This window comes from Pelodiscus sinensis, chromosome 4 (assembly GCF_049634645.1).
Source record: "Pelodiscus sinensis isolate JC-2024 chromosome 4, ASM4963464v1, whole genome shotgun sequence".
Lineage (NCBI taxonomy): Eukaryota > Metazoa > Chordata > Testudines > Trionychidae > Pelodiscus > Pelodiscus sinensis.
In genome coordinates this window covers 107,963,224-108,035,312 of record NC_134714.1, presented here as the reverse complement: position 1 = coordinate 108,035,312, position 72,089 = coordinate 107,963,224, and the positions used below count along the sequence as shown (strand labels likewise).

At 45.8% G+C, this 72,089-nt stretch overlaps 1 protein-coding gene across 1 annotated transcript; it reads left to right on the top strand.

Annotated features, from left to right (window-relative positions):
- Positions 1-48,059: 48,059 nt before the first annotated feature.
- Positions 48,060-49,811, top strand: LOC142829219 (uncharacterized). Its single transcript, XM_075928003.1, has 2 exons — positions 48,060-48,985; positions 49,181-49,811. The coding sequence occupies exons 1-2, from the start codon at positions 48,436-48,438 to the stop codon at positions 49,729-49,731; spliced, it is 1,101 nt and encodes a 366-aa protein (XP_075784118.1). The 5' UTR covers positions 48,060-48,435; the 3' UTR covers positions 49,732-49,811.
- Positions 49,812-72,089: the final 22,278 nt, after the last annotated feature.

Below are 72,089 nucleotides of genomic sequence, written 5' to 3'. Positions count from 1 at the left end.
ACTCTGACAGAGCTGTAGCCACAGGGCCTGTGAGTGGGGCTGCTTTTTAAACCGTAAATTATGGAGGATTAGCATTTATGAATTTTAAATCAGGGCTGTGGTAGGAGACACTAAAGCTGCTTAGAGCTTGCAAACCACTGCATTCAATCACCAGTCATTAACACTTCCCTTCCCAGAGCTTTTTGCAATGCTTCCAATAAAAATACATTTGCAGTCTTCTTGGGGTGACCTGGCACTGTATCTGCGGGACCGTGTTGGGATCCACATTCTAGCAAAGGGGGTCAAGATCCAGGCTGGCCAAGATTGGCCCTGGAAACATAACACTGAGAAGCTCTCTCCCTTGTTTGGTTTCTGCTGCCGCTTCTAACAGATGGGGAACTGTGTCATTTGATCCCCAGGATATCCGTGTTAGTATATTTAAACAATTACAAATATTAAAAACGCTGCTGAAATCAGAGAAGCCACGTGGCTGTTCTGCAGAGATCTGAACTCTGCCATGCTTCTAGCTTGAGAGCCTCACCTCACAAGCTTATTGCTGTTGTGTTTGCCCGTCAGGCTCATGATGAATCGTTATGGGGTAAATCCTTCCTTTGATGTATGCATGTAACTTATTTTAAAGCCAATGAGAGTCATGTACATGCACAGAGGGTGAAATATTCTGTGCCCTGAAGAGTGAGCATTAAAGAAACCTGACAAAAATTGCACCACTTTGAAATTACAAGTCACTCCCGTGAGGAGTCCAAGGAACTCGGAAGCCATAAGATATACATCAAAATACATGTTATGCCCTTCTTGCTTTATGAATATGTGTGTGTATCTCTCTCTCTCATTGAGGGTCCAATTGAGCAAGGTACTGCAGAAAGTAGTGCTATAGTGACTGTGTGGTGTTACCATCTGGGAGGCCAGAGAGGCACATAGGAATCCAGAACTGTTGTTGCCACCAGGAAAATGTATTTAAAACAGCTCCTGCATGACTGAAAGTAAAGGGAAAACATTAGATACATAAGAACTTGAGAACATAAGAGATGCCGTGCTGGGTCAGATCATGATCCATCTATCCCAGTATCCTTTCTCTGATGGTGGCCCATACCTGGCCTTCAGGGGGACTGTACGGAACAAAGACTGGGACTTTTCAGATTAGAAAAGAGGAGACTAAGGGGGGATATGATAGAGGTCTATAAAATCATGACTGGTGTGGAAAAAGTGAATAAGGAAAAGTTATTTACTTATTCCCACAATAAGTGGGGTCACCAAATGAAATTAATAGGCAGCAGGTTTAAAACAAAAAAAAGGAAGTTTTTTTTCACTCAGTGCATAGTCAACCTATGGAACTCCTTGCCAGAGGATGTGGTGAAGGTTAGGACTTTAACAGGGTTCAAAAAAGAGCTAGATAGATTCATGGAGGTTAGGTCCATCAATGGCTATTAGCCAGGATGGGTAACAATGGTGTCCCTAGCCTCTGTTTCTTTGGAGGTGGGTGATGGGGAGGGATCATGTGAGGATTACCTGTTGTTTTCCCTCCCTCTGGGGCATCTGGTATTGGCCACTGTCGGCAGACAGGACACTGGGCTGGATTGACTGTTGGTCTGACCCAGTATGGCTGTTCTTATGTCTTATGTAACAAGGCAGTTATGTAGTATCCCACCTGAATTCCCTACCTACCTTCTCACAGAGGTTTAGAGGCCTCTCAGACGTAGAGTTGCATCCCCGACAATCTTGGCTAATTGATTGGCCCACCACCCTCTATCCATTTATTCAGATGGTTTTTTTAACCCAGTTTTTCTTCACAACAGCCCATGGCAATAAATTCCACAGGTTAGTTGTGCATTGTGTGAAAAAGTACTTCCTCTTGTTTATATTAAACTTGCTGCCTATTAATGTAATTCAGGGTCGGGGGGACGGTTTATTGTATTGTATGAAAAGGTAAACAACACTTATTCCTTCGCTTGTTCTGCACCATTCATGATTTGAGAGACCTTAGTCACCTCTTTTCCAAGCTGAAAGGCCCTGATCTTTTTACTCTCTCCTTGTATGGAAACTGTTCCGTTCCTTGATCGTCTTTATTGTCCTTCTCTGAATCTTTCCCAGTTTCATTATATCCTTTTGGAGCTGGAACAGTCTGAACTGGGCACAGTATTCATAGAGCAGGTGCACCAAGGTCTTATTATGGCATTATGATATTTTATGTCTTTTTAAATCATTTTGCTAATTGTTGCTACCGTGCTGTTAGCTTTTTGGCTACTATTTTGCAACTAGCCAATTAGCCCGTCATAAGACGGGATTTTCAGGTCTCTCCTCCACATCGGTCTTCTCTCCTGGGCCTCTGGTCTCTCTCTCTCTCTCTCTCTCTCTCTCTCACTTTCCCCCCTCCTCCTACTGCCTCCCCCCCGCTCTCAGCTCTCCTCTGCCTCCTCCCTCTCTCTCTGTCTCTCTCTTTCTCTTCTCCTCCCCCTCCTGACTCTCCCTCGGGGGAACATGGAGCCCAAACAGTCTCTTGTGCCACTTGTTCCCACAGCGGGAGGCAAAGGGGGGCGTGTCAGTGACGTTCACGGCCAGGGATCAGGGCCTGGAGCCACTGTCACACCACATGTCACCGCCCCCCCTCCCCCTTTGCCTCCCGCAGTGGTGCTTGGCTGACTTCTGCGCTGCTCAGACGGGCTGCCACAGGGGAGCAAGTGGCACAAGTGGACATTTGGGCTCCCCTGCGGTGGCCCAGCTGAGCGGCACAGAAGTCGGCTGAGCACCACAGCGGGAGGCAAAGGGGAGCACGAAGAGTGGTGGGGTGGTGACATAGGGGAGCAAGTGGGGCAAAAGGCCATATGGGGACCGCGGTTCCTCTGTGGCGGCCCGGCTGAGTGGCACAGAAGTCAGGCGAGCGCCACGGCGGGAGGTGAAGGACGTGACTCAGGCAACAGTGCCGCCCAGAGGTAACAGCCAGGGAGGCAACAGCGCCTCCTAGAGGGAACAGCTGTTACAGAGTCTCAGACATTGGGCTACTATATATATGACAAGCAGAAGTTTCCAGAGAATGATCCATGGTGATTCCAAGATTTTTTGCAAGGGAACAGCTAATTTAGAATTAATGATTCTACAATTGGGATAATTTTTCCAAAGTGCATTACTTTGCACTTAGCAATGTTGAATTTCGCCTGACATTATATTGTGTAGTTACTCAGTTTTATGAGATCCAGCTTTAACTCCCCACAGTCTGTTCTGGATATAACGGTCTTGAATAATTTTGTATTGTCTGCAAACTTTGCCACTTCTTGATTTGCCCTTTTTCCAGATCACTACAACATTAAACAGAAAAGATCTCAAAACAGGTCCTTCAGGAACCCTGCTAGTCACCTCTTTCCATTGTAAAAACTGATAATTTATGTCTACCCTTTCTTTCCTCTCTTTCCACCACTGCTGATCTAAGAGATGGCCTTTCCTCTTCTCCCATGGCTTCTTTGTTTTCTTAAGAGCCTTTGGCAAGAGACCTTGTCTAAGACCTTCTGAAAGTTCAAGTACAATACGTTGACTGGATCACTTCTATACATATGCTTGTTGATTCCCTCAGAGATTTCAAACCAATTGGAGAGACATGATTTCCCTTTACAAAGGCCACACTGACTCTTCCCCCAACAAATCATATTTACTTACGTGTCTAATTATTCTATTTTTTTCCTAAAAATTTGCCTGGTACTGATGTGAGGCTCACTGGCCTATGATTACCAGCATCTCCTCTGAAGCCCTTTTTCAAAATTGTTGTTACATTAGCCATTTCCAACCATCTGCTACAAAGGCTGTTTTCACTGATAGATTACATACCACAGTAGAATTGCAATTTAATATCTGAGTTCCTTGAAAACCCTTGGGAGACGGTCCCTGGAGACTTATAACTGTTTAGCTTAGCAGTTTGTACTAAAACCTCTTCCATTGAGACATCGATTTGGGACAGTGCTTTCACCCAAAAAGAATCGCTCTGATTTGGATATCCCCTGTATATACTCTGCAAAGAATCCTGATGCATAGAATCCATTTAGCATCTCAGCAAGGGTTGCCTTCTTTGAGTGTTCCTTTAATACCTGTGTTGTCTACTGGCCTTACTATTTATTTGGAGGCTTCCTACTTCTGAGGTACTTCCAAAATTATTGTTAGTTTTTGCATTTTGACCAAGTTGATTCTCACATTCTGATGTGACCGGTCATATTATTCTTTCACATTTAGCTTGCCAGACTTTGTGTACCTTCCTATTTTCTTCATTCATATTTGACTTCTAATGATCTCCATTAGTTTACTATTTAGTCATGGTGGCAATCTTCTGGTCATCCTACTGTCTTTTTTTCTTTGGGTATTCATTTAGTCTGAGCCTCTATTATATTGTTTTTAACTAACCTCCATGCACCTTATTACATTTTACTTTTGTGATGCTCTTTCTAATTTCTGTCTAACTAGCAGCCTCATTCTTGTATATTTCAACTTTTGGATATGAAATGCTACTTGTGGTGGTATTTGGTGGGTGTAGGAAGTATTTTCTCCTTACCAGGATGCTAAATTCAGTTACATTATGATCACTGTTACCAAGCGATTTGTCTGTCATTCCCTTTGGATAAGATCTTGTGCTCTACTTAAGACTAAAACAAGAATTGCCTCTCCTCTTGTGGGTTCCAAGACTAGCAGGAACAGTCATTATGGCTAGAAATTTTGTCTCTACATCACATCCTGAGGTGATATTTGTCCAGTCAATACAGCAATAGATGAATTCCACCGTTATTATTGAGTTTTCTGATTTTGTAGCCTCTCAACCTCCCTCAGCATTTCACAATCGCTGTCACCATCCTGTCAGATGGATAGTGGTCTATGCCTATTGCTATACTCTTATTATTCAAGCATGTAATTTCCATCTGTAGAGCTTCCATGTACAGTTTGTCATTTAAGATTTTTACCATATTTAACTCTCTGCTTTCTTTCACAGATAGTCCACTCCCCAGCCAACATGACCTATCCTGTCACTCCTATATATTTTGTATTCCAGGATAGTCATATCCCATGAACTATCTTCATTCCACCAAGTTATCAATATCCTCGTGTAATGCCTGGCCTTTTAGTTAACTGTAGCATTTAGACTTCTAGCATTTGTCAATATTCAGTTGCTTGCCTTCATGCATTATATTTAAATGGGACTCTTTGGGGTTTGACTGTTCCACACTCACTCCTACCTACACTTAACCAACTTCTTTAGTCTGATGAATAAAAGTAAAGAGTGCAATAAAGTATTGGGGGATAAGGAACTGACACTGAATCTTTGCTCAAAACCTGAAGGGAAGCTGGACCTTTTTTCTTAGGTCCTCTGAAAATCAGTTTAGTCCTACCCCTCTCCTAAATATAAATTTTCAGATAAATGTGCCAGGCCCTTGGCTCATCAAGGTTACTCCAGAAGGACTCAAGAAGAAATTCTCTCCACTGCAAAGTATGCACGATTAAGTCAGTGGGACTATTCACATACTTAAAGTTACCCACATGGGGTAAATATTTCCAAAGTACCTACGTTCCATTTTCAAAAGTTTTCATGTGACTTAAGAACCTAAGTCTAATTGAAAGTCAATGGAACTTAGGTATCAGAGGGGTAGCCGTGTTAGTCTGAATCTGCAAAAGCGACGAGGAGTCCTGTGGCACCTTATAGACTAACTGAAGTGTAGGAGCATAGCTTTCGTGGGCAAAGACCCACTTCGTCAGATGCATGTAGTGGAAATTTCCAGAAGCAGGAATAAATATGCAGGCCAGGATCAGGCTGGAGATGACCAGGTGGATCCAATCAAGGAGGATGAGGCCCACTTCTAGCAGCTGATCTGGAGGTGTGAATTCCAAGAGAATAGAAGCTGCTTTTGTAGTTAGCAAGCCATTCACAGTCTTTGTTTAATCCAGAGTTGATTGTGTCAAACTTAAAGATGAACTGTAGCTCAGCAGTTTCTCTTTGAAGTCTGGTCCTGAAGTTTTTTTGCTGCAGGATGGCTACTTTTAGATCTGCAATTGTGTGTCCAGGAAGATTGAAGTGTTCCCCTACAGGTTTTTGTATGTTGCCATTCCTAATATCAGATTTGTGTCCATTGATTCTTTTACGTAGGGACTGTCCTGTTTGGCCGATGTATATAGCAGTGGGGCATTGTTGGCACATGATGGCATATATTACGTTGGTGGATGTGCAGGAGAATGTACCAGTGACAGTATGGCTGATCCGGTTAGGTCCTGTGATGGTGTTGCTGGTGTATATATGTGGGCAGAGTTGGCACCGAGGTTTGTTGCAAGGATTGGTTCCTGAGTTCGAGTTATTATGGTGCGGTGTGTAGTTGCTGGTGAGAATATGCTTCAGGTTGGCGGGTTGTCTGTGGGCAAGGACCGGCCTACCTCCCAAGGCCTGTGAGAGCGAGGGATCATTGTCCAGGATGGGCTGAAGATCACTAATGATGCGTTGGAGAGGTTTTAGCTGGGGACTATAGGTGATGGCCAGTGGTGTTCTGTTGGTTTCTTTCTTGGGCTTGTCCCGTAGCAGGAGGCTTCTGGGTACACGTCTGGCTCTGTCAATCTGTCTCCTCACTTCCTCGTGTGGGTATCGCAGTTTACAGAATGCTTGTTGAAGGTCTTGTAGGTGTAGGTCTCTGTCTGAGGGGTTGGAGCATATGCGGTTGTACCTCAGTGCTTGGCTGTAAACAATGGATCGTGTGGTGTGTCCGGGATGGAAACTGGAGGCATGCAGGTAAGTATAGCGGTCGGTAGGTTTTCTGTATAGGGTGGTATTGATATGACCGTCACTTATTTGTATCGTGGTGTCCAGGAAATGGACCTCCCGTGTAGATTGGTCCATGCTGAGGTTGATGGTGGGGTGGAAGCTGTTGAAATCATGGTGAAATTCTTCCAGAGTCTCCTTCCCATGGGTCCAGATGATGAAGATGTCATCGATGTAGCGTAGGTAGAGAAGGGGTGTAAGTGGACGAGAGCTGAGGAAGCGTTGTTCCAGGTCAGCCATAAAAATGTTGGCGTATTGTGGGGCCATGCGGGTGCCCATAGCAGTGCCACTGGTCTGGAGGTATATGTTGTCACCAAATCTGAAATAGTTGTGTGTGAGGATAAATTCACAGAGTTCAGCCACCAGTTGTGCTGTGGCATCATCAGGAATACTGTTCCTGACAGCTTGTACTCCATCTGCATGTGGGATGTTTGTGTAGAGAGCCTCTACATCCATGGTGGCTAGGATGGTGTTTTCTGGAAGATCACCTATGCATTGTAGTTTTCTCAGGAAATCCGTAGTGTCACGAAGGTAACTGGGAGTGCTGGTGGCGTAGGGTCTGAGTAGAGAGTCCACATAGCCAGACAGTCCTTCAGTAAGAGTGCCAATGCCCGAGATGATGGGGCGTCCGGGATTTCCAGGTTTGTGGATCTTGGGTAATAGATAGAACAACCCTGGTCGGGGCTCTAAAGGTGTGTCGATTTGTTCCTGTGTTTGTTTGGGGAGTGTCCTGAGCAGATGGTGCAGTTTCTTAGTATATTCCTTAGTGGGATCTGAGGAAAGTGGCCTGTAGAATTTGGTATTGGAGAGTTGTCTGGCAGCCTCCTTTAGGTAGTCAGGCCTGTTCATGATGACAACAGCACCTCCTTTGTCAGCCTCTTTGATTATAATGTCAGAGTTGTTCCGGAGGCTGTGGATGGCATTGCGTTCTGCACGACTGAGGTTACCAGGCAAGCGATGCTGTTTTTCCACAATTTCTGCCTGTGCACGTCGGCGGAAGCATTCTATGTAGAGGTCCAGACTGCCATTTCGGCCCTCAGGAGGAGTCCATGTGGAGTTCTTCTTCTTGTGCTGTTGGTGGGAAGGTATCTGTGTGTCAGTGCACTGTTCAGTGTCGTGTTGGAAGTATTCCTTGAGACGGAGACGGCGAAAGTAGGCTTCTAGATCACCGCAGAACTGTATCATGTTAGTGGGGGTGGCGGGGCAAAAAGTCCCCGAGATAGAACAGATTCTTCTGCCGAGCTGAGTGTGTAGTTGGAGAGGTTGACGATATTGCTGGGTGAGTTAGGGGTACCATTGTTGTGGCCCCATGTGGCAGGTAGGATTTTAGACAGCTTACAGTCCTTTTTCCTCTGTAGAGAAGTGAAGTGTGTAATGTAGATCTCCTGTCTTGTTTTAGTAAAGTCCATTTGTGCAGAAGGTTGGTGTTTTATGAGAGACTCCAGATTGGAGAGCTCTTTTTTGATGTTTTCCTGTTTGCTGTACAGGATGCTGATCAGGTGGTTCCTCAGTTTTTTGGATAGTATATGGCATAATCTCTCACTGTAGTCTGTGCAGTATGTAGATAGCAATGGATTTTTCACCTTCAGTCCATTTGGTATAATGTCCATTCGTTTGCATTTGGAGAGAAAGATGATATCTGTTTGTACTTGTGCAAGTTTCTTCATGAGGTTGATAGATTTCCACTCCATACGGCTAAATGCAGTGCCTTGCATGGTGTCAAGTATCAGAGGGGTAGCCGTGTTAGTCTGAATCTGCAAAAGCGACGAGGAGTCCTGTGGCACCTTATAGACTAACTGAAGTGTAGGAGCATAAGCTTTCGTGGGCAAAGACCCACTTCGTCAGATGCATGTAGTGGAAATTTCCAGAAGCAGGAATAAATATGCAGGCCAGGATCAGGCTGGAGATGACCAGGTGGATCCAATCAAGGAGGATGAGGCCCACTTCTAGCAGCTGATCTGGAGGTGTGAATTCCAAGAGAATAGAAGCTGCTTTTGTAGTTAGCAAGCCATTCACAGTCTTTGTTTAATCCAGAGTTGATTGTGTCAAACTTAAAGATGAACTGTAGCTCAGCAGTTTCTCTTTGAAGTCTGGTCCTGAAGTTTTTTTGCTGCAGGATGGCTACTTTTAGATCTGCAATTGTGTGTCCAGGAAGATTGAAGTGTTCCCCTACAGGTTTTTGTATGTTGCCATTCCTAATATCAGATTTGTGTCCATAGAACTTAGGGTATGTCTACACTACCCCCCTAGTTCAAACCAGGGGGGGATAATGTAGTCATACGGAGTTGCAAATGAAGCCCGGGATTTGAATTTCCTCCCCTAGTTCGAACTGGGGGGTAGTGTAGACATACCCATAGATCCTTAGAAGCCTAAGACAAAGAGACTAGAGGTGTATCTAGACTACAGGGTTTTTTCAGAAAAATGGCCGTTTTTCCAAAAAAACTTCACTTGCGTCTACATTGCAATCACATTCTTTTAAAAAGAAATTGAAAAAATGCTGGGGTTTTTCTGACATTGGTAAACCTCATTCCATGAGGAAGAATGCTTTTTCCAAAAGAGCTCTTTCAGAAAGAGGCGTGTGTGGACGGGGAAGAAGGAGTTCTTTCGAAAGAAGAGGAAAGAGGAAAAAGCACAGGTGCCCTGGTGGCCACTCCATCCATAGTAATCAGAGTTTAAATGTGAGATAGTGTCCATTCAGTGAGGATGCTATCTTTCAAAAAAGCAGATCGCCTTTTTGATGCGCTTTGGCATTGTGGATGCTTTCTTTCGGAAAACGTTTTTTCAGAAGATCTCTTCCTAAAAAGCTTCTTTTGAAAGAAGCCTGCAGTCTAGATGTACCCTTTAGGCTCCTAAGACACTGAATCACTTTTGAAGATTTTACCCATGCTAAAGTATTTTTGTGATATGCACCATCCTGGTATGTATTGAGAAACAAACAGACTTTAAACTCAGCCAGCAACAAGCAAGTTCTAGACCATGGAGATCATGTGCAGACCGATTACATAGTGTGGCAAGCATTTCTTGTGTTAAAGGTGCTAGATTCCCAGAAGGCTTTAGACTGGATGCAGTCAGTGTTTGGAGAATTATGGCATACTACAGAATACCAGCAAAAATATTAGAATCATGAATCCATATTATAATGCTAAATGTGCAGAGATAGTGATGACATCAGCCAATGGCTTGTAGTGACAACTATATTATGTCTCCACTATTCCTGGCACAGGTCATTGACTACCTCATGAGGAAAGTAATTCCAGAAAGTAGCCAAGGCATTTTATGGGTAAATGATATTTCCAATAGTATCCCCTCATTTTCGCTGATGACTTTGTCCTGCTTAATTCAACACACTCATAATTGAAGAAAAGAACCAGCTTTTGGCAAATGCATCAAAACAAGTTGTATTGTTCAACATGAGGAAGAGAAAATAGAGAGTGCTCAGTGCCCCAAAAGTAACAATTAGCACAGGTGAAAAAACACTCAAATAACTCATTTTACTTGCCTAGCAAGTGAGATGAGCAGCAACAATGCTAGATGTCAAGGAGTGAATGAAAAAAAAAAGCAAAAGCAAACAACTTTCATAAACCTGAAAAGATTAGAAAAAGTAACATGATTGTCACTGACACCAAAATATGATTATTTTTTTTACATTTCTGTCCCCCTTTATGGAAATCTGCAGCAGAAATAGATAAAATAAATTCATTCTAAAGTAATTGCCTGTGAAAGATCTTCAGTGTTTTTTGGAAAGAGATTTTTGCAACATCAGAAATTCCAAGTACTACAAATCAATCTAAAGAATCAAACAACACTCAATGACAAACAATGGATATATTCTAGAAGGCCATCAAGATGGCTTCCATGGCAAGTGATAATATAGACACCATCTGGAAAGAAAAAAAGAAAAGTACCTTGCTGAATAAGGACCTAAACTCCTACCCAGATCAATTAAACTTACGCTAGTGGAAGCTATGGGAAAATGGTGTATACAGAACACAGCATAGCTCTTCTGTCTTTCTAGCACTAGACCCTGGAGGAGAACGAAGCTCTCCACAATGCTGTCCTTCTATCAGGAACTCCACATCGGGTAATGGGTCCCCAGAGCCTATTTCAAAATGTAAAAATAAACCTCAGCCATGTTTAGATTCTAGGTAGGCACTTCCTGAAGAGCTGGATTTTATTCCCCTTGAAGCTAGATGAATGAGACTCTTTGAAGCTGGCCTCCTCTTTTTTCTGAAGGCCAGGTGAGTCAGAGATATGATTTATATCCATCTCTGCAAGAAAAACCCAAGCCAGCATGGAACAAATGCCCACTTGTGCATGCAGCTCTAAGGGCAGATACCTACATGGCTCTGACAATCTGACCTGGATGTTCCTGATACATAGGTTCGAGGCCGAAGGGAACATCCTTTTTTTTCTCCCTTTCTCATCCACTGTTTTTAGGCCTTTCCTTGTTCCAGTTATTAATTACCCAAGGTTCCGTCAGTGCTGGATGACACTATGTATGCAGTACATGTATGAGATTAAGCCAAGTGTCGAGGGAAAGAGGAAGTGTATGTTCAGAGTTGAAATGAGTGAAGAGTTGTCTTCAGGTGCATCCTCCCCTTAAACATCCTCGAATGAATGAGAAAGGCAATATGATATCTCCCCCCATGCTTTATGAAAATTGGTTTGTGAATATGAACATCCATAGCTTGAAGACGCTTTAAAAAATACCTCAGATAGCCTATCGATGTTAATGTTGCAGGCTGCTGCGTCTGTATATCCTGTTTTTGTGCATGTATCATTGTATGTGAAGTTAGATACATGAAGTCTGAATCTGCTTATAGTTTTAAATGTGCTAACAAGAGCTATGACTGGCTCCTCAGAAGCCTAAGGACTTGGAACAGCCTTGTTTGTCCTTTAAGTCCAAACTGTAGTTGGTTCTAGAAAGACATGTGTGACCATACCACCTAATACTGGAATCCATTTTGAACCCAGTGTTTTTCCATGGGAAAGGGGCGGGGGTACACTGCATCCTCCAAAAGCTGAAGTGGCTCAGTGTCTGCATTGCCCTACAGAGGTGCGGTAACCGCAGTTCTGTGCCTTGTTTGGGGGAGACGAAAGAGTCTGTCCCAGCAGGACAGGGTGATGGGGAACCCAAGAGAGCAAGAAGGCAGGCACTAGTGGCATGATCAGCACACTGAGGAACAATCCCAGGGGATCACAGGCAAACCCAATCACAGGCAAACCCCAGAGAATATATATTTTTGCATGAAGGGCTATTAGTCTGGAGAACCAGTATGTCTGGGGTGGACCAGATGGCCAGCACAAGATAAAGGCCTCAATTCTGAACTGTGGCAGAGCTTTGCTAGGACATTGAGGGGAGTGTAGGGGATGAATTGTGGTTTTCCAATTCTTTTGTAGTTACCTGGATTCTGGGGCCAATCAGGGTCTCCACATAAAGTAGAGCAGGGTCTGAGCTATGCCAAGTTACATTCAGCCCCAACCACTTCCAAAGACAACTCTTGCAGCTCAGAATGGCTGGAGAGCAGCCTGACTCAGGCATGCCCCCTCCAAACCCTTTCTGATCACTCCACTTCGAACTCCTACTACAACAAGGAAGAGGGAGAATATGGGGGATGGTCACAGACAGCCATTGAGTGTCTGTACATGGCTCGTGAAACCTCTTAACCCAGTGGTCATCAAGCAGTAGAAGGGGATTTACTGATAGATCTTGGAGCCTCTGACAGGTGATCCTGACTGGTTTGGCCAGCTGGCTATCAAGTGCAGCATTTCAGCTGCCCCTTCCCCCATGGCTGCGCATCTCCTTACCTTTGCCTTGGAGCTGCCCCCTGCCCCCAGGAGCCTCCTGCTTGCTGTGCAGGGCAGCAAGGGAGAAGAGGGACGCTGATGTCAGTGTGCCCCCTCTCTCACTCGGTATCCTATGTCCACAGAGCAGGGGGGGCACAACAGGACTTGGAACGGAGTTTGCTTGCTGCTTTTGGAGGTGGTGCAGGCCCAAGGCAAGGGTGAATCTGCCTTTGCCCCACGGCACCACCACTTAGGAGCTACCTGAGGTAAGCAGGGCCCAGTCAGAGCCCACATTCTGAAACCCTACCCCAGTCATCAACCCCCTCCTGCACCTCATGCCCCTGCCTAGCCCCGAACACCCCTGCATCCAAATGCCTTCCCAGAGCCTGTACCTAGAACCCCCTCCAGCACCCCAACTACCTGCCCGAAGCTCCGCTCAGAGCCCCTCTTGCACTCTAAATCCCTTAATCCAAGACCTGAGCCTGCACCCCAACCCACTGCCCCTGCCTGATGAAAGGGAAGGAGGATGGGGGAGGGAAGGAGGATGGAGTTAGCATAGGTGGGGCTATGGAGAAGGGGCACAAAGGAGGTGGGGGAAGGGTATTTGGGTTTGAGATAGAACTTGGATTGCAGTTAAATTCAAAAAGTGATCTCATGCTTAAAAAGGTTGGAGACCCCTGTCTTAACCCCAAAGGGCAAGTTATGCTGGCTGTGAGGCCCTTTGATTTGTGCAGAGATGATACAAAAAGATTGTCATGGAGACCAGAAACAAACCCTAACTCCCTTGATTTTTCTTGACCATCAGAGACTACTGAAAGGAGAAGAAAAGGAAAGAACTTGGACTGAGCCCCAACACAACACTCGTAAGGGTGTAAGATTCCTCAGTGTTTTGTTGATATGTCCCTATCCCAGTCATAGTATTTTCACTTCAGAAATACTGAGGGGAGCTACAGAGTACAGTTTAATCCTTGTGCCTCAAAAGAAGATGATGTTCTTTTACATTTAATTTTCATAGTACAATATTTCTATCTGCAGTCAATGTACTCTCTTTTTACAGTGTTTCCCTGTGTAACTTTGAAAGTATCTCAAAACTTGTGGAGAAAAAAGGTTTTTTTTGACAGTATACAAGATGAAGAGACAGTACCAGATACAACTTTCACTTGGAAATCTCTCCTCAGAAGGTTTAATGTGCTTCCTCTGCCTGAGACATGTATAATGTATGAAGCAATTCTGTCCAGTTTCCTCTCAAAGCCAGCTGAACAATCTCCTTTTCTTGGCCATGGTTCTTTAAGAACCAACTCCTCTGCACAACCAGGTGGCTCGTCACACAGCCTTGGATTTGTATCCTCTCTTCTAGCTGAATAACACTACCTCTCCCAAAAGTTGGTTACTCGCAGACTGAAAAAGACACTGCCATTTCCTCTGACATGAATTATACAATATTACTTGGATTCTTTCCAGCCTTGTATGGGGAAAAAAATCTTTCTCCAGTCACTTATCCAGATGCAGACATGGCTTTGTGAAACACAGTAGACAGTGTGTCTGAGAGAGCTGTTCTTGGAGAAATAACTTGTCCGCTTCTTAATGATGAAGCAGGAAGTGTTTCTGTGAAAAGCTACGCACCTGGCACTCTGATTTCTCTGCTCCTCCAGACTCTCACCATCAAGGAAATGCTGTAAAATTAGGAAGCTAGAAATGGTTATGGCCTTCTTGTAATGTTTTTGGGGGGCCAACAGGAGCGATAGGAAGGATTATACAACAAGATTTGAATCTCATTCACAGAAACATAAATTGGGGTCATTTAACTAAGGTTGGGACCAGAAGCAGAAACACAGATTTATGACAAAGTCATTGTGCGGTGACCAAAATAAGGAAGCAGACAGTAGGGGATGGTCCTAGACAGAAAATTTGCCCTTTTCTTTCTGGAAATCTTGAAGGTGCATCTGATACACATAAGATAAGTCCCCTCTTCTACACACTTTGCTAAACCACAACTAGATACTCTATACATACTAATTGTGTAGAAGCGACAAGGAGTCCTGTCGCACCTTATAGACTAACAGATGTATTGGAGCATCTGATGAAATGGGTCTTTGCCCACGAAAGCTTATGCTCCAATACATCTGTTAGTCTATGAGGGTATGTCTACACTACCCTCCTAATTCGAAATAGGAGGGTAATGTAGGCATACCGCAATTGCAAATGAAGCCCAGGATTTGAATTTCCCGGGCTTCATTTGCATAAAGCCGGCCGGCGCCATTTTTAAATGCCGGCAGTTCGAACCCCGTGCCGCGCAGCTACACGCGGCACGGAGTAGCTAGTTCGGATTAGGCTTCTAATCCGAACTAGCTGTACTCCTCGTGGAATGAGGAGTACAGCTAGTTCGGATTAGGAAGCCTAATCCGAACTAGCTACTCCGTGCCGCGTGTAGCCGCGCGGCACGGGGTTCGAACTGCCGGCATTTAAAAATGGCGCCGGCCGGCTTTATGCAAATGAAGCCCGGGAAATTCAAATCCCGGGCTTCATTTGCAATTGCGGTATGCCTACATTACCCTCCTATTTCGAATTAGGAGGGTAGTGTAGACATACCCTAAGGTGTGACAGGACTCCTTGTCACTTTTGTAGATCCAGACTAACAAAGCTACCCCTCTGAACTATGTGTAGAGTATAACTGGTGGGGCTAAGTGGGCAACTGCCCTGGGGCCCAGCGATACAAAAGGGCCTGGAGCTCCCACTTGCCACCGCCATTACTACAGCAGTGGTGACGGCTGGAGCCCTGGGCCCTTTAAATCACCACCAGAGTGCTGCACAGCATGCTCCATGCAGCACTGAGGGCTGCTTCACCCCAGCCCTTCCACCTGAGGCCCCACTCCTTCTGGGGGTGCAGAACAGGACCCCCCCTGCATTGCCCAGGGGCCCATTGAGGCTGTCAGCCCCACTGATCTTGTGTCACTATTTATGAATGTCCCGGGGGAGTGTGCAGTGAGTGTACACTACTGCCACCACCAGTGACAGTGAGTGTAAAATCCTCTTTGCATTTGCTGTGCAGTTGACGCAGGTGCAAATGGCTGCATACCGAGCCAGGCCACAGTGTCTTAGGAGCCTAAGGGTACATCTAGACTGCAGGCTTCTTTCAAAAGAAGCCAAGGCTCTGCCCATTACCACACCCCTGCTCCAGGAAAGGAGGGAGCAGATGTGCAGCATCCCCTTGCTCTTTCATGCCCAGACCCAAGATCCTCGGCAGAAAGTAGGTTTCAGATAACCTGTGAGGGCTGGAGAAGCTCCCCGCCCACCATAGGCAGGGGGCTGCTCTGGTGTTTGGAGCCGCCCCATCTGTGGTGGGCCCAGACAAGGCTGCTCCATTTGGGCCCCCCTTAATTGGTTAACCAGTTAAACAGAGAGTAAACTTCACGTTTAACCAGTTAGTCAATTCCATGGGATTGTACATCCTACTGCGCGCCCTCCGAGCAGTGCAGATGGAGAGGCACTGCGAAGGCAAGCAGAGTGAAGCCCCACTTGAACCCTGGGGATCTGTACCAGGGCACGTTTCCTATCTGGCTCTTTACTTCAAGTTCTTCCTTCCCTGTCTACAGTGCTATTTTTAACAGTGCGGACACAATCTGCTTTTCACTGTGATACGTGCCTGACTCCCCACAGCAAGAGATGTGCAGTGTGGATGTAGCCCAAGTCAAGTGGAACCCAATTTATTCTATCACTAACAAGTCATCAGAGCATAAAGCCCTGGTCTCGCAATGCTAGTCTCAACTGTGCACCCAGTTACTTGGGACTTGGTGTGCACATTTGGTTTTATGGGTCATAGAGAAGGCATTATATCACAATGATGCAGCATGCCAAATAAATAGTCATAACGTTATAGGTATGTATATGTACACAAAAGTATGGATTCAAGTATGCAGAGAATGAGATCTGAAACTATATTTTTATTAGAGCTTAGGGGGCAGCCAAAGCATCATGCGTCATTTCCCTTCCAAATCTTGCAATGTATTCACCTGAACTCTCACAGAGAATGTGCAACAAAACCTCATAAAGGCCTAGCTTAAAATAATTATCTGCTTGAAAAACACGAGGGACTCATCTACTGAAAAATATATATATTTTAGGACCATGCATATGTTGGAATTTACTCAGGGGACATCTTTGGGCAAGGCACAATTAACTTCTGTTGGTGTGAGAGACACGCGTTTGAGCTACACAGAGCTCTTCTTCAGCTCTGGGAAATGTACACCAAAAGTCACAGTTAAATGCAAGATGGAACAGATTGGTTTTCAAACTATTTTTGCTTGGAGACCCCTGTGGAAAGCTTAGACATAATCTGCAGACACCCAGGGGTCTGTGGACCAAAGTTGAAAACCACTCGTTTAGCATATTACATGCTTAATCACAGCCATCTGTAACCTACTACCAGCCTCCATTTTGTCCTGTTAGGTTACGTCTACACTGGCAGCTTCTTGCGCAAGAACAGCCGTTCTTCCACAATAACTTGTCGTCTGTCTACACTGCACGAGCTTTCTTCCAGAAGTAAATTTACAGTACAGCGTTGTAAAACTGCTTCTTCCAGAAGCGTTATTCCTCTCCCCACAAGGAATAAGCCCTCTTGCGCAAGAGCTCTTCCACAAGAGGGCAGTGTAGACAGGTAACATGAATTTCTTGCGCAAGAAGCCCCTATGGTTAAAATGGCTATCAAAGCTGTCTTGTGCAAGAGAGCATCCACACTTCCATGGATGCTCTTGCACAAAAGCACATCTCTTGCTCAAAAGCACATGGCAGTGTAGACACTCTCTTGCGGAAGAGTTTTTGCACAAGAACTCTTCCGCAAAAGAGTTCTTGCGCAAGAAGCTACCAGTGTAGACATAGCCTTTCTATACAGGAGTTAATGGGCACTCTATTGTGAATGGTCTGTAGTGGGGTGGAGACCTCCCCCACTACCGGAAGGGAGAAAATACCCCTCCGGAAGCTATCTTGGGGGCTAGGGCTATAAAAAGCCTGGCTGAAAGCTCAGTCAGGGCCCAGCCTCTGAGGGAGACAGAGGCTTGTCCCGAGCTCCCTGACCTGGAGGCTGAGGCCTGGCTGGGGCCGCCCACAACTGCCTTCCACACAGCCAGGGAAGACTGCCCTGCCCGGGCTGCTGAGGCCTGGCCAAGCCAGCCAGAAGAGCTACCCTCTGCCTCAGAGGAACCCGGGGCTCTGCTGGTGCCTGATGAACTTGAGGACCTGCCTGAGATGGAGGTCCTGCTTAAGCCCCGAGGCCTGGGGACACCTGGAGACCCTAAGGTCCTGCCCGAGCCAGAGGACCTACGGACGGACGGGGACCCTGAGAGCTTGCCAGAGCCGGTGGACTGGCTTGAACCCCGACAGCTGCCTGAACCCTGGGGCCTGACGAGCCCGCTGAACGCTGCAGAGCTCCAACCCATCGAAGCCTGGATTGGGCCACCCGGACCCTGCTGGGACGACACCACCCTTGACTCCCTGATGGACCTGCTGGAGGTACAGGTACCAGTGAAGGGGGAGACAAGAAGTGGCCCGGGGGTAGCACAGGCTGAGAGCAGCCCTAGGCCAGCAAGTTGCGGGCTGGAGCCCCTGCTGAGCCAATAGCAGCTGCACTGCTGCAATCAGAGCCCCTGGGCCGGGGCGCAGTAGAGTGGGTGGGCCTGCCCCTCCCCTGCCACCCACTAACCGGGTGGCAGTCTCCCCCTTGCCACCGCTGCAGGTGCACTACCTGCCCAGCTCCTGAACTAGGAGCTTCTACAAACCTGTGTGTTTGTTTGTGGCCACGCCTTGCATCAGGGCCTGGCCACCATTTGCTGCCCCGCCCTGAGTTAGGGCCGGCTTTGCTCATTGTGTTGGTTGTCCTGCCCTGCTCCGGGGCTAGGGCTTAATCACTCTGGGTATGTCTACACTCTGGGTATGTTCGGAATAGGAAGTAACGGTAGTTCGGACTAGGAAGCCTAGTCTGAACTACCTAGTTCGTGCCGCGTGTAGCCGCGGGGCACGGAGTCCAAACTAGCGGACATTTAAAAATGGCGGCGCCTGGCAAGATGCAAATGAAGCACGGGAAATTCAAATCCCGGGCTTCATTTGCAACTCCGGTTGACTACATTACCACCCTAGTTCGAACTAGGGTGGTAGTGTAGACATACCCTCTGTCTGGTTTGCGGCCACGCCTTGCTCTAGGGCCTGACTGCCATTGTTAATTAGCTGCCCATCCCTGTACCAAGGGCCTGGGTTCAACTTACTGAGTTTTGCCACCCCACTCTGCTTGAGGGCCCGGGCTTGCACCCTGTGCTTCGCTGTCCTGCCCTGCTCAAGGGCCTGGGCTTCCGTACGGTGTTTTTGGTACCCGGCCAGGATACGGACTGGACCTTTTAAAGGACCAGGACTAGGACTGTTGCCCTGCCCATAACTGAGTTAAGAGACTTGAATATACGGAGAACTTCTTCCCCAGTGGCCTGGGCCTGAAGCAAGGCCGGGCCCCTGAACTATTGTCTCTCACCCCAACCTGAAATAAGGCCGGAAATAGACTCATAGACTCGGACTATTTTAAGGCACGGTAGGGCCATAGGGCGGATTAGCCACCCACTGTACCAGGGGGCGGAGGAACCGCCTCCAAAAGGCCTGCCGACCTACAACCAACCAACCCCTGGAAGGGGGAAGCATAGAGGCTGTTGTGGGCACTGCCGGAGGGCAGTGTCCTGAAAAGGATCCCGCCCCCTGCTCGCCGAGCTAATTCCCAGAACTGATGGCAGGTGGCGCTGTGGCGGACGTGTACCCCGCTACACAGTCCTTTAGAACATGCACTAAGAATACCTGTCCCAGGCCTGAAGAAGAGCTCAGTTTTCTGCTCACAACTCGTCTCTCTCACCAACAGAAGTGAGTTGAATTAAGGCTATTACCTCACAGACAATGTGAGTCTCTATAATAAGCCAAGTCAGACAACTGCAAGACTTTTCCCACCTCTGCAGGGACAGTGTGCCTTCCCCACAGACCATTCAGAATGAGACTAGTTGAACTTTCCTCATAGTTGTCCTGAATGAATTCTAACAGATGCATGGTCCAAGCCAACATATTTTTCAGCAGATGAACCGCTTCCATAGAAAGGAATACAGCATCTTTTCATGAATCCTGTTTACAGTGTTAGACCACACATGTGCTGTTTTATTTTCTTCTATTTTTTTAAGTTCAGGGACAACTGCTGGGATAGGCTTGCCTTTATAGGATGTGCCCAAATCATTCCCCTTGCTTTCTGATCTGGCATGGTAAAGCACTTAGGAAACAGTCATTAGTTAAGAGCTTCTCATATGGAAAAACACTCTAGTCAGATATTAATGTTCCATGTTCTGTGTAGTATTTAGCATACATATTTAATACAATGGCCAATACAGTGAAATTGGCCAGTTTATACTACAACCAGATGTTAAAGCACATCTGCTGGAAAATAGCATCTCCCAAGTGTCACCTTGTACGTAACAGACAGATTTTTGTCCCATAAGCAAATCTAAAAGAAATATAAAGGTTTTCCTTTTTACCAATCTCTCTGAGAAACGTTGGGCTAGATTTTGCCCTGTACTGGGGCCACTTTTAACAAAGCAAAGCAATCTGTTGAGAGGATAACACCTTGTGTGGCCGTGTTCTCAAGGGAAGTGCTGGTGTAACAGCTCCCATGCATCTCTCCATGGTGAGGGCAGGAGCTTTCTGTGTTCTAAAGATCGCCAGCGGCCACACAAATTGGTTTGGAGGTCATTGGCTCTCAGTGTAATTTAGAATAGCTTCCAGGTATCTCTAATTTACCCCAAGGGATGAGCCGGGTTACAAAGACAGCCAAGCATCAGGGAGTGCAAAGTTAATTTAAAGCAACCTTTGCCACCCTATACCAAGTGTACTGCACACTCCACTGCTGCAGCTGAGGGTCTAGTCCTGAAGGCTAAAAGACAAGGATCTGTTACTTAGTCTATGTCTAGACTGCAGAGTTAAACCAGAAAAAGAAACAAAATTTGTAGTATGCAAATTGCATATCTTTTTTCAGTTTACTTTTGAAAGACTTTTCATTTGGTGCATCTACACGGCACCAAATTTTGGAAAAAGAACTCTTTTGACACATCCCTGATGCCTCATAGAATGAAGTTTACAGGAAAGGCAAAAGAGAGCATCTGCTTTTCAAAAATGTTTCGGAAAAAGTGGACGCATTCCTTGGACATGGCATTGCTTTTCCGGGATACCTCTTGTATCCTGGAAAAGCAGTGCAGTCTAGATGTAGCCTTAGACTCTTCACTGACACCAAAATAATACATTACCCACTGATGGGGTAAAGGCCTAATGGTAAAAGCGTATTCCTTTTTTGTAACCATCCCACTCCCATTAAAATGTAGCAAATGGACTCTGATGCTGCCCTCATTGACTTCATGGGAACAGCACTTCCCTTAGGGTATGTCTACACTACAGCGCTAATTCGAATTAGTTAATTCGAAATAAGCTAGTTCGAAATAACACATCTAGACCCAAAAACTAATTCAAATTAGCGTTTTCCTAATTTGAAATAGCGTGTCCACACTGATTAGACGCTGGGTCGCATTTAAGGGCAGCTGAAACTAATTCCGGCAGGGCATCAGGTCAGCAGTAGTTGCTTTGTGTGGCTGCTGTCTGAGGCTCGTGCTTAAAGGGAACCCCCCTGGACAGCTGGTTCTCAGCTTTTTCGCTTGCTTGCCTCCTCACCGAGGGACAGAAAAGCATTTTCCTCTCTGCCTGCCTGTATCGGTGGTTCCCATTGGGGATGCCGCTGCAGTTGGCACCATGGAGCCAGAGCTCACCCTGGGCATGCTGCTCCAGTTTTTGGGCTTGCTGCTGCAAGCCTGCCAGCAATGGCTGGAGGCTGCCTGGCACCATCTGGTGCACGTCAGCCTCCTGCCTCTCCCCCTGACCTCCCTGGGGGCTGTGGAGGAGCCGCAGCAGTGTCTGGATGCCAGTGTGCCCCACCGCATCTGGCGTCTGGACACCAGCAGCGACTGGTGGGACTGCATCATCCTGGAATGCTGGGGAGACCAACAGTGGACCCAGAACTTCAGGATGAAGGACACCTGGAGCTCTGCAAGTGGCTCGCCCCTGCTCTGCGGCGACGGGACACTCTCATGAGGCCCGCCATCCCCCTCCAGAAGAGTGTGGCCATTGCCTTTGGAAACTCTCCACGCTGGACAGCTACCAATCCATTGGACACCAGTTCAGCATGGGGAAATCCACCGTCGGAGCAGTGCTCATGCAGGTACGGCACTCACCGGCCACTGGGCTGGCGGGGAGGAGGGTTGCAAGGAGGGAATGGGCCGCCCCAGGGAAAACGGGGGGGAGGAGGCGAAAGTGCCCCACACAGGAGGGTTCAGTTTGTCCCGGCCGTACTACACGCCACCCGCAGTGGCCAGGATCATAACGGGGATTGCTTCCGGGAGTGAAGCGTGGGGCAGTGCCAGGGAACGAACACTCCCAGCCACCTGGGCACCCCAGTGATTCGCGGTTTGGTGTGTCTCTCTGCAGATGGTCAAGGCCATCAACCGGGTTCTGCTCTGCAGGGTGGTCCACCTCGCCGACCCAGATGCAGTTATCCAGAAGTTCGGTGCCCTCGGCTTCCCCAACTGCGGGAGGGCCATCGACAGGATGCACATCCCCATCCGTGCCCTGGAACACCAGGCCTCCCAGTACATCAACCGCAAGGGGTACTTCTCCGTCCTCCTGCAGGCCATGTGTGACTACACGACGCTAGGGTGTTCCGCAACTCCTCCATGTGCCAGAGGCTGCATGCCAGGACCTTCTTCCCTGACCGCCACATCAAGGTCGGGGACGTGGACATGCCCGTCTGCCTGGTTGGGAACCCCTTACAGCCCTGGCTGATGAAGCCTCCCGGCAGGCCTTCAATGCCAGGCTCACCAGGGCCCGCATTGTGGTCGAGGGGGCCTTCGGACACCTGAAAGCCCGATTTAGATGCCTCCTCACCCACCTCGACCTCACCGAGCACAATATCCCTCCTGTGATGGCAGCATGTTGTGTGCTGCACAATTTATGTGAGCGGAAGGGGGAAGCTTTCCTGCCAGCCTGGATGGCTGAGGTTGAGCGTATAACTGGCCAGTACGCGCAGCCCCACACCGCCGCCATCTGGGAGGCCCAGCGGGGGACCAGATCCGGGAAGCCCTGTGGGAGAGCTTCCATGTGGAGGAGGACTGAACTCTCCCTGCATGCCCCACTGGGGCCTTCTTCCACCCTCCCCCACTTCCCCCTTCCTAATGTCAAATAAAGACACCTGTTTTGAAAACCAAAATCTCTTTTTATTTTACATAACTGGGGTGGGGGGAGGGAGGTGTAAGGGTGGGAGAGGGGAGGGCAGGGGAAACCTGGGAGGAGGGAGCTGGAAGGGGGAAGGAAGGGGAGGAAGGGAAGGGAAAGCTCAGGGTTGGGGGTCCTGCTGGCTATCCTGTCTCGCAGCACTGAGGGTGTGGGACTGTCGGGGGGGAGTGGGTGTGGCGGGTGGGACAGGAGGGATGGGGGGTGCGGAGGAAGCAGGAGGGGGAGATGGGGTGGGAGGAGGAGCGAGAGCTGGGGCAGCCACAGGGGCTGGAGCAGGAGGAGGCAGGAACCTGTCCACCAAGGTCTGGAAGTGGCCTCTCAGGGGCTGGCCCTGCTCCTCCAGTGCCTCCAAGCTCTGCTGCCGCAGCCGCAGCCGCAGCCGCAGCCGCAGCCGCAGGTCCTCCCGGGCCCAGTGGTCCTGGGTGCGGAGCTGGTGCTCCAGGAGCCGCAGGTGCCGCCGCTGGTACTCCTCCTGGTTCCTGGCGTGCCTGCTGGCCCGGGTGCGGGTGGCTGTTGTAGGCGGGGTGGTGCACCCTGCAGTCCCAGGTTCTGCAGCTGAGGTGAAACAAGAGCAGTGGTCAGTTCTCCCTGGGGACACAGTGGGTGAAACCCAGCCCCCCTCTGCAAGGCGAGTTCAGCTGCATGACACCCAGCTGCTGCTCCTTGGTGGTCAAGGCCCAGGCACATGGTCCCTGGGCTCCCTCTCCCCCTCCCCCCCCGATACACATAAGGGGAGCATGATGGCACTCACATGTAGAGCCTTCCCCAGCCTCAGACGACACAGCCAATGTGCTCTGTGGGGTGCCTCGGGGGTCCTGGACAGGCTCCTTGCAGCCTCCTGGCTCTTGGCATCCTCCTCCGTGTCAGGGACGGGTCCCTCTGCCCCGGGGTCGATCACCACCCGGGGGGGATGGATTGTGTGAGCCCCCAGGATGCGGTCCAGGGCCTCATAATGAGGGCATGTCTCCCAGTCATCCCCTGGCTGGGATGCCCTGGAGTAGGCCTGCTGCAGGTCTTTAATCTTGCAGTGGACCTGCTCCTGGGTCCACATGTGGCCTCTGTGGCCAGGCTGTCAGCCATGCGATTATAGACGTCTGCATTCCTGTGGCTAGTGCGGAGATCGTGGATGTTGGAGGCCTCCCCCCAAACCTTGATGAGGTTCACGATCTCCACACTAGACCAGATGGGCGACCACCTCTTGCAGCCCCGGGCAGGCTCCTGGGAGCTGCCAGCCTGGTCCTGGGAAGAGGTGGAGGACTGGGTGGCAGCGGGTGGCTGGCTCATGCTGGGCCAGGTGCAGGGTCTGCTGGCTGGGTGCTGGCAGGCTTGCACCTGCACAGGCACTGTAGCCAGCCTGTGCCCCTTTAAGGGCTACAGGGCCGGGAGGAGGGCAGAAGAGTTTCCCTGGCATGGCCCAGAGTGGCCACCAGGGAAAGCTGGGGAGGGCTAGCCTTCCACTAGTTCGAATTAAGTGGCTACACAGCCCTTAATTCGAACTGCTTAATTCGAACTAGGCGTTAGTCCTCGTAGAATGAGGTTTACCTAGTTCGAATTAAGCGCTCCGCTAGTTCGAATTAAATTAAATTCGAAATAGCGGTTTGCATGTGTAGCCCCTATTAAAGTTAATTAGAACTAACGGCTGTTAGTTTGAATTAACTTTGTAGTGTAGACATACCCATACTGAGAATTAGAAGAGACTAGCTGCCAAATAATAGACCTCCATAGCAGTCCGGCTCACTGCTTTTCAGCATACCCACAATTTTTCATTTGCTCTTTCTGCCTTAGAGCGCAACAATGTTTGGTTCCTCATCTAAGTGCTGTAAAACGGCCCACTTAGGCTCTGGCCAGTGTTGGAAAGGACCAAAGCAACCTAACAGCTTTTTCTAATGTCCCCAAATGAAAACATGTTTGGGACCGGATCACAGAACTTTGTCCTGACATTGCTGGTGGCCATTTTATGTGGGCTCCACTCTCTGCCCTTTGAGTACCAAGAGGGAGAAATTGCATTCAGTATCTGTTATTAGTTGCAGTATTGTTACTGCAGTGCCTGACAAACCTCCACTGCCCTGCTGGCTTTCAGCACGTTGGGGAAGTTCTTGCTACGGAAAACTGACCAGATTTAGAAAAGACTCCTTTACCCTTCTCCTGACTGCTGCTTATTAATTACATCAAAAAGTCAGCTTCACAGCAGCACTTCGGTGGCGCTACTCCAACTTATTCCACTGGAGGATATAGTCCTCTAGAGTTAGCATTATCCCCATTTCTTTTGTAGGAACAAAAGGTCCTGCCTTAATAGGATATCTGCAAGAATATATGTAAAAGCCTATAATGTGAAAATTGATTATCCTGCACTTTCGATTGCTTCCTGCTGTGCCATTTGTTTCTTGTTTCATTTCATTACCTTGAGCTGTTTCACTGTCTGAGAACAACAGCATCAAGTGAATTCATTCATTCTCTTAGGGCCAAATCCAACAGTCCCTCCTAAATCCATATTCCATCAAAACTCCATTTGACTTCAATGGGAGTTTGAACCAAGGTACAGCTGAGTAAGGGGTTTGACTGAATTATGGCCCAAAGCTGCATCATGATCCAAGCTGGTAAAGCTTTACTTCTCTTTTCACACCTCTAACTTAAAAAAACAAGTCACAGAGGTTTTTTTGTTTTAATTTACAAAATAAAAAAGGGCTTCCAAACCAAGACCTCATACATCAAGTTTAGATCTCAGAGATATGGGGTACCTCTTAGTCATAAACCAGAGGGGTACAGAGTGGGAATGACTAATTTCACTTGTAGCGGTACAAGGAGGTGCCACTGAAATAGAGGTGTCAGGGCTCTAAGTTGTATTTTGTAATAGCTAAACATGATCTGATACTGTTCTATCAATAAATGAATCTTAATTAAGATAAAGCCCTCACAAAAGCCTAACTGAGAGAGAAAAACAAATTCATCCTGTATATCACTTTTTTTGCCAGGAAATTTAGGATCGTATTGGGGTCATTTTATAAAGAAAATAATATGCCTGGCCCATCACAATTTGTGAAAGTCAGGTTAGAGAAAAAGTGAAATTCCCCATCGTCCTCCCAAGATTTCCTGCACTGTTCTTTTGTGAATACGCTAGAATGGGTGATGGATGGGAGGCTGCCCCTTTCTAGAGCTCTTGCTGCGTTTTGTGATAACTCATTATATTTCTTTCTTTACAAATAGCCCCATTAACACTCCAGAATTGAACAGAATCATAAAGCTTGAAACATCCCACTCCCATTCCAGTAGAGCTAGGAGTATTGTTTCATGAATTACAAAGCTGCCAAAATCTGATTTATCCAAGCAGAGCCTTCATAGCTGAGTCACAGGGTTTTGGGGGCTGGGGGGAGATGGATTGGAAAATTGGAAAATACTTTTTATTAAGATAAGGATGATATAACTTAGCTACAGCTTTATTTAAATTGAATTATATGTCTTTTATATTTCTCCAACAATATGGCTGATGAAAATATTTTAGTCCTTGTATTTTTGGCTGAACTAAAAACCTAGTTAAACCATTTATAGAGAATTTACAAAACAGAAGATAGTCAAGCTCTTTCAAAGTCTCTATGGCCTTAATAAAACCTTATATACTCTGAAATTAGATGCCACTCTTAGTCAGATGATTCTAAACAAGACTACTATAATCCTTTCTGTTATGGAGATATTTATTTTTGTCAGAAAAACTTCAAAAGCAGGCCACAAAAGATAATAAAAATCAAAATTACCAATCAAATGAGGATTTTTTTAATAAAAAAAAGAATAATTCTTATAGTTCTTCTGCAAAGGAGAGCCCAACTGACTTGCTTATCTCTTCGGATATGTCTACACTACCACCCTAGTTCAAACTAGGGTGGTAATGTAGTCAACCGGAGTTGCAAATGAAGCCCGGGATTTGAATTTCCCGGGCTTCATTTGCATAAAGCCGGGCGCCGCCATTTTAAAATGTCCACTAGTGCGGACTCCGTGCCGCGTGGCTACATGCAGCACGGACTAGGTAGTTTGGACTAGGAAGTCTAGTCTGAACTACCTAGTCCGTGCCACATGTAGCCGCACGGCACGGAGTCCGCACTAGCGGACATTTAAAAATGGCGGCGCCCGGCTTTATGCAAATGAAGCCCAGGAAATTCAAATCCCGGGCTTCATTTGCAACTCCGGTTGCCTACATTACCACCCTAGTTCGAACTAGGGTGGTAGTGTAGACATACCCTTCCTTTCATCATTATTCAGTAAAGTTTTACCTCTGTTGGGCAGAATCACATCACCAGGGAAAAAAACTCTCCCCCACCCCGAGTAAATTAAGTAGCTTGGGACCATCACCCATATGCTGAAATATAGACAAACTGGGCTTTTCTCCTCTAGGGCAGATAACAACCTAAATGTGTCAGTGCCCTTAGAACAGTGGTTCTCAAAGTGTGGTCCACGGACCACTAGTGGTCCACGACCATCTTGGAGGTGAGCAGAACCATGGCCAATGGGAGCAGCATAGGGTGGGGGGCTGCCTGGAAGCAGTCAGAGGTATGGAGCCAGGTAAGCACCCAGCAGCCCCAACCCCCTCATGCACCTCCCTCCTACAAAGGCTCCACCCCCACCTCACTCCTGCACCCTCCGTCCCAGCCAGATCCTGCACCCCCATCCCCTCCTGCTCCCATTTTATCATCCTGCGTGGTTGGCAGGTGGTCCACGGAAAAGTCTGCCTTAAGCAGGATGGGCCACAGGCCAGAACATCTGAGAACCACTGCCTTAGCAGAGCATTCACCCTCCCAGAGCACTCCAGTTATTTGTATTAGAATTATTATTTCTTATACGTATTGCAGTAGTGCCTGGAAGCCCCAGCCATGAAGCAGGACACCTGCTCTGGGCACTGTACAAACATAGAGCAAAATGATGGTCACCAAAAGAGCTTGGTGACAATTCAAAATGCTGTGACATACCAAGGCACAAGTCAGACCAGTGTGGGGCGGTGTCACCCTTGCCCGGCGAGCTTGGGGCCCCTGTGCTTCTCCCAAAATGGGGACTGTAATCCTGGCCAGGCCTTACGTGGGCTGGACACAGAAGGGAGTAAGCTCCTTACTGCATCTCCATATGCAGCATGACAGTGGAAACACAGCCTCATCCTGGCCCGGGGGGCTGCTATCGCAGGTGTTTGTGTTCCCATTTCAAATATTAGTAATTTCATTTCCCCCAGCACTGAAAACTGAAGGAACTGTGAACTCGCCACTGTTGGTAAAATAATTCCTGAATTTAATGCCAAAGACATCTACGGCCTAGAAATGAATAAAAAACAGCCATGGGACTTCCTCTTTGGGAAGCCCCCTTCCCTAAACTGAGCCAGAGAAGAGACCCTGGCATCTCCCCTGGGCGCACAGAGATGCAATACACCACCAATGGGTGGGAGAGCTGATATTATGTTTGTCAGTTTGATTTGGGGTATGATTAAAGATTGTGTACCTGGAAAATCCGCTTGCTTTAGGGTTGCCAGCTGTATAATAAAACAAACGTAGACACCCTTACCCTGCCCCCTGCCCCCTGCCCCACCCCTTCTTCCAGGCCCAGCCCTCACTCACTCCATCCCCCGTCCCTGCTTTATTCAATCTCCCCCCAACCACATTCATGGTCACCAGGCTTGGGGCAAGGGGTTGGAGTGCAGGCTCCAGGCAGGGGCCAAGGGGTTCAGAAGGTGGGAGGGGGCACTGGCTGAGCCGGGCACAGAAGGCTGGAAGGTAGGAGGCGGTGTGGGCTTTGGGAAGGAGTTTAGGTGCAGGAAGGGACTCGGGTCTGGTCCAGAGGTGGGGTGCAGCAGGGAGTAAGGGGCGCTGGCTCCCGCAGTGGGCTTAGGGCTGGACTCTGGCTGGGCAGCCCCCATTCAGTGCCATAACAGGGCCTAGAAGCAGCCAACCTGCCCCTCCCTGCAGTCCCTAGATTGGGGCATTGGCCCACCCTGAGCAATAACTTAGGTCCGGTAGTCTCTGGGAGATTAAGTCCCATGCCGAAAGACGTCTGGCAAAACTGGAGGGTTGGCCACCAGCACATGACAGGTTCTGAAACCCTTATGTCCCTCAGAAGAACTACCTAAGATAAAGGATGAGGGATTTTTTTGGCCGGGAGGGCAGGGGAGCTTATGATGGGCCACAAGATTCAGTATCACAAAGCTCATATATTTTCAGTGACCCCTAAGCATAAGTAGATGCTTTAAAAGGACTGTCACCCCAAAGCCAGTCCCTGGACAGAAGTGTCCTAATTGCCCCAATCAGTGTGACTCTGAATTTGAGTAGGAGGAGGGAGACAGAGAGAAATGAAGGATGGCATGGCGGAGGATGTCAGGAGACCTTCTCTTCCTGGTGTGACATTTGGTGGAGCAAAACAGCTGTTTATGGTTCCCTGTCATGCTGAAGAGACACAAACTAACTGGAGAGTTCTCATGAATCTGGCCCTGAATGGCTATGGGACACCTCTGTTCTACCAGCTGCTGCTGGAATGATCAGTCGTAGGCGGGTACATAACTAGCGAGGAACACAGCCCCCATCATGGCTAGCAAAGTATCTGATATCCTGCATGAGTCAATTGTGGACCTACACAGCCCATTTCCCTGTCATACCCTAGGCAAAGCTGATTTTATGACTCCTTTGTTTTGTAAATGAGCTGCTAAAGCAGTCCTGAGATCCTCTGAAGCAAAGGCACCCTTCTATAAATGGCAGAAGCTCACTTCTGTGTAGCAAACAGTTCTGCTCCTCCTCCATTCAATTCCTTTTCAATTTTACTGGGGTCATTTTTGCATTCCCTTCCTAGACCTCATATAATCATCCTTGCATTGTTTTACACCCCATAGCACAATAGCTTCATCAGTTCTCCCTTTTATTTCATAATTATTTCAAGACGAGAGGCTCTGCAATAACACTGCGTTCAGAAGCAAAACACAGAAGCAAAACACAGAAGATGGAAACTTTTTAGGCGGCATGTAACATGGGCTGCTTTGATATTCTGATCTCACCCCACTCAAGTACAGTTCTTGAAAGTGAAGGACGAGGGTGTAAGTCAATCTCTGTTAAATGCTAGCTTGCTCGTTTAAAGATACAATGGGCACACTTGGCTGTGTTCACAGAAATCTTGGCTGATACCAATTAAGCCCTAAAAAGATTCTATTAATACTCTAAACTCTTCTCTGATTCACTTTGCAATTTATTTTGGAATGTCTGAAAGTTAGATGGAACTGTAAAAATCCACCAAAAATTCAATGGAAGGGACAATTTGGAGCAAATATTAATTTTCAATAATAGGAAGGTTCACTCTGTCCCCAATTTGGGTGCTAAATCTCACTGTCCCCTTCTTATGCCTTTTATTCTTTTAAATTCCTCCCATAATTGAGACTTTCTTGAGGAGCTGTTTAATGAGAATGGGTTACACTTAGGAGCAGGGAGCTGACAGCCATGCCGAGCCCCTGAGCAAGGGGAAAGGGAAGAGGCTTCCAGCTCCTGGAAGGGGTGTAGGTTTGGACAGAAGGGATGAGCCCTCAGAACCACCCCCCACCACCCCCAGCCCTAAGTCCCCTCTGGAGTGCACCACCTGGTGCTACAGCAGCAATTTAAAGAGGCCCAGGGCTCCAGGCACCGTCGCTGCTACCAGGAGCCCTGGGCACTTTAGAATCACCGGTCCTTGGGGCAACTGCCCACTTTGCCTTCCCCAAGGTTAGGCCTGTTTATAGATTCCTTCTTTGGGGCACAGTGTGCCCATCTGTAGACCTTTAATCTGAGATCACTTCAACGTTAACCCTGATTTCCAAGTGAGGAACAATCAAAATATTTGGTAAGGGAAGGCAGGGGAGGTAAAGGAAAGAAAGAATTAACCCCACCAGTGCACTAGCCACGTTATATAAAGAAAATTGATCAGGAAGATTTGATTTTATTGACTGTTTAAGCAGAATTGGAGTCCATTAATTCCCTGGATTTTTTATATAAAGTTTTGGATTTTGTTTGTATTTTAGAAGATACAAAGATTTCAGCGAAAAAAATTTCAAGCCCACTGTTTATATTCTTATCTGAATATGTTTTTAAAAGGTTCACACACATACACACACACACACACACAAACTCACACCTTTGGCCCTAATTCTTGCTGCATAAGAGGACCCCTACAACTAACCTGTAAAAGGATACCACAAGAGTTACTTGGGTTTTATTACAGACATATAAATATATACACATAAAAAGCCCAACGACCCTTCTTCGAAAAAGAAAAGGCGTTTCCGCCAAGGGATTACATGGTACCCACCTTCAGAAGGTGAGATCCTGAAAACCAAGGTGACAGGCAGTAAACAGAATGACAACCAATTTTTTGAGGGAGCTGGCCTGACAAAGCCACAAGTAGCACCAGAGTTGCTATTATAGCAGCTCCTCTATTTCTAAGCAAAATGATATCAAACAGACAGAAAAGACAGCCAATAATGAGAAACTTGCAGCTGTTCTTGAAGAAAGACTTTTTTTATTGTATCCCAATCCAAAATACTTTAAACCAGTTTTATCAATAGCGATAAATCAGTATGACAATGTGATGTCTCTTTAATCTTTTCTAAAACAAAATTTTTTGAACTTTTGAGCCTGGCCTTCCCAAATGGGTTAGGTCTTCTAAGACAGCATCAAACCTTCTTTTCCTTGCTTCCCATGTCAGCCTGAATCCCGATAGTTATGAAGCATAAAAAAGTTCAAAGTAAAATATAAATTACCATCCCCTTCAAACACAAGTAGAAGTCTTATTAAGTCTCTAGTGCTTGAATCACGTCCCATGTCTGTTCTTTAGACCTTTCTTCCTTTGTGAGGCATAAATGGACACATCTTATTGATTTTCTTTCAACCTGGATCACCTCGATTGCTGTGAATATGGCAGACAAATCCAACTCATTCTCCCGCAGGGAACGAGGAAGAATGCAGACAAGAAGCTGGGGAAAGTCTTCTCACAGTGGGATACCAAGAGTCATTACGCAAAAACCCAAGTCTAACTGCTTGTAATTCCAAGTCCTTTTTCTTCTTAGCTCCCTCAAAAAAAATTTTTTTAAACACTGAGCACTCTTTCTTAAATTTTTTATTAAAACCATTTTGACTATAGGTTCAATTGCTAAAAGTGTTTTTGTTTAAAAGGAGAAGGATCAGATAGGCCCATGAGGGCTACTTACCCGATAAACATACACAATTAATGATTGGTGCATGTGTAAACAGATACTGGTCAGAATGGGGAAGTCAGAATCACAGAAAGCCCTGTCTGAAGCTTGACGGGAAAAAAAGCAAGTTTTAACTCCCCCCCCCCCCCCCCCAACTTGACTACACTTTGTATTTTTTTTCTAAGGAAAATTGTATGAAATGAAAGGAAAGCGTAAAAGCAGAAAGATTTTTGTGCCTCACACCAAACCATAAAAAGGGATTTAGTTATGCAGGGTTTTTTTCAACATCAGGTGAATGACTTCAGTGAAGTGTAAAAAGGTGGCAAGAATATGTAGCATCCCCAGCTCTGCTCCCAAAAGATGGAGAAAAGACACAATAGAAATGCAGTGGGATGTCTGTAGATGGACTATATACAGACAAATCCAATGTCAATCTTTCCTGAAAGGCTTGTATTAAGTATACATTGCACTGTGGCTTGTCAATTGAAGACATGATATGCAAGGGCTAATTTCAAAGTCCAGTATTTCTTCTCATTAAATGAACTATGAAAGATCAGATTTAAAGGCTTTAGGAGCAATTCAAATCCTTTCCCACACACGCATCAGAATAGTCACTAGCCAGGCAATGCCAGTTTAATAAAACCATGTCTTTCTAACTTGTTGGCAGCCCTGGAGTTGCTCACCACAATGGCAATGGACTGAGTTTCACCAATCGCTCTTGGGGTGGCATGCAAAAACTTTCAGTCTAGCAAAACACAACCAGTTCCACACATATGGCTATGTCTACACTGCACAGTTAGCGTATGTCTATATTGCATTCCCTCCTTTGAGAGGAATGCAAATGCAGACAAATGAAACTGCAAATGCAGCGTGGATTTGAATTTCCCAGGCTTCATTTGCATAATCGTGGCCAGCCGCTTTTCCGAAATAGTGTATTTCGAGAAAAAAAACACGGTCCACACGGGGTTATTTCGAAAAGAAACCCTTCCTTCGAAATAATCCTTAAACCTCATTTTTTAAGGAGTAAGGGTTATTTCAAAGGAAGGGTTTCTTTTCAAAATAACCCCTTTTTTTCTCGAAATACACTATTTTGGAAAAGCAGCCGGCCGTGATTATGCAAATGAAGCACAGGAAATTCAAATCCATGCTTCATTTGCAATTTCGTTTGTCTGCATTTGCATTCCTCTCTCGAAGGAGGAATGCAATGTGGACATACCCTTATTTCGGAATAAGCTATTCCAGAATAGTTATTCCAAAATAGCTTATTTCAAAATAGCACGTCTACTCTGCAGGGAAGCCTCAAAATTAGTCTGAGGCAGGCTTCCCTAATGTAGATGTGCTATCTCAATTGAGAGCCCCAGGAGGAAAAACTTAGAATGGCCCTGGTGAGGGGCTATTTTGAAATAGCAGAAGTGGAGCGTCTACATACAACTTATTTCAAAATAGCTGTTTGAGAATAGGTGTTATTCTTCATAGAATAAGGTTTACACAAGTTGGAATAAGCAGTCCATAATTTCGAAATTATTTTGAAATAACGGAATTGCCGTGTAGATGCTCACATAGTTATTTTGGGTTAACAGCCACTATTCCGAAATAACTTTGCTGTGTAGATACACCCACAGGCTGTGTCTACATTGGCATCCCTTTCCGGAAAAGGGATGCTAATGAGACACTTCGGAATTGCAAATCCGAGGGGGTTTTAAATATCCCCCGCGGCATTTGCATTTACATGGCTGCCGCTTTTTTCTGGCTCGGTGTTTTTGCCGGAGAAAAGCGCCAGTGTAGACGCAATTCTCCGGAAAATAAGCCCTTTTCCGGAGGATCCCTTATTCCTACTTGAAAGGGCTTATTTTCCGGAGAATCGCGTCTACACTGGCGCTTTTCTCCGGCAAAAACCCTGAGCCGGAAAAAAGCGGCAGCCATGTAAATGCAAATGCCGCGGGGGATATTTAAATCCCCCATGGATTTGCAATTCCGAAGTGTCTAATCTGCATCCCTTTTCCGGAAGCATCAAGGGAAGGGACAAAATCTCTTTGAGATGGACTTCACAAAGTTTCAGAGAGGTTAATTCCTTTGGACTTTAATGTTTTATTTTGTAATTAACTTTCTTGTTTCTTAAGACTCATATAGCACAAAATGATGTGATCACAGAAGATGCCCCAAGAACTTTAATGTTCTTAGAAACAGGTTTTTGTCTACCTTTGTGCTACATATTCATTTCACTATGTAGTCCTACTGACAGCAATGGCTAGAGCTAGGTGAATACCTCAGAAGAATTTCAGCAAATATTCCTCATAAGTAAGATACTGAGTTGACACTGGGTGTATACACATGTCTTTTTAGCTATTTCGTGGTGAAATTCACCCCTGTGCTGAGCAGTAGGTCAGCACCAGAACTGGGCACCACTGAAGTACGAAATAAAACTTAGGAGGGATGAAAGTAGAGGGGAGTATAGAACCTGGATTCATCCTTTTGTTATATATCCCAGCGAGTAAGTTTACTGACTGGACTAGTCACAGAAATGCTACACATTTTAAAGGCTGCAGATGGGCTTTGTAAACATTTGAATGGCACCCACAGTATTTTTACGAACTCCACTCAGATGTCAAACCTTACTTTTCCAAGTATAAGAACCTCAGTAGAAAGAAGAGTTAAACACCCAGTTTTTGAGCTCAGGTCAGAGCTCATTTTGACTGGAAGAATGGTCCAGTGATTAGGGCCCTAATCAGGGATTTTGGAAACCTGGGTTCAAGCCTCTGCTACGCCACAGATTTCCTGTTTGATTTTGGCACGTCATTTAGTCCCTCTGAGTGAGAGGTCCCCTTCTGTAAATGAGGGATAAGAGCATTTCCTGACCACACTAGGTGTTATGAGGATAAATACATTAAGTATTATGAGGAACTCAGTAATGGGGTAAACATCAATACCTATGACTAATTCATTTCAGGTTTTGCTGTTTGCAAGAATTGGGGCATATTTTTCCCTATTTAATTTTTAGTAATTAGTGTGGAGGAGATATAAACAATTTATAAGATCAAGCCAAAGTACCTGGTGGAAGAATCCAGATGGTCCCCCTGCCAATAACATCATTAAATGGATGGGGTTGATGTGAAATATTTATGATGAAGATGAATCATGGAACACAGAGGAGGGATCTAGGGCCCCAGCGCTGAGAGGGGGAGAATAGAGAACCTGCTGCTGAACGAGGGCATGGGGGTGACCTAGGAGAGAAGACCTGAAAAGCCAGAGGCTAAGCAATCAAGGGGAGCTTGCAAATGGGGACTGCAAAGAGGGGAATTAGTAAGAGGGACGTATAATTGCCATGGTTAGGAAGGGAATGTGCTGCCAATTCAGACCAAATGTGCCTTTTCTTAAAGTACAGACAGTAACCAATTATTTTCACTGCCGCAATGTATGATAGCTCTTTCAGAACCACCCTATTTATTATCAGTGATCCTCAGCTGCTTTGTCTTTATGATTCAGGGATTATGCCCATGCCTGGGTGTTCAAAGAAGGATGCACCCCATTTACCTACTCTAATCTTCCTGGCACCGAGAACCATTCTCAGTGGCTGTGTCTAGACTGGCAAGTTTTTCCGCAAAATCATTTGATTTTGCAGAAAAACTTGCCAGATGTCTACACTGCCTGTTTGAATTTCCGCAAGAACACTGACGATCTCATGTAAGATCATCAGTGTTCTTGCGGAAATACTGTGCTGCTCCCATTCAGGCAAAAGCCCTCTTGCGCAAATCATTTGCGCAAGAGGGCCAGTATAAACAGCACAGTACTGTTTTCCGCAAAAAAGCCCCGATCGCGAAAACGGCAATCGGGGCTTTTTTGCGAAAAACCGCATCTAGATTGGCCACGGACGCTTTTCTGCAAAAAGTGCTTTTCCGAAAATGTTTTTAATGGAAAACTTTTCCATTAAAAGCATTTTCGGAAAATCATGCGAGCGTAGATGTAGCCAGTGCGTTTTTAAGATTATGGTGTTGGTTGGCACTAAAATTATCCAATCTCTTTGTTTATGCAAAGAGAATTAATCAATATCACCTCTGTGCTAAAACAATACATAAATTCAACAAAACCTGGGACCCACTGGCTATGTCTATACTGCACAGTTATTTCGGAATAAGCTATTCTGGAATAGTTATTCCAAAATAGCTTATTTCAAAATAGAACATCTACACTGCAGGGAAGCCCTAAAATTAGTCCGAGGCAAGCTTCCCTAATGTAGATGTGCTATCTCGATTTAGAGCCCCAGGAGCAATAACTTTGAATGGCCCTGGTAAGCAGAAGTGGAGCGTCTACACACACCTTATTTTGAAATAGCTATTTCAGAATAGGTGTTATTCTTCGTAGAATGAGGTTTACAGAAGTTGGAATAAGCCATCCGTTATGTCAAAATTATTTTGAAATAATGGAATTGCTGTGTAGATGCTCACATAGTTGTTAAGGAATAACGGCTGCTATTCTGAAATAACTTTGCTGTGTAGACACACCCTCTGAGGATATGTCTACACTACCCTCCTAGTTCAAACTAGGAGGGTAATGTAGGCATACCGCACTTGCAAATGAAGCCCGGGATTTGAATTTCCCGGGCTTCATTTGCATAAGCGGGGAGCCGCCATTTTTAAAACCCCGCTGGTTCGAACCCCGTGCAGCGCGGCTACACGGGGCTCGAACTAGGTAGTTCGGACTAGGATTCCTATTCTGAACTACCGGTACTACCTAGTCCGAACTACCTAGTTCGAGCCCCGTGTAGCCGCGCTGCACGGGGTTCGAACCAGCGGGGTTTTAAAAATGGCGGCTCCCCGCTTATGCAAATGAAGCCCGGGAAATTCAAATCCCGGGCTTCATTTGCAAGTGCGGTATGCCTACATTACCCCGCTAGTTTGAACTAGCGGGGTAGTGTAGACATACCCTGAGAGTTTTGGGGTATAGGAGGGGACTCTGGCTGGGGTGGAGGGAACTGGGGCAGGAGGGGCTCACTTCAAGTAGCTCCTGGTCAGCGGTACAGCGGGATGCTATGGAAGACTTCTGCCTCTCCCGACACCTTAGAAGCAGCCAGCAGCAGGTTTCCAGCCAATGGGAGTGTGGAGCTAGTGCTCAGGTCAGGGACAGTGCTTGGTGCCCTGTGCGCTCTCCCCCACCCCCGACCTAGGAGCCAGGACTGCTGCCACAGCTTCTAGGGCACAATGCAGTCTGCAGTGTCAAGACAGGCAGCTGCCTTAGCACCCCCACTGGTCACTTGATCACCCTGCAGCAACAAGACCCAGTGCCCGACATTCCATTTCCCGGTACTGGGTGACGACCCATAGCCGGAAAACCACTGGTCTAGAAGCTCTAAGGCACTTAGACTCGGACTCAACAAAGCACTTAAACACATACTAAGCTTCAGTACTCACTATGCTAGGGCCACAGGATGCATGGCCCTGGGGGCCTCCAGGGGCAATTTAAAGGGCCCAGGGGCTCCAGCCACTGCTGCAGCTGAGGTAATGGTGGAAGCAGCTGTGAGCCCCAGGCCCTTTTAAATCTCTGGGCTATGGGGAAGCTGCCCCCTTTGTCTCTCCCCTCCCCCATTGGCAGCCCTGCATCAGCTGTCATTACTGTTTCAACCCCCTCTTCCTCTACTGCTGCATCAGGCACAATAGTCCATGGGACTTGGACTTTGCCTCTTGAATATTCACATTTATCATCCTTTTAGCTGTTACTGGTTTGCCCACTATGGCAGCTGCCCCTACCTCATTTACTAACAGACACACATTCAGGATTCCATCTCTTGCTCTTTAATAATGCTGGTATTTGTTTATGCCCCCCTAATGCAGGACCTAATCCAGCTCTGCTGAAGTCGGTGTGGTTTGGCCTTCTACAGAGCACCTAATCAGATGGTTTGCCTTGCATTAAAAACAAAAACAATAAGCTCACCTGACTTGTAATAAGCTGAACGCTAACTCAGTGCTTTGAATAAATTGATTCAAAATGAAATATGACTGCAGGAGCAAAAAAGAGCTGTAATCTGTGCATAGTCCCCTACTCACTCTATCACTTCTTCATTCAGACTGGCACACAAGAGCAAAAATATCAACTTGTCAATTGGCCTGACCCATTTTTTAATTGGAATGTGACAATTTGTTGAAGTCTAAGGATACATCTACATTGCATGGCTCTTTCAGGATACCTGAGGTATCCTGAAATAGCTACCCCTCATCTAGACAAGCTGCCCATTATTTCGAAATATTTTTTCAAAATAAGAGACACACTATTTCAGCATCCACAGGGCTAAGGATGTGTAGATGCACCAAATTTCAAAATAGCCTATTTCAAAACTCAATCAAAATAAGATATGCAATTTGCGTAGCACAAATTGTGTATCTTATTTAGAGTTTAGGGTGCTATATAGACACACCATAAATATTTTGCTGAAACAGGTACACAGCTTCACTGCACACACACACACACACACACACATACATACATCCTGGGGAGCATACTTCATCTCAGAAATGCAACATTTCCATGGTTCTGATACTAAATGTTACAGGACTTCACTTCCATGGGAACAGCTGAAGTTTGGGTTTTTCAACCAGACTCAGGATGGAAAATATTTCCAAAAACTCAACAATTTTCACCAAGCTAAAATTTAATTTCCCAGCCACTTCTTTGGCATATATAGCTAGTGCAACTAATCATTCCAAACAGAGGCACAGATTGTTCTTGTTCTGTGTCAGTGAACAAGTGAAGAAGAGAGAAGGGAGCATAGGTATAGTACCCTTCTCGACTTCCTCTAGGCTCATCATCTTTTTCCTCATTAAAATTCATCATCTTTAGGTTATTTTTTAAATCCTTTCCCTTCTCCTCACAATTAAGCTCTCCCCAAAACATGTTGGTTTCCCCTCTATGTTTCCCAAAATCCACCCTATTCTCTCCTTTCCATTGCCAAAATTCTAATTCATGCCCTGGCACTCTATGGGTACATCTACACTGCACAGCTATAATAATGAGCAGGCTATTTCACCATCCTCGTTGCTTGAAATTTGCCGCTGTGTAGATGTGCCAAATTTCAAAATAAGCTATTTCGAAATGGATTCAAAATAGTGCAAATTGCATATCTTATTTCGAGTTTAGGGTGCCATGTAGATGCCCCCTTTAAGGGAGTGGTAATCTCTGCCTCGCTGCTCTCTAAGCCCAAAGGCAAGGCCTGGTAGCTTGTCAGGAGCGGTGCTCAGAATGGAGCTCTGCAATCAGTTCAGTCCAGTCCTTTCAGGGCACGTTTACACAGCAGGGCTAAACTCAAACGAAGCTATGCAACTGAAGCTACACTAATTGCATAGCTTAAGTCAAAATAACTTATTACAACGTTTGGCACTGTCTACACAGCAGTTATTTCGAGATAGGGCCCTCTTCCCCCGACTTCCCTTACTCCTCATACAATGAGGGCTACAGGAGTTGAAGTAAGAAGTTCTCCAGCTCAACTGTATTTCATCATTATGTTGAAATAACTGTTTGTGTGTAGATGCGAACTACGTTATTTCAAAATAACTGGTGTCAGTTATTCTAAAATAAGGCTGCTGTGTAGACATAGCCTCAGAGAACAGTCATGGCAATATGAGGCCTGTGTAGAATGAATGGGAGGAAAATTACATAATGGAATGAAGGAGAAGATTTAACTTTATTCAGACTCTGCTGCCTCTTTTCAAAGACTGATGCCCTATTGTAGCTGCACTCGCATCATTGGGATTTCGCAAAGGAGTGTGCGTGCTCCAGCCAGCAGCACAGCTCTCTCTCTCTCTCTCTCTCTCTCTTTCTTTTTTGGGGGCACCTACCGCTCTGTGTGGCTTACTCAACTCACATCACAGACATACTTCTAGCTCACAAGAGCTTCTGAAAATGTAATTGCAGGAGGAATCTCATGTACCACATGTTAAGTGAAAACATGGGATGATACCACATTTCTAACCCAAACTTGCTGTTTACAGAGATGTTGCAACTGCAGCCAATTCTCCACCCATATGCAAAAAAACTAATTTCCTAGTGCTCCAAACTCATCCTCCGACCGTCTGTGTTCCTTTCCTTCAAGTTCCATGCACGATACTGCAGGGGGAAACTGACTCTTGCTTAGCTCCAGAACAAGTCCTATTCTCTACTTATTTAAAGAGTTTAAGTGCAGTAAGAGGATTGGGCAGATCCTCTCTATAGGGTTGAATTTCATCCTAAGTAATTTTCCCAAGGCTACAGAGGGAGTCAGTGTTAGAGCCAAAACAAGAGATCTTGTCACCTAGCCTTATGATCTGACCATATAAACTATGCATGCCTCTGCCTATTTAGATACAATAGATCATGGGATGCAAAAACTTCACTCTGAATCCTTGCTTCCTCCCACCTTAAACTCTCAGGGTATGTCTAGACTACAGGCTTTTGTCGACAGAAGTTTTGTCGACAGATACTGTCGACAAAACTTTTGTCGACAAAGAGCGTCTACACTACATTCAGTTCTGTCGACAAAGCAAGCTGCTTTATCGACATGGTAGTGTAGACGCAAAGGACAGGTTACATGCAATAACACCTTCTGTTGACAGAAACTCTGTTGACAGAAGGCGTTATGCCTCGTAAAATGAGGTTTACCAGCGTCGACAAAACTGCTGAGTTCTGTCGACGTTATGTCGACAGAACTCAGCGGTAGTGTAGACGCAGGTATAGTTTTGTCGACAAAAGTCCACTTTTGTTGACAAAACTCTGTAGTCTAGACACACCCCCTGTGTGCTCCAATTTGCTTTAGTAGTGCTCTTCCTAATTGTTGCCCTTAACACTTATTTTCTATTATCATTTTGATGACCCAACTTGTTACTTTCTGGACTATAAACATTTCAGTCCAGAGTGGAAAGATGGACTTTTATCAAACACTTGCCTTTCAGGAGGGGAGGGGGGAAGTGTGTGCTTGGCAAAAGCTGTTTTTTAAAAAAGCTTTTTTCTAGTATTAGAAACCTATAGTTCTAAATCCACTTAACTCTCATATTATTTTTCCCATTGTAAAATAGAAAAAGAAATCCCTAGACAAAAAAGGAATAGATTGTGTAATGTTTTAGACTGTAAAATATATTTCATACCTAAACAGTTGCTTCAAAAGACAAAAATTAAGCTAACTTATAATAAATGATAAAACTGTTTTCTATGGAATCTGAAGGAATTAACTATATAAATTATTTGTGTGAAAACAGCAGCATTTCCAAATGGAAGGCTTACAATCCTGTTAAAAAATCTAAAAACTAAACAAAAGAAGCCATTTTTTAAAGGCAAGAAGGCTCAGTGGGATTTATTAATGCACATCTTTCAGAGATATTCTTACTTGTACAGAGCAAGCACTGGGTTAGCATGGACTTCCAAATTATATTTAATTGGACAATTATTCAAAGTGAAAAAACCTACACAATAAACTAAGGAGGTCCTTAATAAACACCTTGTCTCTTCAAGAAAAACAGGGAAGTCGTTTACTGACCCAAGAGGCACAATTTTGTCTTTGGTAAATTTATTTTAAAGTAATTGCCGACTCCGGGAGTAACAATATTTTAAAGAAAAACTTGGCGCTCTCAGGCAGAATAATAAATTGTTCTCTGCCCTGTATGAAGGCCTAATCACATTAGAAAGATGTACATTTAGCTGGCTGAGGCAAACAGAGGATGTATATCACCTGGTCCATGAGCCCAATAAAACTCATTAAATGACATATAGCTTTCGCCTCTCACCAGATTAGAACTGAATTAGAGAGAGAAGACAAATGATAATGTACAGGCTGGCTTTACATCTCTGTCTCTCCCTCTTCCCTCTGCCCAAAACCAAATCTCCCATTTTTGTTTAAATAAGGTCCTTTGTGGCCTTTCCATTCCAAGAAGGACTTTCACAGCCTTCTCTCTCTACCAGCCTAGTGGTTATACACAAGACAGAAGAAGGGAAAGCCCCATGTTAATTAGCTTCATCTTTGTTAGCAGTTGGCTGCTCTATTAAGACTCCATGATAGGCTATTTAGACCACCAATGAAAAAATTAATAGTAAATGCAATTGTTTAGCACTATCTGGGACGGAATGGAGGCATCGGGTTAGATGCTCTATTCACCCTAACTGTACAGGAAGTTTGGAACCAGCTAAATTCCTTGTAACTTTTGGCCACTCTCTATAATGGGTATATCATAGCTGAACACCTGACTCCTGAAGGTGGTCAAATCTGGATCTAAGTTCTGTAGCTGAAGGTCATCTCTCTTTAGCACCTTAGCGTTTCATCTTCAAAGCTCTTTATACTCATCAACCAATCAATCCTCATGATGATCTACAAAAGTTTATGGCCTAATAAATCTGTTAGTCTCTAAGGTGCCACAAGACTCCGCATTGTTTTTGAAGATACATACTAACACAGCTTCCCCTCTGAGACTTTCCACTAGGTAAGTCATGCCATTTTACAGATAAGGAAATTAAAGCGGAGCTGGGATGAGAACTCAGGAGACCTTGGCTCCCAGGCCTCATTTTCTTTCCTCTGCCTGCATAAATTTAAACATGCCTGACACTTCTGTCGTGAGATTACAGCCTTAGGGCTCAGCCCTGCAAATATTGTCCTGTAAGCAGTCCCACTGATTTCAATACAAACATGGACTTCCACTAGACTAGCCATAAGAACAAGCATTAAGCTCAACTGTAATGCTTGATTCTAATCTTTTTTACTTACAATATTTCAGCAGGCAAATTCCAGTTCCAAAGCTTTCTCTCCTCAGCAAGGTCATCCTGAGTTGGGACAACAGTGCGGTATTCTACATACCAACCTACACAACCATGCATCAAGCTGATCTCTCCTTCCTCGTTACAGACAAAATTGCTGGGACTCGCACAAGACAAGTAATGATAACAGGTTTATTTTGCCTGGTGGGCAGGGGTATATTTAGTCAAGTTAATGAGAAGCTTTCCCTTACAAACCTGATAAATCTTAAGGGTAAAGAGGATGCAAGAGTAATGAGGACTTGAAGGGCTATGCAGTGATTATCTCTCTCCCGTACTGAACTGCCATGGAACATCTGGCTTCCAAATTTGTGCCTCTCTTTTGTAGATCTGAAGACCAGTCTACCAATTATTCATTCACATAGGCTGTAATAAATCAACAACAACCAAACTCTGACAAGGTGATGGCTGTTGACAGATAAAAACGATACGTGTCGTTGTTCTGGTCTCCAAAAAACAAACACATGCTTTTATCAGATTTGTTTCTTTTAATCAAAAAATTGCCTTTTTCAGTGTAGCCTCACCTGATTTCGCAGAGGACTTGCACTTCCCAAAGTTCCCCTCTCTAAACCTGAGCCGCATGTGAAAGCAAGTTCTGACAAAGACTCTGGATCCAATTCCTACTGAAGCCAATAGAAAAACTCCAATTCCCCCCACTGCGAGTTAGGTCAAGCCCAAAGAACAGGACCCTCTTGACTTTTTCTTTTAATTAGGAACATATTTTTGGTAAATGGAAAGGAAAGAAGCAAAGAACCTAGCTGTAGAAGTTCTAGATTTATTCACAAACTAAGTAAAAGGTGGGCACCATACAAATCCTCTTAATAAAGTATGTCCTACCACCAATATTTGGCTTATGGAGCCCAAATCGTGCTGCTATTTTAATAGAATGAGTATCAGGCCCTATCACAAAGGTGAAATTCCCTCCATCTAGACCAGTGGTACTCTTGGGATTACACAGAGCTCTTCAAGGGGTGTAGCGTCTCATCTAGATATTTATCTAGTTTTACCACAGGCTAAAAAAAAGGCAATAGTGAAGTCAATATAAACTAAACATTCATACAGAGACTCGCTTATATTGTTCTACATCGGTGGTCCTCAAACTGTGAGCAAGTTTGTTTGAATGATGTCACCAGGGCCTGTGTTAGACGTGCTAGGGCCCGGGGAAGAACCCTGAACCCTGTCATGTGTGGCTGAAGCCAAAGCCCAGATTTTTAAGTCGGGTGAAGCCTGAGGTACACAAGACAAATCAGATTCCTCAGAAGGGTACAGTAGTCTGGAAAGATTGAAAACCACAGGCCTACTGTAAACCACTGTCCACTTGCAGCATTTGTTATGTCTAAACCAGGAGTGAAAGTAGATGCCAGGACTTATCAGCATCCTTGGCAGGGGGGAGGGAGGGGAGGAGAGGCAGCGGCTCTGGGCCCCCAAAAGGGACTGGGCCTTGGGTAGTAGGGGTGGGACTGTGTCAGGCAGGCCATCCAGTCCTTCATGGCTGCCACTATTGCAATGGCTAAGAACCTGAGGGCTGTAGCAGTGACACCTGGCAGCCCGCCGATCCCGGCTCCGGTGACAATTTGAAGGCCCCAGGGCCGATGTGTGGTCTGGCATCGCTGCCCCATTTGTTCCAGTGAAATGCTGCCTTGGCAGTGCTGCTGGGCCCTACAGCAGAGCCACTGACAATGGGAGAGAAAAAGGGGCAGTGACATTAAAGCGGTTGTCCCACTTTCACCTCTGGTCTTAACCATCCAAGACAGAGGGCTACCCAGTCTCCTCCTGAAAACCTCCAGTGAAGGAGCTTCCAGAGGCAATGTCCATTGTCCTACTGTTCTAACAGTTAGGAAGTTTTTCTTAAGATTAACTCTGCCATGTTGTTGTTTGTACCCATTGCTTCCTATCCTGTCTCTGTGGCAAAAGAGAACAACTTTTCCATCTTTTTCATGGCAGCCTTTCAAGTGTTTGAAGGCTGCTATCATATCCCCTTTTAGTCCCCTCTTTTTTAAACTAAACATAACTAGCCCCTTCAGCTTTTGCGCATATGGCTTGCATTGCATGCCTGTGATCATCATTGTCACTTGCCGATGGAACCCTTCCAGTTTCTCTACATCCTATCTATACACTGGTGACCAAAATTGGACACAGTACTCCAGCTAAGACCTAATTGGCACCGAGTAAAGTGGTACTATCACCCTCCATGACTTTGCATGCTGGGTCTCAGTTAATACAACCTAAAATTACATTTGGGATTTTTTTTTGTTTGTTTTTTGTAACAGCATCACATTGCTGACTCACGCTATAATCTACCACAACTCCCAGACCTCAAGAGCAGTGCTGCTGCCAAGACATTTATCCCCCATTCTGTACTTGTGCATTTGACTTTTCTTCCTTAAGTATAGCACCTTACATTTATCTCTGTTAAATTTCATTTTGTTGTCTATAGCCCAGTTCTCTAATTTATCAAGTTCTCTCTTAATTTTAGCTTTAGCCTCCAAAATACTGGAAAACCTTCCCTCCCTGCTCCTCCCACTCCTTCCCCGCAGCCAGTTTTGTGCCATCTGCAAACTTATTCAGTATGCTTTCTTCCCAAACCCAGGTCATTAATAAAGATGTTTAACAACACCAGACCGAAACAGATCCCTACTTTAAACCTCCCTTCAATCTGAGATCATTCCATTAATAGTTACTCTGTTTGGGGCTGTTTAACCAATTATGTATCCACTTAACGATACCTTTATTGAGCCTGCATTTCTCCTGTTTACTTATCAGGGTGCCTTGTGGGACTGTGTCAAAAGCCTTACTGAAGTCCAGGTACATTATATCTACTACATTCCCTCTCTTGACCGAACCAGTTACCCTGTCCAAGAAGGAAATCAAGCTAGTTTAGCATGATTTGTTTTCAATAAATCCATGCTAGTTGCTAGTGATCTCCCCTTGATCCTCTAGGCATTTGCAAATTGAATATTTTATACATTGCTCTAGTAGCTTCCCAGATATCAAAGTTTATAGTTTCCCTGGCTCCTCCTTTTCCCCCCTTTTAAAGATGGGCACTACATTAGCCCATGTCCATTCTTCAAGGACCTCTCCTGTAATCCATGAGTTTTTAAATGTTATTGCTGGTGGCCCCATGATTTTTTCAATATCTTTAGTATAAGAGACTCTGGTCCTGCTGATTTGAATTTATCAAAACTGATCAGAAGACTTGATGTTTTCTTTACTTATCCTGATCGGCATCCTTTTCCTCTTATGGTCTATGGTAACTTTGCTAGTCATCCAGTCACATATTATTTTTTGTGAGAAGATTGAAGCAAAAGTGGCACTGAGCAGCTTTTGCTTTCTATTATCTTCCAATTTCAGCTCATCTTCTCCATCAAGCAGTGGACCCACATCATCCTGGATCTTTTTATTTTATCTGACAAATATGAAGAGTCCTTCCTGTTGTTGCTAAAATTTCTTGCCTGGTGTGACATCTTGGCTTTCCTGACTTTGCTCCTACAGATTGCACTATTCTCAGGTATTCTTCCTTGATTACATGCCCCCTTTCCATTTCCTATATGTATCCCTATTGGTTTTTAGATAGCTAAAATGATCCCTGTGTCACCCTATTGGCGTCTTATGACTCTTGTTATTTTTCCTCCATGTCATAATAGTTTGATGTTGAGCCTTCAATATTACATCTTTTAAGACCTGCCAGCGTCATTTGACTCCATTTCTTCCAAATTGGTCTCTCCATGGGACCTTGTCTGTTATTTCTCCAATTAGGTTGAAATCCACCTTTCTGGAATCTAGTATCCTTGTTTTACTGTTTTCATGTCCTTTCCATAGAATCTTGAATACTATCAGATAACAATCACTTCTTTCATGTTCATAACTCATTCCTGTTGATGAAGACCAGATCAAAGTGGACAACCTCCCCGTTGTTTTCTCATCTTTCTGAATCAGAAAGCTATCCCCTACACATGCTAAGCATAGGCAGAGCATATTATGTTTGCTGAAATAGTCTTCCATAAATATCAGGGAAGTTAAAATCCCCCATATATATTAGCTCATGTGTTAATATTCCTGCTTGTAGAATGACTCATTCACTCCTCTCCCTGATTTGTTGGTCTCTATGGATGCATCTACACTGTACCCTTAGCTCGAAATACACTATGCAATTTGAGCTACGCAAATTTTGTAGCTTATTTTGAGTCAATTTTGAAATAGCTTATTTCGTAAATTTGGCGCTGTGTAGACAGAGCCATATTTCAAAATAAACTGCTATTATGAAATGTCCCTTAGTTCTCAGAAATAATATGCCTGTAATTTTGAAAGATACTTTGAAGTAATGGGTGTGCTATCAAGACACAGAATAGCTATTTCGGGATACTGGAAGTGTCCTGAAATAGCATCACTGTCTAGATGTACCCTAATAGACCCTGACACAAGACTCTACTATTTTTCTCCCTTGTTATCCTCACATGGAGACTCGCCATTGGTCTATTGCTCACTTCCCCTTGGACCTCAGAGCAAATCTATACATTATTAACACACAGAACAGCACTTCCTCCACTTTTCCCATACCTATTCTTTGGGAGCAAGCAATATCTCTCAATGCTAGTACTCCAATCACAGGAATTGTCCCAACAAGTCTCTGTGATGCCAAATAAGTCATAATTTTCTCCACATCCCATGACTTCCAGTTCATCTTGCTCGTTCCCCATACCGCTGGCATTTGTATACAGGCATTGATGTTACTTTAAAGACTGCCCTGTTACTTTTCTTTTTAGTGCAGTTGTGATTTCTATGCCCTTCTCCAGAAACTAACTCTTTCCCCTGGCCTTTGTTATTTGAGCCTAAATGTGCATTGGCTGGATTTTTGTAACTATGCCCCATAGAACCTAGTTTAAAGCTCTCTTAGTACATTTTACATGGGATTTCAATGTTACATTAGTCTTGTGATGGCCATCTGCACACATATGAATTTCATACCACATGCTTGGTCAGACATTAAGGCATAATGATTGTGGCCAGTGTAGCGCTGCACCATCCTTGCTCGGAGATATGGGAGAGATTCCAATTCAGGGAGACAGGATTCAGCCAAAACTCCATAGCAGATGGGGGGAGTGACCCAAATACCACACACCTTCAGAAGGGCGCAGCATGGCCTTCCCTTCAGACTGAGGGAGCAGTCACTGACTTCCAGAGTGCTCAAGGACTGCAACTGTGGCAACCTATTCTATAGGGGTATGTCTACACTAGAAAGTTAGTTCGAACTAACGGACGTTAGTTCGAACTAACTTTCCTATGCGCTACACTAGCGCTCCGTTAGTTCGAACTTAATTCGAACTAACGGAGCGCTTAGTTCGAACTAGGTAAACCTCATTTTACGAGGACTAACGCCTAGTTCGAACTAGCTAGTTCGAACTAAGGGCTGTGTAGCCCTTTAGTTCGAACTAGTGGGAGGCTAAGGCTTCCCAGGTTTCCCTGGTGGCCACTCTGGCCAACACCAGGGAAACTCTATTGCCCCCCTCCCGGCCCCGGAGCCCTTAAAGGGCCACGGGCTGGCTACTCACTTTGTGCCAGTTGCAAGGCTGCCAGCACCCGTGCCTGCACAGCCTGCACCTGCCACAGGATGAGCCAGCCATCCGAGGGCTCCCAGCCCTCCACTGCTCCCCACGACCAGCCTGGCGGCTCCCGGGAGCCTGCCCGGGGGCGCAAAAGGCGGGCGCCCGCCTGGTCAAGTGCGGAGATCGTGGACCTCATCGAGGTTTGGGGGGAAGCCTCCAATGTCCACGATCTCCGCACTAGCCACCGGAACGCGGCCGTCTACGGACGCATGGCTGCCAGCCTGGCCGCCAGGGGCCACCAGCGCAGCCGGGAGCAGGTGCGCTGCAAGATTAAAGACTTGCGGCAGTCCTACTCCCGGGCCTGCCTGCCAGGGGCTGACCCGGAGGCCTGCCCCCACTTCCATGCCCTGGACCGCATCCTGGGGCCTCATGCCGTCCCTGCCCCCCGGGACGTGATTGACCCCGGGGCAGAGGGACCGCTCCTGGACACCGAGGAGGAGGAAGAGGGCTCTGAGAGCCAGGAGCCTGCCGCCAGCCTTCCCAGGACCCGGGACCCCCGAGGCACCCCACAGAGCCGCTCGCCTGCATCATCAGAGGCCGGGGAGGCGTCCACCTGTGAGTACCCTCGTGTTCCCCTTATGTGTACGGGGGGCTGGGGCGAGAGGGAGCCCCGGGACCGTGCGCCTGGGCCTTGCCCACTACGGAGCAGCAGCTGGGGATCCTGCAGGGGCCCTGGCCTTGCAGAGGGGAGCTGGGTTTCACACACCTGGGCCCCTGGGGTAATTGACCGCTGGTCTTCTTGCACCACAGCTGCAGCACCGGGGACTGCAGGGCGCACCACACCGCCTGCAGCAGCCGCCCGCGCCCGGGCAAGCAGGACAGCCAGGAACCAGGAGGACTACCAGAGGCGGCATCTCCGGTTCCTGGACCGACAGCTCCGTCTCCAGGACCACTGGGTCCAGGAGGACCTCAGGCTGCGCCAGAGGAGTCTGGAGGCCCTGGAGGAGCAGGGCCGTGCCCTGCGAGGCCACCTCCAGAGCCTGCTAGACCGCTTTCCATTTCCTCCTCCCCCTGCTCCCCCTCTTGCTCCCCCTCTTGCTCCCCCTGCTCCCCCTCTTGCTCCCCCTCTTGCTCCCCCTGCTCCCCCTCTTGCTCCCCCTCTTGCTCCCCCTGCTCCCCCTCTTGCTCCCCCTCTTGCTCCCCCTGCTCCTCCTGCTCCTCCTGCTTCCGCTCCTGCTTCCGCTCCTGCTTCCTCCACACCCCCTGTCCTCTCTGCCCCCCCCTCCACAACCATTCCCCACCGACGCCCCCGGACCCGCAGTGTGGCGAGACGGGAGAGGCACCCAGACTCCCACCCCTGAGCTTTCCTTTCCCTTCCTCCCTTCCCTCCCCTCCCCTTCCAGCTCCCTCGTCCCAGGTTTCCCCCTCCCTTCTCCCACCTTCATTCCTCCCTCCCCCACCCCAGTTCTCTGAAATAAACAGACGTTTTTGTTGGAAAAACAGGTGTCTTTATTGTACAGTAGATAGGGAGGGGAAAGGGGAAGGGGGGGGGTAGGGTGGAAGAAGGCCCCGGTGGGGCATGCAGGGAGAGGTCAGTCCTCCTCCTCCTCCACCTGGAAGCTGTCCCGCAGGGCTTCCCGGATCCGGATGGCCCCCCGCTGGGCTTCCCGGACGGCGGCGGTGCGGGGCTGACCGTAGTGTCCAGCCATGCGGTCAGCCTCAGCCATCCAGGCTGGCAAGAAAGCCTCCCCCTTCCGCTCACACAAATTGTGGAGCACACAACATGCCGCCACCACGGGAGGGATGTTGTGCTCGGCCAGGTCCAGACGGGTGAGGAGGCATCGAAAGCGGGCTTTCAGTCGCCCGAAGGCCCCCTCCACCACGATGCGGGCCCTGCTCAGCCTGTTATTGAAGGCCTGGCGGGAGGGATTGAGGTGCCCCGTGTAGGGCTTCATGAGCCAGGGCTGCAGTGGGTAGGCGGCATCCCCCACCAGGCAGACGGGCATGTCCACGTCCCCGACCCTGATGTGGCGGTCGGGGAAGAAGGTCCCGTCCTGCAGCCGCTGGCACACGGAGGAGTTCCGGTACACCCGGGCGTCGTGTGCTTTGCCGGACCAGCCCACATTTATGTCCGTCAACTGTCCCCGGTGGTCACACACGGCCTGCAGGATGACGGAGAAGTACCCCTTGCGGTTCACGTACCGGGACGCCTGGTGTTCCGGGGCACGGATGGGGATGTGCGTCCCGTCGATGGCCCCCCCGCAGTTGGGGAAGCCGAGGGCGCCGAATCCCCGGATGACGGCATCCGGGTCGGCGAGGCGGACCACCCTGCGGAGCAGCACCCGGTTGATGGCCTTGACCACCTGCGGAGAGAGACACAGCAAAGCGTCAATCAGTGGGGCGCCCGGGTGGCTGGGAGCATTCGTGCCCTGGCAGTGCCCCGCGCCCCACTCCCGGAAGCAACCCCCCTGGCGGCGTGTAGTACGGCCGGGACAGCCCGACCCCTCCGGTGCGGGGCGCTTTCGCCTCCTCCCGCCCCCCCCTTTGTCCCTGGGGCGGCCCATCCCCTCCTCGCAGCCCCCCTCCCCCCCGGCTCGGTGGCCGACGAGCGCCGTACCTGCATGAGCACTGCTCCGACAGTGGATCTCCCCACGCCGAACTGGTTCCCGACGGATCGGTAGCTGTCCGGCGTGGAGAGCTTCCAGAGGGCGATGGCCACCCGCTTCTGGAGGGGGATGGCGGGCCTCATGCGAGTGTCCCTTCTTTGCAGGGCAGGGGCGAGCCACTCGCAGAGCTCCAGGAAGGTGTCCCTCCTCATCCTAAAGTTCTGGGTCCACTGTCGGTCGTCCCAGCGCTCCAGGACGATGCGGTCCCACCAGTCGCTGCTGGTGTCCAGACGCCAGATGCGGCGGGGCACGCCGGTGCCGGGGCGCCGCCGCGGCTCCTCCACGGCCCCCAGGGCGGCCAGGCGGAGAGGCAGGGGGCTGACGTTCCCCAGGTGGTGCCAGGCAGCCTCGAGCCATTGCTGGCAGGCTTGCAGTAGCAAGTCCAGAACGTGCACCAGAAGGTGCAGGGCGAGCCGTGGCTCCATGTTGCCACCTGCGGCAGTACCCCCCGAAGGGAAGCACCGACACAGACGGGCACAGAGACCGACGCTTTGCTGTCCCTCGGCGAGGTTGGCAAGCAAGCAGGAAAAGCTGAGAACCGGCTGTCCAGGGGGGGTCCCTTTAAGCACGAGCCTCAGATAGCCTCAGACAGCAGCCACACAAAGCAACTGCTGACCTGATGCCCTGCCAGAACCGGTTTCAGCTGCCCTTAAATGCCCCCCTGCGTCCAATCAGTGTGGACGCGCTAGTTCGAACTAGCAAAACGCTAGTTCGAACTAGTTTTTAGTTCTAGATGCGCTAGTTCGAACTAGCTTAGTTCGAATTAACTAATTCGAACTAAGTTAGTTCGAACTAGCGCTGTAGTGTAGACGTACCCTAGGAGTGGTTGCCTAAGAGGAGGGGAACCACAGAGAAGAGGCCCACAAAATCTTAAGTCTCTTACCTTTTGCCATACCTCACAGGAAACTTCATCTCCAATCCATGACAACATTTGAAAGCTACACATCACACACGTTATTTTTCTAGGGAAGTCACAGTGCTGTAAGGAAGTGGGTCAGTTTTTACCGCAGGTGATGTTAATTCCTGAGACGCACCCACCGAACAAATCACTGTCATTCCTTCTTGCTGGTTTCTCTTCCTGCTAGCTCCCCAAGCCCTAATTTACATCCGGCTCCGATACTTATACTGACAGGTCCTAATGGGGAAAAAAAAACCAGCCCAGCACACATATCCTTTAGGCCTCTGCTCCTTCTCCATCTCCTCTAAAGGAATCACACTCTCATTTTTCATCTATAATGTTTAATAAACCATTAACTGGAGACAATCCAGACAGAAAATCAGACTATATTATAATAAATCCTACTCACCTTTACTTGACCAGTTTATAGAATGAGTCACTGAAACTTCAAAGCATGTCCGGCCACAACTTCTTATTTCTTTCCTCATTGAAAGTTCAACACTATGGAGATTATACCTGTTGTATGTCCCATAGTTGATACTCATTTAACTTCTTAGTCTTTCAAAACATATTCAAACAACTGTAATTATATGTCTGTTACATGTACAAATACCTTCCACAAATATCAACCATGGAACAAATATTTCTGTAATGAACACAATGGCAGACATGTATTTACTTCAGATTGTTAGCCACAAAAATACAGTGACATTAAAACACATGGGCTGCGTCTAGACTGGCAAGTTTTTCCACAAAAGCAGCTGCACTTGCGGAAAAACTTGCCAGCTGTCTACACTGGCCGCTTGAATTTCCGCAAGAGCACTGACTTCCTACTGTCTGAAATCAGTGTTTCTTGCGGAAATACTATGCTGCTCCCGTTCGGGCAAAAGTCCTTTTGCGCAAAGCTTTTGCGCAAAAGGGCCAATGTAGACAGCTCAGATTTGTTTTGCGCAAAAAAGCCCCGATCGCAAAAATGGCGATCGGGGCTTTTTTGTGGAAAAGCACATCTAGATTGGCACGGACGCTTTTCTGCAAAAAGTGCTTTTGCAGAAAAGCGTCCGTGCCAATCTACACGCTTTTTTCCGCAAATGCTTTTAACGGAAAACTTTTCCGTTAAAAGCATTTGTGGAAAATCATGCCAGTCTAGACGTAACCATGTAATGTTCCAAGTAATGTGAGAATAAGAAGCTGCTATTTTCAAAAGCAGTCTAAAAAGTTGTTCACACAGGTTCCCATAGGAATTTAATTACAATGAATCCCTTTGTAATGATTTAAATGTCTAGAATTTTCAAAGTTTCAACTAAAACTACAGTTTGGCTTGATGAGGTTTAAAACACTTTTAAAATGTATTCAGATATTGCTGATTGATTAGAGAATCCCTGAAAAGGAGCTTAGGGCTTTGAAATGCTTAGAAGTGCTACTCAGAACTGGTACTTTAAGTTTCCCCTTGTTTTTCAAAGATGATATACTGACATGCACTATGACAGCTAATTCTATAACTGCTAACACAGTGTCATAGATGTGCGCAGTACCAGAGAAATAAACAAACCTGAGAAAAATTCCCTGTCCCTAGGAACTTACAAACTGAGATCCTGATCCTCAAAACAATTTGGTCTGCAAGTCTAGTTACTCCCCCAGAGTGTCTCCATGAAGTTAAATCACTGATTCAGTGACTCTCTTGGGGAGCGTCTAATAATAGGGTTGCTATGGTCATAATTTGTTCACCCCTCTGGAATCCCTATGGGGAAAGCAATGGTAAGTCTAACTCCTTTAGCACAGCTGCCCTCTTCCCCGCACCCAGAGGTGCAGAAAGCTGCAGATTGCACTCCCTTGCTCATGGGATGAATCTGGCAATAATCTGCCATGAATTATTCACTCGGCTGTACTTAGCAGCATGGCATTAGGTGCTATCTTTAGACTGAGATTTAAAATGATGCTCCTGACTGAAGACTGTCAGTAAAGATTCTCAGGCACTTTCCTTAAGAGAAAAGCATCAACCCCAGTGTCCTAGCCAAACTCCAACTTAGGTAAACTGTTCCATTCTTCTGCATTTCTAGTTAGCTATGGCAATCCTCTGCATTACCTGTCCTAACCTGCTCTTTGTGGGGTCCTTTGGGATCCTGCAGGATGAAAAACTCTGACTACCTTTAAGATCTTTTTTAAAGCCTTTGCAAATAATTAACATTACAGTAGTATTTCCTATGATAACAAATGAAATTATGCTATGTGTTCCTTGTGTGAAGGCCAGGGAATGTTGTAAACACACTGGGGATGTTTTCTATATGCAAAGGCAAAAATGTACTGATTTCCATGGCAGAGACTTACCATTCATTGCACACACTTTTTTATAATTTGTCCAGGTAAGTTCTGCTGATCCCTAGAATAATGTGTGATATATGCAACCCACTTGTCAATTGTTCTGCCTAGATTGAAAATTACATTAAAAATAACTGCTTATATCCACATATCAAAATATATTGGGTAAAATGTTCAAAATCCTCTACATGATCTAGGGCTATATCTATACTGCATGGCTATTTCGAATTAAGCTACCCTGCTGGGAAGCCTCAAAATTAGTCCGAGGCAGGCTTCCCTAATGTAGACGTGCTATCTCGATTTAGAGCACCAGGAGGCACTGGGGAGGAATAACTTAGAATGGCCCTGGTGAGAGGCTATTTCAAAATAGCAGCAGTGGAGCGTCTACATATGCCTTATTTCGAAATAGCTATATCAGAATAGAATGAGGTTCACAGAAGTCAGAATAATCTGCCCGTTATTTCGAAATTATTTCAGAATAATGGAATGCTGTGTAGACACTCTCATTGTTATTTCAAAATAACACTAGTTATCTCAAAATAATGGTGCAGTGTAGACACACTCTATGAGCCCAAATACCATTTTCAGAAGTAATTATACACTTGAGAGATAACAGTCAATGGGAGCTAGCCTTCTAACTTACCTAGATGCTTTTGCACATTTTACTCCAAGGCACCAAGAAGTCTAAGTCTCCCTATTGTGCTTAAATAAGATGCTACCTATGTTGATGTGGGAGCTTCCCCCATCGGTGTAGACAATCCATCTCCCTGAGAGGTGGCAGCCATGTCGATAGGAGAAGGCCTCCTGTCAACAGTGGGGATTAGGTTGATATAACTGCATCACCCACTGGTATGACTCACTTGATTAACTGATAAATTGTATAGTATATTACACTATAGAGTCAGACAATTTATGTATGTACAACACACCAGCTTGTCACTGAGGGCTGGAGGTGGTAATGACCAGGTATGGGGGAGGGGCAGGAAACGGTATTCTCTTTTTAAATGAAACAGAACAATATGTAGGTTGGGAAACAGGCTGTGAAGAAATGTAAAACAGTCCAGACCCAATTACAACAGAGCAAGGCTCTTTCATATGGTGGTGTACGAAGTACCAAAGGGGAAAAGAAAAAACACTGGTGTGAGACTGGTAGACCAGGTCTCAGTTCTTTCCAAGTCTGTAGATGTTAGCTGGGCATGGACAAATTCAGGGCTGGAAACCAGACCAGCTCACTGGTAGGCTGGTATGGTTCAAGACAGGTGATAAACTTGTACAGCAGAATTTAGAGTTGAGCCTGTAGACTCCCTGAAATGCTTGCAAGTTGCTGCATGCATTATCATACTTATATAATGTCTGAATTCCATGCTATCAAGTAATATATAAGATTTGCATCATAACTGTACAAATGCCTCCTCTGAACTTGTGAACTCAGGCAGGAAGAGTGGTTCCCCTGTCCACCAAGGAGGATTACTAAAGCTAAATGGTGCACTGGGAAATATCACAGTACAAAGAGTGGGTTAACGGTACTCTTGCACGCAAGAAATCTTGTCCCATCAAATTTGAATTCTGGCAGGAGGCCGTAGAGTTATGTGACATGAAGTACGAGTCCATGGAAGTGTAGTCACGTGGAGCAATTGTGGGTCGTGCTGCAGGCTCAAGTGTCTCCTGTGTGGATTTCACTCTGATTGCTGATGGCCTTCGATAACAAGTTAGGCAGAGCTCTCCCACCCATAAGATGGTTTGGGGGAGCCTCCCCAGGCCCTGCACTTTGGGCAGCCCCACAGCAGCTGTCCCAGCCATCCTGTAGATGGGATGGTCCCCCATACTGCATTTAGCCCATGGGGCCCAGAGCAGTCTGGAACATTCTGTGGGGGGTTTGGAAAGGGGCCATGGCAGGGATCAGCATCCCCGCCTCGCCCCCCCGCCCCCACACTCGCAACGACAGAGGGAGCCACGGAAAGTGGAGTGATGCAGCAGCCTGATCCACCCCACCATCTCCCAGCCTCATAGTGGCAGGAAGCAAAGCGACCGGGCCCCAGCCTGCTCTGGTCCCCTGAGCGATGCAGGCTCAGGGGAGCCGAGCAGAGTGGGTTGGGGCTGTGGTGAGGCAGGGCGACCCAGCTGGGAGATAGTGATGAAGCAGAGCAAGCTGGTGGGTCACTCAGCTTCCTGCACCTCCCACCACCACAGTGAGTGCAGTGGCCAGACCCCTGCTGCTGCTCCATGACAAGCCCCCTTGTAAGCCTCTGGACTGTATTGATCAAGGGCTTTCATGAACATGTGCAATGAGGACAGGAGAGGGGGAACAGGGGTGGGAAGACCCGGGTCAGAGTAGAGCAGGGGCTTGATGAAGGACTGGGGCAGAGGCGGAGGACTGGTGGGAAGAGGTGGAGTGGAGAATGGGGTCTGGGGTGGAGGTTGCCCCAGATCTTGCTTCCCCCTAGGGATGGCCCTGAAGTTAGGGTACAGGGTACGCAAGACATAGCATCCTCTTCTGCCATGTATAAAAATACAGAATCCCAGGAAGCAATTACTCATCAGCATATTGCATAGGTATCAATAGACACTCTTGGGCAGAAAGCATAAGGCTCGGAAGCAAAAACCAGAAGCAGATATTGCTGAGAGAACAGAAACCATGTCATTTGTTTCTCTACACTATGAAAACAATGGCGTTTGCTATTGAGATGGAAAGAAAACATGAAAAATATATTGCAAATGTGGAATCAAACCCTATGCAAGCCATGCATTATAATAAGCAAAGTAAAGAATTACTTTCTGGCACCAGAGGAAAGAGAAAAGTACTCTGAAAATTGAAGTAAAGCAAGGAGTACCCTCTGGTGAATTGTTTTAGTCATATGGACACCTTAAAATGTTCAGAACAAAAGGAATTCCAAAATCTGGAACTAACTTGAACTTCAAAAGGAAATGATGTTCACATACCTTAGGCTCTACAGCTGAAGAAAACAATTACCTAGCAACTAATTATATGACACAATAAATTCGAATAGGACAGTAGAGCCCAGTTGTTTATTTGTAAGTACCCTGAAACGTATCATGTCAGTAGTTCCCAAATTATAGGCATATGCACATAGGTTTGATGCTGTGCACACAAGCCCGTTCCACAGTAGTGATACCATTCGCTTTTACATTAATTGATATAAACTCAAAGTCGGGTTTAAATACTTGTCCATGAGAAATGTGGCTACATCAGAAAGAAGTGAGGCATGGAAGATCATGATTGTAACTGAAAGGCTATATCCGTATTAAAATTATGTTCAAGACCCCTGTGGTTTCTAGCACAGTGTTACACACCTGGGGCAGGAGTCCATGCTGTGCTTCCAGCCATGTAACTACACACTATTATTAGTAACTTTAATCCAAAGTGCGACCCTTGGTTCACTGACTGGTCAAGAAACTGAGGAGGCTACTCCATATTCTTCCAAGTAACCACAAGTTAACAGGTTTAGGCTGAGCAAGCAGACCAGCCAGCCTAGGATACAAATCTAAGTATTGATTGAGGACACTATCTGATTCCCCTTATCAAGCCATGAGCAGAACCCTGCTCATACTCTCAGGCTGAGAACAACTGTGTGTGTTCTGTGAGGAACAGGATCTGACTGGTGACTGAGGTAGCTCACTGAAGTTGAGAGTGAATCAGAAAAGGACATTTATCCAGCAGCACCGTATATGCAACTTGGCTAGGGCTTTGACTTTTGTGTAAATCAAATATGCAAAGAATAATGATAATTTATTTCAATTTACGCTCAAACTCATTTATATTGTTTTATTTCTGCACAGAAATAACATGCCAAGCCTGGAAACCATATCTCCACTAGAACTAGACTATTTGCTGAAAGGTAAGAACAGCACAGTATGTCACCACCTGCCAAGGGTCTTTCCTGATGACTGCTTATGATTATAAAGGTAAATTATTTGCTTGTGTAAAATAATGGTTAGAAAAAGGAAAAGGTCACCCATCCAGATATAAACTTGGCTGCAAAAAATCATCAGCATACAGAGTTAGCAGGCCTGTTCATTGCTTTATAAACAGGAGACCAGGATAACATTACATAGTTTGCAATCTGTATTTGTTCTAACTATGTGAATCATAGCTTTGCATAATTTTATCATATTCCTGCCAGGGAAAAGCAAACATTAAAAGAAATATTAGAAGCCAGCCAGTTAAATATTGTGGAAGAAGAAAAACATGGAGACTCTATCTCTATTGCTATGATTTATGAGCATTATTTTATCTGTGTGATTTGATGGCTTGTTTCATTATATTTTTTGTAATATCACTTTAAAATAATTTTTAAACTGTGATTAGTTTATTTTGGTTGGTCAGATATTCATGCATTGTGCTGAAGCATTCATATAACCACTTGGGTTTTTACGTATCACATGATTGATTACCTACAGATAAGATAGAAAATATTACCTTAAAAGATCTGACCTTCAGTGTGTCATGTCAGATGAAAAGAATTTAAATGCTGCATTACGTGCATTCAGCACCAGGAAATGTTATAGAAGGGAAAAATTGTTTACTGAAGTTTTCTGCTTAGATCAGGGGCTTCCTCTGGTAACACTTCTCTACTCTTCGCTCTGCTGGAAATATTCCCTATCCCTAGCTTCAGTTATGAGAACAGACACTTATATGCATGCTTCAGAAGATGACAAGAGAATGACTTTCTAGATGGATGCCCCTTATGTCAGTAAGTTTTCTCCTGCAAAACATCTTGGTCCTCTTTAGGAACTGCAAGATCAAGAACTCCATGAGAGATATTCCACCTCCCACACTCCTGCCTCTATCCTCTGACCCAGGGATGTTTAGAGGCATTTGATAGCCAGTAAGGATCTGTGGGTGAACTTTTCCAACTTCTGCACTGCATTGGACCTCCAAAGCACTGACAATGCTGGCCTCATAACGACTGCTCATATAGGTAGGTCAGGTCATATGATAACATATGAACAGCCATGCTGGGTCAGACCAAAGGCCCATCTAGCTCAGTATCCTCTCTTCTGACAGTGGGCAATGCCAGATGCCCCAGTAAAAAGAACAGGGAATCATAAAGTGATCTCTCTCCTGTCATCCATTTCCAGCCTCTGACAAACAGAAGATAGGGAAGCAAAATGCAGGACAATGTAGCACTTTAAAGACTAACAAGATGGTTTATTAGATGATGAGCTTTCGTGGGCCAGACCAGAAGATAGGGACACCATTCTTACCCAATCTAGCTAATAGCCATAGATCTTTCATGAATATATCTAGTTCTTTTGTTAACCCTGTTAAAGTCTTAGTCTTTCACATTGTCTGGCAGGGAATTCCACAGATTGACTGTGTGTTCTGTGAAGAAGTACGTCCTTCTGTTTTAATCCTGCTACCCTATTAATCTTATTTGGTGCCCCCTAATTCTTACGTAATGGGAACAAGTAAATAATTTTCTTTATTTACTTTCTCCATACCAGTCATGATGTTATAGACCTATATCATATTCCTCCTTAGTTGTTTCTTTTCCAAGCTTGAAAAGTTCCAGTTTTACTAATTTGTCCTCATATGGCAGCTGTTCCACACCCCTAACCATTTTTGTTGCCCTGTTCCAGGGCGGGGCCAGGAGAATCACATGCTCCCCTGCCCACAGACCCTGATTGGCCTGAGGGCAGGGGAGCATGTGAAGTCTTTGCCCTCCACCCCTGCCCTGCCAGTGGTGCTCAGCACCTAGAGAGAACCAGGGCCTGGAGCAGAAGGAGACTGCATGCTCCCCCTGCTCCCAAGCCAATCAGGGGCTGGGAGCAGTTGAGCATGTGAAGTCTTTGCCCCTGACCCCTGTCCTGCTGGGGCATTCACTGCCTAGAGAGTTTTGAACAGCTGGCAGCTCCCTCTGGTGCTGCGCATCCTTGGCAGGGGGGAGGAGACTTCCTGCATTCCCCTGTCTGCAGGGCTCAATTGGCCTGGGGGCAGGGGAGTGGCAGAGTAGCCACAGGCCAAATCAAAGGGCTTGGTGCAAGCTGTCTTGCCCACCCCTGCCCTATTCTGAACTTTTTCCAGTGCCATGATACCTTTTATGAGTTAAGGTGACCACATCTGTATGCATATTATTGGATTTATAGAGAGGCAAAAAGCTATTCTCTATGGCTGTGTCTACATTGACACCCTTTTCTGGAAAAGGGATGCTAATGAGACACTTCAGAATTGCAAATGCCGCGGGGGATTTAAATATCCCCCGCAGCATTTGCATGAACATGGCTGCCGCTTTTTTCTGGCTCGGGGCTTTGCCGGAGAAAAGCGCCAGTCTAGACGGGATCTTTCAGAAAATAAAGCCTTTTATTTCCGGAAGATCCCTTATTCCTCTCAAAATCCAAATAGTCCAAATAGCAATGGCAATCAATACCCTTCTGCTAGACTCTGGGCAATGTACAGGGAATGGACTGTGGCTCTAGCCATTTAGAAGGATGCTGGCAGAGTTTATTGAATAGAGGACTATGTAGCACTTTAAAGACTAACAAGATGGTTTATTAGATGATGAGCTTTCGTGGGCCAGACCCACTTCCTCAGATCAAATAGTGGAAGAAAATAGTCACAACCATATATACCAAAGGATACAATTAAAAAAAATGAACACATATGAAAAGGACAAATCACATTTCAGAAAAGAAGGGGGAAGCAGGGGAGGGGGAAGAAGGTGAATGCCTGTGAGTTAATGATATTAGAGGTGGGGAAGGGTAGATGTCTGTGAGTTAATAATATTAGAGGTGATAATTGGGGAAGCTATCTTTGTAATGGGTAAGGTAGCTGGGGTCTGGACAAAAAAAAAAAGCGGTATATATGGTTGTGACTATTTTCTTCTACTATTTGATCTGAAGAAGTGGGTCTGGCCCACAAAAGCTCATCATCTAATAAATCATCTTGTTAGTCTTTAAAGTGCTACATAGTCCTGTATTTTGTTTCAGCTACACCAGACTAACACGGCTACATTTCTATCTTTATTGAATAGGTTAGACATCAGCCAAACCAATATTGTTGTTGCTGCTTACTGTGTGCTGCATAATATCTGTGAAAGTATTGGGGGAAGTTTCTAGCAGGGTGGGAGATTGAGGCAGATTGCCTGGTGGCCAGTTATGAGCAGCTAGACCCCAGCGCAATAAGGAGAGAACACTGAGATGCACTGCACATCAGAGAGGCTTAAAAAACCAATGTCAGGAATGACTAGACAATGAGGTGACAGTTTTGTGTTGCTCGTTAGCAAGCAGCCTGCTGTTGTATGCGTACTGCTCTGTCAACCACCCCCACCTCCAGGTGGCAGAGTGAATGAAGATACTATTGTTCTGAAATCATGCCTTTTTATTTAGGCAACCCAGTGAATACAGACAATACTGAATAGAAAAGAGTTTCGGGCATAGCAAGACTCTGATAACATGGAGGAGGGGGCACAAGGACATGCAGCTTGATACAATCACCCTTGTAGTAATCAAAGGTGTGGGAATGACAGCCTTCTGCTCCGGGATCCATCCCTGGGAGGTGAGTAGATGGCTTCCTGGGATTGCATAGCAGAACATCTGGGAGAAGAAGATACGGAGCTTGGTGAGAAGGGTAGGTGGTTGATGAGTGGGTGCCAGGGGACTCTGCTCTAGCTGCATTTTCTACACCTCCACCAGGTGCCTCATCAGCTATGTTTGCTCCCCCCCCCCCCCCAGGAGCTTTAACATATTGTCCTGTGTGTTGCGCTCATGTCCCTTGCATGCTTTTCTATCCACCTGCTTGGTGTGGATAACTTCTAACAGCATGTGCCTCCATGCATTGAGTTGTGTCCTATCAGTGTGGGAGGACTGCAGGAGCTCATTAAATATTTTGTCACATGTATGGGAGGGTAAAGAGGTTTCCTTCTAATCTGCAACAACCTAACTGCTGGAGCGGGGTCAGAGATCACTGACAGGCAGTGTGCCCTACAAGCTAAGTGCTTGGGCAGCCACCCAGGAGAGATTCAAATGCCACCCAGCTAATTAGCAGTGCCCATAGTACCCACTACTGGCAGCATATGTTTCTACTGGTGGTGCACATCTACCTATGCCTCAGTGCACATAACAAAATTTATTGCACATATGGATAGAAAAAATTAGAGGGAGCATTGATGACAGGCCACCAGCTGCACTCAAAAAAAGAGGGGGAGGGGACAGGCTTTACAGAAGCTACCCTGTAAAAAATGGAAGGTTAACACTTTTACAGTGAATGAAGCACTTCATCATACGAAGCACGTGTGTTAGATACAAGGCCAAATTTTTCATTTTTAACTGAGCACCTACCTATAAGTTATAACACATGGCAGAGCACTGGGCAGTGGCACTCTGTTTACAGGTAGTCATGGTAAGCCACTCGCTAGGAGGGGTCTTTAACCTCTCCTTTGAAAACATGGAAAGTGTGTTTGCAAACTACAGCCTTATTTTTGTTCATATGTCTGCATTTCCATAGGGGGGCAGCGGGTTGGGGAAGAGGGGCCCAGCTGCACACAGCGTGCTTACAAACTGCAGCCCTCAGTTGCCCCATAAGGGAGGTAGTGGGTTCAGAATGGAGGGGCGCAGATGTGCATAATCCACATGGGGTCACCCCCTCTGGCACAGCATGGCTGTTCTCCGGGATGATCCCTTCAAACCTATTGCAAATAGAGAAACACACCTGGGAGCATAATGTGTTGGGGATGAGCAAACAGAGGTGAATTGCAAAACTTCCCCCATTTCCCCCAGGTCACCATGGGCAATATCAGTCTTCTCAGAATAATAGCTCATGATCGGGACCAAATGCTGTATGAATGTAATGAGAGATCTGGACCTCATGCTGCTGTGCTTTCTGCAGCAGTGATGCAAGATCACTTGATGAGAGCTTTGTAAAGATGTGCAGGGAGGGTTCCCGTTCCATCTCCAGGCACGTTAGCAAACTGTTCTGGAGAGCACCTGCTGCACAAGTGGACCAGCCACCACTGTATCCCAATTGTTCAGGGAAGATTAAGGAGTAAACCCAATTACGTTTAATCACTCAAGCATGATTACAAATGTGCATTCACTAGAGGAGTCTTCCCCACCATGAGGGTCCAGCAACAATAGTTTCTGACAGGGGATTGGGTTCAGAGTTAGGAAAAGCTCCCGGCTATCGATGAGAACAGATCCTCCCACTTGCCTGCTGGACATTTTTCTCCTTTAATCTTCTGGTTTAAAGATTAAGCCTGGGCTCCTTTATTTTCATGCAGCACCACTGGGTGTCCCTGCTGTATCCTTTTTCCATCCTGTTCTATATGATTTTAGCATACATAGCATTTTTTCTGCTGTGTCAGAGGTCTGCCTGCACAAACTCTTCTCCTGCAGACTCCATGATGGAGTTCGTTTGTGACCCTGGGCATTCATGGCCAAGTGTGCTGCTGGGCTCACCACACTGACCAAACATGAAACCAAGATTCCAGGACTTTTTCTGTGTATGTGGAGCAGAATTGAAAGTGCTGGCCAGAGCAGTCAGATTTGGGAACTGCAGGACACCTCTTGGTTTGCATCTTCACAGCACCCTTACCTCGAAATAAGCTACACAATTTACACTGGAATAGCTCCTGTTATTTCAAAATATATTTCAAACTAACAGGAGTGTTTAAAGACACAGAATTTCTATTTCAGGATACTTCCAGAATCCTGTATTAGCCCCACCATCTAGACATAACCCTGGAGTCCAAGAACATTGGATTGAACAGGGTTGTGTTGGCACTACCCCAAATTCAACCCTGGAAGGGCAAATTTAGTGCTACTCCTCTCATCAAGGTGGCATATAGACGTTGATTTTAAAAGTCCTTAAGGTCAGTGGAAGGGTCATAGTGGCTAACTTTGGCCTAACCTCATAGTGTAGACCAGGACTTAGGAACAACATGAAAACACTTTTCTGCCTATGTTTGATGAGCAAATTTAAATACCATCTTATTTATACAAGTTCATCTGTTTAGGACTTAACCAGGAAATGTATGGAATCTTACTGGCTCATCATGTTAAGAAGAGAGTAACTCTGGCAGACTGTTTTATTCCATCACATGTTATCTCTCTCTGCATTCCCCAGGCTATGCCAACAAAAGACTGCAAGGTGACAGAATATGTTCATACAGCCTTTAAGTGCTACTTTTCAGGATGCATTGTAGTCTGTAACCCTGAGGCACTAAAGTGTTTAATGATGTTACTGTATGTACTTACTTAGTATTCTCTAAGTGGATCTTATATGAAAGTGTTCTAAATTATAAATCTAGAAGTTAACTTAATATTAGTGATAAGCAAACCTCAAAAGGATACCAAGGTTCAGTTTTCAAAAGCAACTTTAAATGCTGATGCTAATTTGGAGTCTACTTCAATCTCTTTGGCCTAAAAAAGGGTGGCGTCTTCAAAATAGCTCCAGCAATACTTAAGCCAAGTCACCAAGACTGTAAGAACAACTTCTTTCCTGGTGTTTTGAAAAACTTCTACTCCTAACCAGACCAAGAATGGCAGAGATGACCAAAATAAAGATGACTATATTTCCAAAAATATTTTTTCATGACTTACACGGATGAGAGACTGCACATTCATATAGCTATCCTGCTAAACAAAATTAAATAAAAACTTGTTATTTGCAAATACTGTTTGATCTAGTGATGACAGCAAGTTTCCTGACTTCTTACTTGTTCTATCTTTTGTACTGCGTATGCCATATGCACATGTGTGCATGCAAGAGACAGACAGACAGGTAAAGACTTGGTGAGGGATGATGAAAGTGAAAATAGTGCAACGGTGTTACAGGCACAGCTAATAGTAAGACTGTTAGCGAAGACCATACAATACTTTTCACTATATGTCCCTATTTCAGTTGCTTTCAACTTTGCTAACTTTCAACTATTTGGACCAGTTTCCTATGCTTAGTCTCTGAGGATATGTCTACACTAGTTCGTTAATTTGAGCTAGGTAGGCAAATGAGGCAACCAGAGTTGCAAATGAATCCTGGGATTTAAATATCCCGGGCTTTATTTGCATGTTCCTGTCCGGTCACCATTTTGAAATTTCACTAGCCCGAACTCTCTGCCATGCGGCTACACGCAGCAGTGAAACGTTAATTCGAACTAAGTCCTTAGTTCTAATTAACTGTTACTCTTCGTGGAATGAGTGAGTTCGGGCTAGTGAAATTTCAAAATGGCGACCGGACGGAAATATGCAAATAAAGCCCGGGATATTTAAATCCCGGGCTTCATTTGCAACTCCAGTCACCTCATTTGCCTACCTAGCTCGAATTAGTGAGCTAGTGTAGACATACCCTGATACAGGTTGTTTAAAAGAAAAAAAGTCAGTATAATTTTCAAAGGGTTCAACAAGAAGCAGATTTCACAATGGTGAATTAAAATATTTCTTTGAAGAGCTCTATCACTCTCTGGGTTTGGAGCAGGAATTTTGAAATGTGATGGATGGAACAGTCCTGGGGTCTGAGGTGTTTTTCTCTCCTCTGTCCCCAGAAAAACATCCATATTTGGCTAAGAAGCCTTTAAAAATGTCATTTGCACAGGTGCAGAAGAAGTTTTTTAAGAGATTGGCTGGTAAAAATCTCAGAACATTCCCTGTACACAGAGCATGCTCCATGGTCCCACCGAGCTTGAGCCCAGGCTGAGGTACAGGAATAGCAAACAAGCTTTTGGCATGTGTGAAAATCTGTTGATATTACTAATACTTTGCATTCCAGTACCGTCCAACAAGCAGTTGTGTCCGTCAGTGGTGAAGAGCATGTTGTATCTCCATTCTAATTCCTGGTCCATATAGACCATCAAGTGGTCCATGGTGGGAATTTAAATGTCCTGAGTTTAAGTCCTACTGATTACCCTTACAGTAGTCAATATAATTTCTGCTAATAGCTTTTTTTTTCAGTTTATTTCAAACACTTAGGAAGTTACATTTAAAACTCCATCTTTTGAAGAATATTAAGGTTGCAAAGTCAAGCACTGAGTAAAAAGTTAGGAAATGCCTGAATTAGGGTTGTCCTTGCAACTTTAACACAAATCCTTGTGCATAGGATGAAGCAGTATTGTTCTATAACACTCCTCCTTCTTTAAGTGCACATGGCAGGCTATGAAAGGAGCATAAGTTTATAAGGCTAGCAAGGATGTTCTCTTGTGCTTAAAACAATAGAGAACTGTGAACTACTCCTGGTTTTGTCACAGATTTCCTTTGGAAGCTAGATAAGACTCATGATGTATATGTACAAAGGCGATGAATATAGGTTATACAGGCAACCTGGATGCTAAACATTTCCTAACTTTTTGCATGTTTGACTCTGCAACCTGAACATTATTTAAACATTTTTTGGAATGTAACAATCTGATACCTATCAAGAATATTTGACTGAAGGTGGTATTTATGTACAAATCATTATTCATTGAAAGAATACACACAAATTACTAATAAATATTGCTGGAAGTAAGTTATTTCATCAGCTCCAATTCTGACATCGGAGATCTTATTCAGGCACCAAATAAAAAGGAAGAAGCTAACTCTCCTTTCCCATTGGAACATAAATCAATTTCTTTCTCTTAATCAGTTAATTAAGATATCCAGAGGATAATAGCTAGCATTTTGTGATTTATTACTGAATTTTAAAAGTTAACTTTGTTTTACTGTGACTTTTGTTATTAACATTCAGGAACGCCTGCACAGACCTTATCCATGCATATTTCAAACTCTAGAAGAGCTCAAGTTTGAATTAGTGCTGATGCGTGGGCATTGTTCATCATTAACACACGGTAATGTGTGCCCTGAAGAAAGGTCGAGAGATCCTGAAATATAGAAACATCCATAGCAAGACCTGCTACAGAATAATGATACAATCCCAAGCCAGTTTTAGACACCTGTCTGTGAAACTTGTGACTGTGTAAAAGAGAGGAGAAGCACAAAAGGGCAAGTTCTCAAAATCCTGTGTATTCTCCTCTCCCCCTCGCCAAATTTGGTTAATTTGTTTGACAAAGCTGTGTAGTCTCAGTCATGGAGAAAGCATCATTATACCTGGTCAAAAAGTGGAAATTCGTTGCCATGAAAAATATCACATTTCTAACATTGTTTTTCATCCCAAATCACAGTGAAAAGTCAGAAACATGAAATTTTTCCTAGGAAAGGATTTCCAGAAGGCCATTATCAATTTCGACATCTCTCCATAGATAGAAATTGAAGTGATCAAGAGCTTTCCAGACAGGCAGGAAAGACGGACTACCCTGCTTCTTTGCTTGCCCTCCAGCTGGCTGCTAGAGAGTATGGAGTACAGCTTTCAGGCCAACTCCCCAAGGCTCTTGGGAGGTTAGGTACCTGGTTCTCTGCCTCAGCAACAGAGGGGACAGGAAGGTTGGAGGGAGAGCCAGTGATGTGTAGAACTGGAGCACCCTGACCCTGCAGCCCATGGGAAGCAGCCATGTTGATTTTCCTGGTGAAAAATTAAAATTTGTTTTTAAATTGAAATTTTCATGTGGAAAATTGAGGTTTTTCAAAAAAGGACATTTTCCACAAGAAAATCACAGTGGAAGAAATCCCTCAGCCAGTTCTAAGTGCCGCACCTCTCATCATGCCCCCATGCAAACAAAGGCTGCCAAATGTGACAAAAACCAAAAATGAAAGAGACAATGTTAATTTATGCTCAAAATTAAATATGCTTTGGGACTTTTTCTGTGAGCATGAAAACCTTTTTCAAGGACCCCAACTTCATTTCCAGTCGGACAACAGAGTGACATCATCATGTCAATCTGCATCCCACGGCCTCTCCCTCCCCTCTGCCACCCTGCCTCCTTCCTCCCTCCCGATACTCCAGCAGGTCGGAACCATGTTGCTTCCCCACTCAGGCGGGGGAGCTGGAGCCATGTGGCCACCTCCTCATGGGGTTTGAGCAGCCATGTGCCCTCCCCAGGGTTTGGGGGGGATGCCCCATGGCCTCCTCCCTTCCCCATGCTTGGGGGGAGCAGGAACCATGCAGCATCTCTCCTCCCTGGTGCTCTGGGAGTGGACTGGAGCCACACGGTCTCCTCACTCCCTGGTGCTCAAGGGGGAAAGACCCCCCTTCAGTTCCCTGGGGAGGGCCGGAGCCGCACAGCCTTCTCCTCACTCCATGGTGCTTCCCAAGTACTTGAGGAGTGAGCCTCCTCCCCCTTTCCCAGTTCTTAGGGGGGCAAGATCCCCATGGCTTCCACCCTGAAAACTGCTATCACGTCCCCCCTCAATCTTCTCTTTTCCAAACTAAACAAACCCAATTCTTTCAGCCTTCCAAAATAGGTCATGTTCTCTAGACCTTTAATCATTCTTGTTGCTCTTCTCTGGACCCTCTCCAATTTCTCAACATCTTTCTTGAAATGTGGTGCCCAGAACTGGACACAATACTCCAACTGAGGCCTAACCAGTGCAGAGTAGAACGGAAGAATGACTTTTCATGTCTTGCTCATAACACATCTGTTAATGCATCCCAGAATCATGTTTGCTTTTTTTGCTACAGAATCACACTGTTGACTCATATTTAGCTTGTGGTCCACTATAACCCCTAGATCCCTTTCTGCCATACTCCTTCCTAGACAGTTGCTTCCCATTCTGTATGTGTGAAATTGATTGTTCCTTCCTAAGTGGAGCACTTTGTATTTGTCTTTATTAAACTTCATCCTGTTTACCTCAGACCATTTCTACGATTTGGTCCAGATCATTTTGAATTATGACCCTATCCTTCAAAGCAGTTGCAACCCCTCGCAGGTTGGTATCATCTGCAAACTTAATAAGCTTACTTCCAATGCCAATATCTAAATCGTTGATGAAGATATTGTACAGAGCCGGTCTCAAAACAGACCCCTGCGGAACCCCACTTGTTATACCTTTCCAGCAGGATTGAGAACCATTAATAACTACTCTCTGAGTATGTTTATCCAGCCAGTTATGCTCCCACCTTATAGTAGCCCCATCTAAGTTGTATTTGTCTAGTTTATTGATAAGAGTATCATGCGGGACCCGTACTAAATGCCTTACTAAAATCTAGGTATACCACATCCATCCCTTCTCCCTTATCCACAAGACTCGTTATCCTATCAAAGAAAGCTATCAGATTGGTCTGACATGATTTGTTCTTTACAAATTCATGCTTGCTGTTCCCTATCACCTTACTACCTTCCAAGTGTTTGCAGATGATTTTCTTAATTACTTGCTCCATTATCTTCCCTGGCACAGAAGTTAAACTAACTGGTCAGTAGTTTCCTGGGTTGTTCTTAATTCCCTTTTTATAAATGGGCACTATATTTGCCCTTTTCCAGACTTCTGGAATCTCTCCTGTCTCCCATGATTTTCCAAAGATGATAGCTAGAGGCTCAGATACCTCCTCTATCAGCTCCTTGAGTATTCTAGGATGCATTTCATCAGGCCCTGGTGACTTGCAGGCATCTAACTTTTCTAAGTGATTTTTAACTTGTTCTTTTTAAATTTTATCTTCCAAACGTACCCCCTTCCCACTAGCATTCACTATGTTAGGCATTCCTTCATCAGACTTCTCGGTGAAGACTGAAACGAAGAAGTCATTAAGCATCTCTGCCATTTCCAAGTTTCCTGTTACTGTTTCTCCCTCCTCACTGAGCTGTGGGCCTACCCTGTCCTTGGTCTTCCTCTTGCTTCTAATGTATTTATAAAAAGTCTTCTTGTTTCCCTTTATTCCTGTAGCTAGTTTGAGCTCATTTTGTGCCTTTGCCTTTCTAATCTTGCCCCTGCATTCCTGTGTTGTTTGCCTGTATTTATTTTCTGTCATTTGTCCTAGTTTCCATTTTTATAGGACTCCTTTTTTATTTTTAGATCATGCTAGATCTTGTGGTTAAGCCATATTTTCTATCTTTCCTAACTGCCAACACTCCTCAGTTATTTTTCCCCTCAGTCTTGATTCCCGTGGGACCTTACCGATCAGCTCTCTGAGCTTACCAAAATCTGCCTTCCTAAAATCTCTCTATTTTGCTGTTCTCCCTTCTACACTTCCTTAGAATTGTGAACTCTATGATTTCATGATCACTTTCACCCAAGCTGCCTTCCACTTTCAAATTCTCAACCAGTTCCTCCCTATTTGTTAAAATCAAATCTAGAACAGCTTCCCCCCGGTAGCTTTTTCAACCTTCTGAAATAAAAAGTTGTTACCAATACAGTCCATCTTATTGGATAGCCTGTGCCCCGCTGTGTTATTTTCCCAACATATATCTGGATAGTTGAAGTCCCCCATCACCACCAAATCTTGGGCTTTGGATGATTTTGTTAGTTGTTTAAAAAAAGCCTCATCTACCTCGATAGGTGGCCTGTAGTAAACTCCTAGTATGACATCACCCTTGTTTTTTACCCCTCTCTGTAGATTTTTAAGAGCAGGTTAGATAGACATATATCAGGGATGGTCTAAATGGTGCTGGGTCCTGCCCTGAGGGCAGGGGACTGGACTCGATGATCTCTCGAGGTCCCTTCCAGTTCTAGTGTTCTATGAATCTATGATTCTGTGATTCTATACCAGCATGATGATACTGTTCTACTGGTTCAGATGTCTCCTACATTTTTCAAACCACGAAGCAAAACAGGCCCCATGGTTTGATCACTAAATAGATTTTAAACACATCTGTATACATGAGAGTCGACTTACCAATAACTAGCACAAATCATTTTCCAATTCTGTGGCAGAAACACACAATTTTAAAATTGCTGGCCCCTCACTGTCCAGCCAAATTGAAAGATATTGAACTATCAATCTCCAGGAAGATGAGCAGTGACAATGTCTTTATTACTTATCATATGGGTAAACTATCATTGACTCTCCACAGAATATGGCTGCCTGTTGTAACAGACTAAAACAATAGGTGAGCCTCATGGCAAAAATCAGACCTGGAAGGGAAATTCTGGGACCCCATGTTAATCTGCCTTATTCAGCCATTTCACACCTTACCTATTGGCACCTGGTGTATGTGCTCCTATAAGCTGCATGTTATAATGATGGGAGTGATGGGAGCACAGTCTATAATTCTACAAGCTGAAATGAAGATGAATAAAAGCCAAGCCTTCCAGAAATTTTTCAGATGAGTAGTCACATTAGTCTACTTCAACAAAAAGCCTCAAGGAGTCCCGGAGTACCTTAAAGACCACCATATTTATTTGGGCATACAGTTTTGTGGGCTGGAGTCCACTGCCTCTCATGCATCTAGTGGAAACTTCAGTTTGGCGGGGCTATAGGCATGTGCAAAGATGGGCATGTTATATTACTATGCAGAGGATAAGTGTAAATGAGGCCTATTCAATGAAAATGGCCCACTCCCAGCAATTGCACTTTTGGTGCCAGAGCAGCACACGCTGTCCATTGCTCTACTGCAGAGGTTCCCAATCTCTTCCCTTCCGCCAACCCCCACTTTGGAAATGAAAGCAATGTCGCATCCCAAAGCCATGGCCCCAGGCGGACACTGCAGATTCAGTAGGAATAGATGATACGTGGGAGGCAGCAGCAAGGACAGGGAGGTAAAGCTCTTATTGCTCTCCCTGAGCCCCACTGCATATAGGTGGCACAACTCTGAGCAGACTTTAGAGCAGGGTACATCTCATTTTCTTACTCTAGATGCAGCTTTGTCTACACTACACAGCTTTTAGTGACACAGCCTCATCATTATGAATAAGGCCGACTATAACCAGGAGGCAACCATACAACTCTCGAAACCTGCATTTTGCTTCAGCTACCCCAGACTAACACGGCTACATTTCTATCACTCATCACTAAGGGTGTGTCTACACAGCAGCGTTATTTCAGAATAATGGCCATTATTCCGATATAACAATGCAATCCTCTATA

Excerpts from the sequence above, each read along its gene's own strand:
- LOC142829219 (XM_075928003.1), top strand. The coding sequence starts at position 48,436 with ATGAGCCAGCCATCCGAGGGCTCCCAGCCCTCCACTGCTCCCCACGAC. Across the intron at positions 48,986-49,180 it reads GGCCGGGGAGGCGTCCACCT|CTGCAGCACCGGGGACTGCA; the intron begins GTGAGTACCCTC and ends CTTGCACCACAG.